Here is a 72,089-nt window from a genome sequence, read left to right on the forward strand (position 1 = left end):
ATTCCCATTGGTCACACAAACAGCAGCTGTGTTCCCCACTGGCTGTTTAGGATTACCCTCCTCCATGGAAGCTTCAGCAGCCATCATCAAATTCCCCCATCGTTCTCCTTTGTAGTTCCCAACACTGATCTGGCCCTCCACACTATTACTCTTCTGCTCAACAAAGATACTGGTTGAGGCATCACCAGATAAAGTGTGTTGATCCACTCCCTTATCTTTGAAGTTGAGCTTTTTTTGCAGCTTGTTTCTTCACTAATGGCACAGGGGATTTATACCCTGTATTTTTCCTAGGCTGACTAACTGCTACAGCAAAAAAATTCATTCCACTTATAGTGGAATTATCTGTCCTCTTCACTCCCTCATTTTCCTTAGACACCTTTGTCCTATCACTGACAGTCTTAGCAAGTCTATCATTAGTATCTACCTCCTTCAAGTTTTTCTTTTTGGAGATATCTTCCCCGAATTTCCTACCACCAACATTCTTTTTTTTTTGGAATTGTTGTTGTACTCTTTTCCTACGCTGAACCACCATCCACGGGCCTACTCCTTGATGACTCTGATCCCCCACTGGTTGTTCATGGGTAGGGACCTCTTTTTCTGTAGGTACAGGCCTGACATAGTCTGGGCAAGAATCTGAGTTGTGTCCATATCTCCCACACTTGAGGCATATTAGGAATAAGCCTTCATACTCTAACCACAGTGATCATTCACCACACAGATGTAATTGTCATCTGTCATTCCAACCATGTCCCGGACACCTAGGTCGAAGGGTTGATTCCGCCAAGCAAACAATGTACGCATCGTATTCTTCATCCTCAAATCCAAGAGTGTAATGCGCCAATCTTTACTATTAGACAGAGAAACAGCCAACAAACAATTTTTTCTTTCCCACCACTGAATCTTACTAGCATAACGCTTCCAACCCTCAGATGAAAAATCAAAAAATCACCCAGCTGGCCAGTTTCTTGATCCCAAACACCAATCTCTTGCTCAACCAATGCTCTTCTGCAACTAGAGAAAATTGTTTTGGGAGAATTAGAAAAGCTCAAAGCTCCGGGGCTGTAAAGTTTCCCCTCATAAAGACATTCAGAAAATTGATGCTTCAAATCTCCATTGTACGAATCAAAGAGGCAAATAGCACCGCTGCCAGGACCCTTACTCGCTGCTACTGCTATGTCACGGTCATCAACCCAACCAACATCCATGACTACTGACTTTATCAAGATTGATGGTAGGGTGTACCTCCAGCATCCAATTATATACACTAACTGTGTTTTCCTGTACAACACAATAACCGCCGTTTGGGCTAGCTCTAATGGCAAATGAATTGACATTATATCGACCAGTGATGGAATGAAACTTGATGTGGTTGCAATCTAACGGGCCCCACATAGGTTGACGAACGTGTTCAAGTAGACCATAGTAGCGGGCACTCTGGTAAAGCTCTGTAAGTGAAATTTGGGTGGGATGCTGAGATAACCAGTTCAGAGAAGTCCGAGGAGGACAACAAAACAATCAGGGTTGAGATCAAAGAAGCATTCCTTGTTCCGGGATTTATTAACATTTGCCATCAATAAGGAATTAGGCCCTGCCTTTTTAAGAGTTTCTATTGATGTAACAAAAACTCTTCCTCCAACATTTATCTGATATGAGTTCATTTTGTCCATTTTGACAGGGAGAATAATAGGAAATGGGGAAGAAGAACAGAGAAATGTGTGGAAGGGTGTTGCTTAGGTTCTTTCACAAAAATGTTGAGCAGTAGGTGATATTTTACTTTGTTCGGAGGAATAGGGGTGGGAGGTGTTTGTGTACCTGAAGGAAAGTGAGAAAGAAGATAGTGTGGGAGGTGTTTGTGTACCTGAAGGAGGATGAACGGAGTGGTCCTTGACGATGAACGTCTATTTTCCGAACAAAATCAGATACAGAAAATGAAAGCAAATCGACACGAAAATAGAAGGAAGAGAAAATAAACCGAACAGAAATGGAGAAAGAAGCAGAAAGGGAAAATTAAAGATGGAAAGAGATGTGCAATTAGAGAGAGAAGATGGAAAGAGATGCCCAAACAACGAAAAAAGAAAATGCTGGAACGGATAGCGCCCCTACGAAGCCCTGACCATCAACTGATAAATGGAACAAACAAGATTAACGAGAAAGAGAAGATGAAGTAGAAAGGTAGAAAGGAGATGGTGATGTGAAAAGACAAGAAGATGGAAAAGTGCAAATTTTCAAAAAGAGAGAGTTGGATAATGTGTATTGGTTATTATAATATGATATGGTAAGAAGGTAAGAGTGAAAAAAATATAAGAATATAGAGAAGAACAATAAGCACGGGCTTGCAAAACATGAAGCGACGAACATAGAGATCACGCGCCTACTTTGCGAGGGTGGTACAAAGATTGATTTGAACGACACTGACAGGAACACCAGTCGAGGAGGATCATTGGAAATCACAATGAAACAATAAAAAGTGGAGGATTTGAAGGACAATTCGGGTCATTTTTCAGAACAGGAATTGGAAACTCATGATGGGGAAATGCCATATATTTGCTCAAAGCTCATGCTTTGAAAAAAAATATAAGAATAGATAGTTATAAAATTATTATTTTTAATTCGATTATTAATTATTAAGATTTTCTTAGATGCCCTGGTCATGTTAAATCATATAGGACTCAATTTTTATTAATTTTAGGTTTATTTTTTTTACGTAAAATACTTTTTTTTCTTTGTTTTTTTTCCTTTTATGTTTTTCCTTTCATCTTCTTGACTAAGCATTCTTTGCTTGGAAGTTTTCACATGGTTTGTATGTCTCTTTTTGACTTCTTTTGTCATGTTCTTTTTTATATTGACCTTAATGCCCAAAATAGAAAATAGTACCAAAAAATAAAATTAATTGCAAGGAGATGAATATTTGCTAAAAACAAACAATGGAGAAACAGAGGGAAAAAAGAGAGTAAAATAATTAATAGAGAAGAATTTTAAAATTTTTAACCGGAATTGGAAACTCATATGCAGCGGATTTTCAGACTGTTTTTACCTGCTCCTGTCAGGTTTTAGTACCTTTTTTTTTCAACGAATTTTCAGACTATTAAAAGAAAATATAGAAAGAGGGATGAATAGGGATGCAGTGCTGAAAGATCAGTGTACAGACCTCGAGCACCGACGGTGTTGCCATCCCTCACTCATCCCTAGTTTGCTTAGCCGTTGAAGCATAGTGCAGGCACTGCGCCTACTTTGCGAGGGTGGTACAAAGATTGATTTGAACGACACTGACAGGAACACCATTCGAGGAGGATCATTGGAAATCACGATGAAACAATAAAAAGTGGAGGATTTGAAGGACCATTCGGGTCATTTTTGAGAACAGGAATTGGAAACTCATGATGGGGAAATGCCATATATTTGCTCACAGCTCATGCTTTGAAAAAATATATAAGAATAGATAGTTATAAAATTATTATTTTTAATTCGATTATTAATTATTAAGATTTTCTTAGATGCCCTGGTCATGTTAAATCATATAGGACTCAATTTTTATTATTTTTTTTACGTAAAATACTTTTGTTTCTTTGGTTTTTTTCCTTTTATGTTTTTCCTTTCATCTTCTTGACTAAGCATTCTTTGCTTGGAAGTTTTCACATGGTTTGTATGTCTCTTTTTGACTACTTTTGTCATTTTCTTTTTTATATTGACCTTAATGCCCAAAATAGAAAATAGTACCAAAAAATAAAATTAATTGCAATGAGATGAATATTTGCTAAAAACAAACAATGGAGAAACAGAGGGAAAAAAAGAGAGTAAAATAATTAATAGAGGAGAATTTTAAATTTTTTAACCAGAATTGGAAACTCATATGCAGCGGATTTTCAGACTGTTTTTACCTGCTCTTGTCAGGTTTTAGTACCTTTTTTTTTCAACGGATTTTCAGACTATTAAAAGAAGATATAGAAAGAGGGATGAATAGGGATGCAGTGCTGAAGGATCAAGTTACAGACCTCGAGCACCGACGGTGTTGCCATCCCTCACTCATCCCTAGTTTGCTTAACCGTTGAAGCATAGTGCAGGCACTGCGCCTACTTTGTGAGGGTGGTACAAAGATTGATTTGAACGACACTGATAGGAACACTAGTCGAGGAGGATCATTGGAAATCACGATGAAACAATAAAAAGTGGAGGATTTGAAGGACAATTCAGGTCATTTTTGAGAATAGGAATTGGAAACTCATGATGGGAAAATGCCATATATTTGCTCACAGCTCATCCCTTTGAAAAAATATATAAGAATAGATAGTTATAAAATCATTATTTTTAATTCGATTATTAATTATTAAGATTTTCTTAGATGCCCTGGTCATGTTAAATCATATAGGACTCAATTTTTATTATTTTTTGGTTTATTTTTTTTACGTAAAATACTTTTGTTTCTTTGTTTTTTTTCCTTTTATGTTTTTCCTTTCATCTTCTTGACTAAGCATTCTTTGCTTGGAAGTTTTCACATGGTTTGTATGTCTCTTTTTGACTACTTTTGTCATTTTCTTTTTTATATTGACCTTAATGCCCAAAATAGAAAATAGTACCAAAAAATAAAATTAATTGCAATGAGATGAATATTTGCTAAAAACAAACAATGGAGAAAAGGAGGGAAAAAAAGAGAGTAAAATAATTAATAGAGGAGAATTTTAAATTTTTTAACCAGAATTGGAAACTCATATGCAACGGATTTTCAGACTGTTTTTACCTGCTCTTGTCAGGTTTTAGTACCTTTTTTTTTTCAACGGATTTTCAGACTATTAAAAGAAGATATAGAAAGAGGGATGAATAGGGATGCAGTGCTGAAGGATCAAGTTACAGACCTCGAGCACCGACGGTGTTGCCATCCCTCACTCATCCCTAGTTTGCTTAGCCGTTGAAGCATAGTGCAGGCACTGCGCCTACTTTGTGAGGGTGGTACAAAGATTGATTTGAACGACACTGATAGGAACACTAGTCGAGGAGGATCATTGGAAATCACGATGAAACAATAAAAAGTGGAGGATTTGAAGGACAATTCAGGTCATTTTTGAGAATAGGAATTGGAAACTCATGATGGGAAACTGCCATATATTTGCTCACAGCTCATCCCTTTGAAAAAATATATAAGAATAGATAGTTATAAAATCATTATTTTTAATTCGATTATTAATTATTAAGATTTTCTTAGATGCCCTGGTCATGTTAAATCATATAGAACTCAATTTTTATTTTTATTTTGGTTTATTATTTTTACGTAAAATACTTTTCTTTCTTTGTTTTTTTCCTTTTATGTTTTTCCTTTCATCTTCTTGGCGAAGCATTCTTTGCTTGCAAGTTTTCACATGGTTTGTATGTCTATTTTTGACTATTTTTGTCATTTCCTTTTTTATATTGACCTTAATGCCCAAAATAGAAAATAGTACCAAAAAATAAAATTAATTGCAAGGAGATGAATATTTGCTAAAAACAAACAATGGAGAAACAGAGGGAAAAAAGGAGTAAAATAATGAACAGAGAAGAATTTTAAAAATTTTAACCGGAATTGGAAACTCATATGCAACGTGTAATTAAGAAAACACATGCCTCTAATACAAGTCAAACTGTAAATTTAGAAGAAGAAGAAAATAGGAAAGAAAATTAATTAAGTAGTTAATTATAGATGGTGCATGATCCATTATTTGTTTTATATATCATGAATGAATGTATGTATTTTAATTTACTAAATACAAAGCGGAAAAGAATTAAGTCTCAATTGTATGAGTGCGGTTAGGGGTGTAAATGGGCCAGGCTGGCCCAGCCCAGCCTACGGCCCGACCTACATTGAGCCCAGCCCAAGCCCGGCCTTTCAGAAAAGTAGAGTAGGCTTAGGCTTATTAATTTTTTTTAATAAATAGGCCATAGGCCAATTTTGTCAAGTTCAGCCTACAGCCTTGTAGGCTGGCCTATTTAATTTATTAAAATAAAATAAAATAATAATATTTATTTTATGTGGCAGAGACACAAAGTATCAAATACCAATATCTCTTACTTTTTGTGCTATTTTATTTTATGAAAGGAAAACTTGTCTAATGTCTCCAAATTTTACATGTTGTTGCAGCTTAATACTATGAAGCAATGGGTACCTTGCTGGATTATGATGTTACTGATGAAGATCTTTCAATAATACTCTTCTTTCCCTTGTCTTGATGGTGGTTTAAAGATTTTTAGATGAATGACATTCTCCTGTAGACTTTATTTAAACATCTAGTAATTGTATTTTTCTTATTTTTCCCATTTCTTTGACTCTATTCCTCTATGATATACATTCTAGAGCTGAGGTATTATGTTGACTCTTTCTTGTTTGTCATTTTTTCTTATGAGAAGTACTAGTGCATGCATGAATGGAACTTTCTTTGCTCTATACAATTATTTTTTTTGCTTAATATATATAGTGGGAGGCCTACAAGGCATGTAGGCCATGTCAGGCTTTCTTATTTTTGAAAATGGGCCGGGTTTGGCCTACAAATAAAGCCTTTAATAGGCCAGTAGGCCAGATAGGCTAAATTTTTTTTGACGTAGGCTTGGGTCAGGGGGCCAAAGCCCAGCCCAGCCCATTTACACTCCTAAGTGCGGCAGATGGATCTGGAGCAATATATAAGGAGAGGTGTTAGAATCATGTATAATAAAAGCTTTAATTAGTTATGAAATTTGAGTATATATGTAGAATTAAGTTGAAGGTTTTGCCATTTATGGAGTGGTGGATGGGCCCTGGTAGTGAGTAACAGATCCATGGTCTAATTTTGTCCATTTAAGAAACTCCATTATTGTGAAGTGAAACGGGACCTACACTAATCACTCCAAAAGGCTGTGCTTTGGTCGTTTGCTCTATATTTCCTCTCTTTTGGTAAAATGTATGATTTTGTTAACAGATGAATTGTTATATGACATATGAATTGGAAGTAATGTGTACTTCTTGTTTAGGCGTGCTTCCAATTCAACAATCTGAAAAATACATATGTTAGATTCTAATAAACATGATAGTGAAAGTAATAAACCTTATATAAATAATAATGTTGTACTATTATTATTTTTAACATTCCTGAAAATTATGTTGATTAAAGATTAACTTTATTCTTTTGCAGATAATGAAGGAAAGTTGAGGGTTACGTTTTGGCCAATCCAAGTGAAGAGGAGCTCAAGAGTGGCAAAGCTAAGGGTGATGCTCTTTTCAAGGCCATTGAGGGTTACGTTTTGGCCAATCCTGGTTACAACTAAGTGCTTGCTTATATATGGTTGTGTTTGTGGTTAATTTGGCTTTCAATGTAATCTTGCTTTTTCTTTCCTTTTGCTGCGGAATTGTGGGATTCTATGTCATGTGTATCTCACTTCATCAATAAATTTTACTTACAAAATATATTATTAATAAATTGTTAGTAGTACACTACAATGCATGTGAATTATTATTATTATTATTTTATCCTTTTTAATCCCCGACACTATATTGGGATCATTCTTACAATATCTAACAGAAGAAAATTATTACCTAATAACAAATAACAAATTTGGGAAACATAGACGAATTGTTTAGGTTTGCGCGAGTTTATAAATTCATGAGATAAATTTAAATATTTGTTTTATATTTAATCAGAAAAATATTTCTGCAGTTAATGCAGATACATTATCTGCATTTACTTTCAAAACGACGTCGTTTTGAGATTGAAAGATTAGAAAATTATAATTTTAAAGACTATAATAACCCTAAAATAAATTAAAATTATAAAAACACTATAATTTTTGTCCCAAAACGACGTCGTAATGGATTTACTGTAGATAACTTATCTGCAGTAAACGTAGAAAAAGTAAACCTATATTTAATTTATACAATATTTAATTTTCAAAAGTCACGGGTCCTATTTGTACCTTTCAACATTGGTGAAGAGAATCAAAGTATGGAATGGAATGAGTCGTAACAATGTAATAGCTTTAATGAATGAAATGGCTTTTCAAGTAATTTTGTTATTTGATTTATCATATCAGTATTGTAGATTATCATCAAAATTAATTTAAATAAATAATTTATCATGAGAAAATCAACTTTTTTATATGTAGAAAAAGATCTTTTGTAAAATAGTAAAATTAATGGAATAAAATTAAAAAAAAGTGACGAAATATACATGTTTTGATATAATATAATAGGAAGCACATGTTTTAAAAAAATAAAAATAAAAATAGGAAGCACAACATGAAACGATATCGTTTGGGGTTTAGGAAAAAAATACAGGCATTTTAGTAAAATATATGATACAAAAGAAAAGTGAAATTATTAAAATATTCTATATTTTTTTTTCTAAAATCCAAAATGACATTGTTTTCAGTTGTTGGAGATAATTTTATCTCATGTTGCAGGATAAACATATTTTACTTTATTTTAACCTGTAATTATAATTTCACATAAAAAAATGTAATTTACTTCCATATTTTTAAATTTAAATTTTAATGTTATAGTAATATTTAGTCATGTATTGTTAGTATTAAAAAAATTAACTTCCCTAAACGTTCATAATAATTACTTTAAAAGTCATACTGTTTTAATAATATAACAATATATAATTAAATGAAAATGTACAATATTTTGTGCAAATAATATAAAAAACTCAATAGTAAAGTATATCAAAATTAAATTTTTTAATACATAATTGTTTTTTCATATATTAATTTGATTTGCGTGACTGCGGGGATTAGATTTGTAGGGTTTGGTAGTAAATTACTAAATTCGTTCTGAGCAAAATAAGCTCAATCAAAACCCCAATGGGTTAAAGAAATGCCACATTTCGAAGACATAGGACTTGGAAATAGAAAGAGGCCCAAGATCCTCCAACATCAAATTTGTTGGAAATTCCACTAGTGGGTGTGGTTTTGTTCCCTTTCTTGGTGTAGGATTTTTGTTGCCTCTATATGTAGGATCGTTCTGAACTTAATTTTTATGTAATGATAAGACCTTGAGGTTTAGGATCTTCAAAGCTTCAAGACTTGTTTCATAAGTAAATATGGTAAGCTGGGACATGAACCAAGATATTGGTGACAATGTCCACAGGACCCACTAAAAAGGTGTTCTATCATCTATGGGATAACAACGGCATAAAGCTTCAACTTTTAGGATGAGATAGAACTCTCTCATGAAATTTCCAAAGTTCTTTCACTCAAGAGAAATGAAGGATATATTAGCAATTTTTGTTTGAATCTTTCGGCAATATTAGCAGATTGTCATGAGTGCAAAAATTAGAAAGGAGGAAAATTTCAACAGAGGGTTTTTGCGAGAACCCAACTATATCTTCTTTTAAGTCTACGGGGCACACTCTAATTTTTTTAAACGTTTAGTAAAAATATTTTTAGCTAGGAACAGTCTGTCAGGATTCAGGAACCAATCTAAGCTATAAGTAACTGCCGTCTCATCTAGTTTTAATTGGAATGCTTGACTGAATCTAGTATTTAAGTATAGACTCACCCACCAAAAAAAATTGTGAATCCCACCAAAATATTATGTCTTAATTAATATGATCATGTGATGTGTGAGGATATTATTCATTTACGAACAAAAATGAGAGGAAAAAAATATTAGAATGGGGAATAATAATATCATTACTGTTGATTTATCCATGAATAATTAGGATCATCTCATATGATATGAGCATGTTAAGTAATACATAATATGATTATTTTCCAAAAAGATGGACTCGAAATTACACACCCAAAATATCAATATTTTAGTTGGTTTTCAAAAGATATAACGTAAGTAATATTAGTTTTTGAATAATATTAAAAGGTTTTATAATTCTCATTTTGCATGAGAATTAAAATATCATGTCATAGAGATAAAATGCACGTGGGACCATACGTTAGAAAAAATTATATGTGAAATCTATATCAGCACGAAAATCGAAGGGTGTGTAGAAAAATTCAAACTCTCATGTTATATGAGAATTATAAAACCCAATATTAAATTATAACCACGATCTTTGAATACGCATTAATTGATCAAATTATTTTTAAAGTTTTTTGAATGAAAACTAATTTGATAAAAATAATAAACATTCAAAAAGATACTACTTAATCCTATTTTTAATCAAAAATTGTTGGGCTAGTAACAAAAGTCTTTGGCAGAGAAAGATCTCCATTCAGATATTAAGTGAGATTAGACACTATAAATATAGAGTTTTATACATATCATGTTGCACGACATTTTTAGTGTCATGCTACTCTCACATGACAAATGAGACCCGTCTTGTTTTCTTTTTTCTTTTTTGAGTGGGATCCACATCAAATGTATTAGAGTAACATGACACTAAAAATGTTTTACAACATAACATATATAAAACCCGTAAATATATAATCAAGGGGAATGATTCGTTTACAAACTTTTTTGACAAATTTTTACAAATTACACTATCTTCTCCCGGGAGAACATAGTGAAACCTAGTGTTCTACCGGGAGAAGATAGTGTAGTTTGTAAGAGTTTGAAAACAAAAAAGTTTGTGAATGTTACTGCCCCTATAATCAAATCCAAAACTTTATTAGATGCAGGAATATTTCTATTTATATAATATTCACTCCCTTTGTTCTTAATCAAAATGAAACTTTACTCACTCACAGCTGATTTTCCATCAAGAATCTGTTATTGAAGACAGTGGGTGATATTAAATCACTAGAGGTTTGAACCCATGTAAAGAACAGAAGGGATAAATGATCAGAATTATCCCTGTGCAATTATAAATAATAAAAACAGACTTACTTGACATCAGATGATGAAACAAACAGAATGATGAAACAGACAGAATAATATGTCAAAAGAGGAATTAAAATCCGAGCTCACAGAACGTGTCTCCTTAAGACAATTTGCCCCCTCACTGATGACAAAAGTTGATGGACACTTGTCTCCCAGGATAGAATGGATTTCGTCTGAAAAGTGGCGGCACTACCAGTCAACAGCCCAAACGAGTACAACAAAATGCCAGAGAAAACTACGATGGAGTATGAAAAGAAATATGCAAACCGGAAGGAGAAAAATTCCGGCAGAGTTTCAGTGCAGAAAAAATTGGATCCATTTTTTGAAGGTGTTAGTATCTATTTATAGACAACGTAAGGTCACGTTTCAAAAGGCACATTCATTCAACACGAAAAAACACTCATTCAAGGATGAAACAACATGTCCGTTAGGATGAAACAACACATCCTTTAGGATGAAAAGATACATCTGTTTGTCGACGAAAAGACACATATTTTCACTACCAAACTTCTTATTCATAACCAATAGATTGTCTACACAATTTATATATATAAATTCTAACAATCCCCCACATGGATAAGAACTTGTCTATGGGGCTATATATAATTAGAATAAGTGAAATGATGAGATCAACTTCCTAACGAATTAAATCAAGCCAAGAGTGACTAAGTATAATAATAAATCAAACGGACTAATTAATTAGCTAGTTTTAGATAGCTCCATATTTGTGTGTGTGTGACATAGACATGAGTACATTTTATGATTGTTGCAGGTGGCAAAACCAGCTATGTGCTACACAAAGTGGAAGCAATCGATGAAGCTAACTTGGGATACGACTACAGCATAGTGGGAGGGACTGGGTTGGATGAAAGTTTGGAGAAAGTGTCATTCGAGATTAAGGTGGTGCCTGGCCCTGATGGTGGGTCCATTGGAAAGGTCAATGTCAAATACTATACCAAAGGTGATTCAGTGCTATCGGAAGCGGTGCGTGAGGAAACAAAGTCAAAGGGAAATGGACTTTTCAAGGCCATCGAGGGTTACGTTTTGGCAAATCCTGATTACTAGATTCTCGGAAAAGCACTTGCTTTTTGTTTTATTCATGAAAAAATAATAATGAGTTTAATTCGTTTGGTTGTTTAATTTGTACTGCGAGAACCCTCGTACACGTGTCTCTGTTGGGTTGTCTTGTGAACTAGTGTCGGTTTGATGAGTGTTACTGTGGGTGGATTTGGTTGGGTACTGCTTACAAAAAATACTCTATGTCTGTTGGTGTTGACGTCTTTGCACCACACCTGTATTCTGCACTAAATAATGCAAAAGAATTTGGTTGCACTTCGTGTCATTTTTACTGTGCTCTTTAACTACTGAACTACTAAACTCACCCAAACCACCTGTATCGATTATAATGTTTTGGAAGAGTTTCCAAATGAGCATATCAAGATTGTAATTGATTTGCTTGGACGGTGATTCTTCTCGTTGTCTGTGCTAATAATAAAAATTTGCCACCTAAATATACTTTTATAATAAATTTGGAAATGAATAATTTCATATATTATTTTAATATTACCATATTACGTGAAAGATATTGATATTCATTATCATATTGAAAGAATAAATAATTGGTACTGGGACAAAATAAAAATATGAAAGAAGTGCTTGATTAAAACAGTAGTTTTTATTTTTTTTGTTTTACTTATTTTTCGTAAAAAATATAACTATTATCTATAAATAAATAAATAACATTAACATGATTATGTTAAATGAACGGGACCTCAATACAATTTTTTGAAAATTATTATTTAGACATGTAAGATTGTTTCCACAATCTTTACGAATTAATTTTGAGGGTCGATCTGTGAGACTATAGTCAAATAGTTTTTCTTTTAAGGGCATACTGAATTTACAATTTTTTTTTTTTACCTAATATATTATGTATTTCGAAGAATACACATTTATTTTCTTGGAGTTTTAAATTTTTTTTATAATATAAAATGACAAATGTCCAAGCCCAAAGCGATAGTATGGAGTTATCCAATCCTAAATGAAACTTCCATCTTACGTCAATTTCTTTATTAAATTTGTAAGGTCAATTTGATATTTTTCTTTTCAGAAATATTCTTTCATACTCTCCCATTACCAATTATTTAATAGAATTTATTTTTGTCCTTTTTCATTGCTCGAAAATAATATTTCACATTCCTGGGATTGATCCCTTGACCCGCATCAAATATTATTTTTTTCTAATTCGAAATTTCGTGATTCAGATCTGAACTTGTTAATTCTCCACAAAAGTTAGAACAAAAGAAAGAAAACGTTTAACAATAGAAAATCAGAGACTTCCAGCTTGAACTTGAAATATTAACCCAAGTGTGTGGTGGTTCAGTTGGTAGTATGGAGACTGATTGTTAAGAGAGAACCTCGGTTCAAATTCCATCAACATTATCTCGGGAGGGGCATAAGTACCGTTTTCCTTGGACTCGCACCCGAACTCTAGATTAGTCCCATAGGCGGCTCAAAGAGTCGAATCGTGAGAATACCGGAGATTCTGATTCGCCTCAAAGAGATAATTATGATCAGTTACCAAAAAAAAAAAAATAGATAAGGAAATACAAATTATTGATGGATAACTTAATTTCAATATATTTTGAATTTTAAGAAATTCCAAATTAAGTTATCAAATCTGTATGAAATATATATATATATAAGGAAGGATATTTTTACTACTAATATTTTTTACTACCAACTCACTACCTATCTAATCACCATTGGATCAACATTTTCTTTTTTTTCAAATTTTTTTTAGCATTCTCTCTCTTTGATTCAATGGTGATTAGATAGGTAGTAAGTTAGTAGTAGAAAATTTTAGTAGTAAGAATATCCTCCCTCATATATATATATATATATATATATATATATATATATATATACATATGAGGTAGGATCCTTTGACACTAGTGTCAAATTTGACACCTCATCTGAGAGCCGTTAGATCAAAAAAATCAACGGCTCTAATTTGTAAGCATGTGACACCATTGATCTTTTTTGACAAATTAGACACCGGTGTCAAAAGAATATACCTATATATATATATATATATATATATATATATATATATATATGGGGCAAGATATTCTTATACTGGTGTAAGAGTTAGAAGTCTTACACTCAATCTTGACCATCGATCCACTTGTATTCAATGGCTTACATTACTAAAAAATTTGAGCCCTTAGATATAAATGGGATCAATGGACAAGATTAAGAGTGTAACTTACACTGGTATAAAATGATCATATAATATATATATATATATATATATATATATATATATATATATATATATATATATATATATATATATATATATATATATATATATATATATATATATATATATATATATATATATATATATCTGAACCCACTTCAATAAGACTTGAGTATATGAATAAATTGCATGAAACATTCAAAACTTTTCCAACTTCTTTCTTAAACATTTTGCTTAAAATAATTTATTTTAAAAATAAAAAAACGCAATGCGTTAAATTGATAAATGGCAATATAGAATATCGTGCTTTTATTTAAGATTTATTGAAATGATGGGTTTTAGTTATAAAAAGTGATTGGTTTTAAAAATAAACTGTTATAATAATTTTTTTTGATATATAATTGTTAATTTTGTCTTTTAAAAAAATAAAAAATTCAGCATCTTCTAACCGATAGTAGTCTTTCTTTCTTCTTTTAGTTAACACGGAGCTAACGGCCAACTAATTACATGCATCTTTGGTGTACAGTACATGACAAGGTCCGATAGTATAAGACTTGATTAAATTTTAGTATTATTTAGTGTTTGGTATGATATTATATGAGATAATATATTTATAAAATAACAATCATCCAGTGTTTAGTAATGCACCGTATAATACTAGATAGGATAAAAATAAATATTTTTGACAAAATTATCCTTTAATAAGAATTTATATAATTCTTTTGAATATGACATATGATATTAATTTTTATAAAAATCTATTGATCAGTGTATTCAAAAAATATATTAATTTTTATAAAAGTAAAAATCTCTAATATTTAAAAATTAATATATTGAAAAATTATTTTTATATTAATATATTAATATTAAAATAATATATTAATTATTGAGAATTGCACTGGTTGACGATGTTAATACATCAACTCCTTATCAGACTAATCTCATCTCATTAGACTTAATTAAGTTATACATCATTTGCTTACCAAAAAAAATGTTATACATTATTTTGATGTATTAAGAGATTCTGCTGTATAAGCTTATATTATACGATTGTCACACCTAATAAATAAAAATATCATAACATATAATATAAATTTATACTATCAAACCTTATATATCACAACCAGGGATAGAAAAGAAGGACAAGACTTGTAACATGTAAAGCTCTATATGTTAAAGGAATCTAGATAGCAACCGATCGAATAAATCCCATGCATCTTGAAGATTTGAGCTACAGCCTAGATATAGTATAAATTGAGTTAGAAAGTTTCTGGAGCTTTTTAACAAACTTTATTCTGTGCATTATAAAATAATTATGGTTTTTTTATACCATTTTGATTTATACTATTCTTCATATTCGACTCCTCTAAAATGAAGGGTGCAATTTAGAAAGTAAAGTATAAAATAATATAATTGTTAATTTCAAAATTATTTTAACAATTTCATAAATTGATATATATATATATATATATATATATATATATATATATATATATATATATATATATATTTTCATTATAATTTTAACTGTTAATTTTTTTTAATGGGTAAAACTCTGCAATTTATCCTTAAAATACAGCACAAACCCAATTCCTATACCTCATATATATCAAATATTGTAATTCCAAACAGGACTAGGCGAATTTCATTTTTTTTTTTTTAAAAAGGTCTTACAGACAGAGTCTTAATTCTTATTATAAATGGGTTAAACATCAGCACATAAACTTATTTTATTGCGCTTGCAGGCTGCTACAATGACTAGAAACCATGTCTTTTTTTATGTGTCCATTGCTTGGTGCAAATTCAATGTACATCATGGAAATTATTACATAAAAAGGAAATCGCAATTGATGGATCATAGACCATTCAGAAGTCTTGGTTTCGCATGGGAGTAGCCACGTTTTAAGGAGTAAGCTGCTATTATTTTGTTTTAAAAATTAAGTTTAACTTACATGCTATTATTTTGCTAGTTTTTATGTGATCATACTGCATTATACTAAACGCCAATATTTTCTATGAATTTTGATTCTTTGATAAATAAAGCGTTAAATAACTTGACATGTCATCCAGAAGGATGGTTCCTTCTAAAGTCGTCTCATTTGAGTTGATTGCTTCATTAATTAATGTACTATTTGAGAAAATTAGTTAATAAGAAAATGTCAAAGTAATTGAACTTATCCGTAACGAGGTAGGGGAGCTTCCCATCAACCTGCAACGCTTATATAAAATACCATATTCACAATCCATAAACTCAAACTCACACTCAAACATCACAAAGCAATTTGCTATTTTCTTCCACTCACAACTTCTTGCATTAGTTTTTTCTATCATCATGGGTGTTTTCACTTATGAAGGTGAGCACGTGTCGACCATCGCTCCTGCAAGACTATACAAAGCCATTGTCCTAGATTCTAGCAATGTCTTCCCAAAAGCTTTACCAAACTTCATTAAGAGTGCTGAACTTATTGAAGGAGATGGAGGGCCAGGATCAATTAAGAAGCTCACTCTTGCTGAAGGTATAATAAATTAATTAAATTTAACTTTACATGGAACAATTAGTCAATATATATATACCTCTCTAAGCTCTTATCATGTTAATTAATTCATTTTATGTCATGTTTATATAGGATTAGGATATGTGAACCACAAGGTAGATGCGCTTGATGTAGAAAACTATGTGTACAATTACAGCGTAGTTGAAGGCAGTGCTTTGTCAGAATCATTGGAGAAGATCTGTTATGAGTACAAATTGGTGCCAAGCCCTGATGGTGGAACCGTAGTCAAATCCGCCACCAAATACTACACCAAAGGTGATGCTCAGCTCACAGAAGAGTTTGTTAAGGGTAACAAGGAAAGGTCTGCTGGGTTCGCCAAGGGTATTGAGGATTTTCTTTTGGCTAATCCTGATTACAACTAATTAAAACAAACAACCTTTATATATCTTTTCGGTGATAATTATGGTCCTTATGTGTACTCAACTATCATGTTGCTTTCATTTCTTGCCAGTAATAAACATTTGAATTGAGGGATCGGTGTGAGATTGCTTAGAAGTTGTTTCTATGTATACATGGCCAAGAAACATATTATATTTACAAATTTTTTTTGTTTACAAACTACGTTATTTTCTTCCTAGAGAATACTGGTTACACTATATTCTTCCAGAAAAAGATATTGTAACTAATAAAAAAATTAAAAAAAGTTTATAAACAGATTCTTCTCTGTATACATAATATTATAAAATTAATATAATCCATGAATAATATGAACTTATTTATTTGTGACATGATAAATTGTGTTTAGTCTTCTTCAAAATCTTTCTTCCTATAACTATGTCCTTTCAAAGCCACGTAAGACATAAAGAATATATGGTACTTTGACTTTGAAAAGTTGGGAAGAGACAAAATAATGGCTTTGAGCTAATTTTTGTTTGACTGGAATATTTACTTGTGAATTCTTTATTAAGAGTTAAACATTCTTTATTTTTCTTTCCTTTCTGCGACCTTGACCTCTTATTAAGAATTCCTTAAGCACCACTTTATTGCTCAAATCTCTCCTACACCCTATTCTAGCACATAAATTGTCATTTTCACATTATTTTTTCATTAATTTATCAAATTTGTCCAAACAATTAACGCCATTAAAAAGAATAACAAATTTTGCTGACATAACTTCCTATGTAAAAATAAGTGCTCAGTTGGCACATTTAATTAAGATTTTTTTTAAATTAGTTATTGCAATTAGTTTGATAAAATTTTGAACAGATTTATGAAAGAAATGAAATAATATAAGGGAAAAATGTTTGTCTTTTTAAATGACACAACTTGTGCCATTTCACTCTCACAAAAATGTGGGACCCACATCTTTTTTTTGGTCCACTCTCTCTCCTTCTTTATCTATCTCTTTTTTTCACTTAAAATGACATAATTTTACATCATTTAAAATGACAAACACTTTTTCCATAATATATAATTGTGAAATGATTCAGTTGATACTAGCTAAAGACTACCGTAGAAGTTGTTGGAAAAAAAAGCAATATATTATAATTTAAATAACAAATTATAAAAACATTTGAATTGAGGGATGAGTGGAGATTGTTTAGAAGTTGTTTCTATTTTATTTTATTTTTTGGAATAGAAGGAAACAAAAAACAGAAGCCATAACTACAAATAAACTAAACAATGGGGGTAGCAACTCCCATTATATCTCTCGAAATTAGACTCCAACAATCCTGAGGAGGCTCAACCAGAATCTCCATGTCCCAAGCTTGGAAGATAACACTAGAAGCTAGCCAATCTGCAACCATATTACCTTCTTTGTGGGTGTAACACCCCGTGTATACCCGGTTTGTTAACATGTCATCGTATTAAGTGTTGCTTAATTAAAAATGTGGAATAAATTTTTTCTTTTCAATTATGACGTCATTAATATTAACCAAGTTGATTACTTACTCCTTTTCATAAATCATTGCCTGTATGTAAATTGCAACAAAAGCTAAATACACTGAATAACCTCATTACATAAATAAGTGAGTATCTAAGGCACGAAACTACAACACGTAGTCTGGACCATAATCTTGATACAATTATACAACTCAATGCTAAATAAAACATAGTCAATCAATGTGGCATGGACAACCCCCATGCTCACCAAATAAGGCAACAAAGCCCAAAAGAGTCTCAACAATAACAAACAGAATCATAAGGATTGAACATGTCAGCATCCAAGCATAACAGTAATAACAGCAAGCATATCACATCAGCTCCGGCCTCCTGCCGCTCGAGGTCTCAACCCCCGAGTTACCTGAACCTGAAAATGTGCCCCAAACGTGGGGTGAGATCTCTAAACAGAAATCTCAGTAAGGTAAGGGGTCCTCAAGGATCTCTTCACCCCAAGCTCACTTACATGTGCAATATAAGTTCTAAAACCAGTAAAACAATATAAGTTCCAAAATCAGTGCAATGCAGCATAATAATCATGTCAAGTGTGTCAACTATTCTACTGGCCAGAGAAATGCAGGATTTACATACGTCTACTACCTACAATCAGTGCAAGTCACTACTTGCACCCACCCACAGAATCACCCTATGGTATGTCTCCTACAGACATAAGCTTACCGTCTAGGTGGAACAACACATGCATATTATAAGCACTTGCACATAACAGCTCAACAGCATTTAAAATATAAATACATGAAAACACATCATGCATATAAACCATTCCTCCATGGGGTATGGTGGAACCAACAATGGCTAAACCGAGGACACAAAAGCTTACCTCGCAAGCTAACTATCCAACCAAGAGTCCAACCAAGTCCAAGGTCCACAAACAGCACTCTCACAGTCTGTTTATACTAGAAATCATATCAACAATCGTAATCTACAAGCATATGACATAAAGACAACGCTTTCCTTTTACGTTTCAAGTCTGTAGGCTCCTCACAAAGCCATAAGCCCTTAATCACTTTGATTCTGACTTAGTTAATTATTACAGAGGTTCAACTTAACCAATCATGGGTCCATAAACCCATAATACAGTTCTGTCTGAACAGAATCGTCACTGCCTCGAAATTCTCAGAATATCGGGATATTTGTCGGGGGCATATCCGGATACCCATATCCGAATATCTCTAACCCTATATCCGGATATCAATATCCGGATATTTACAACCCCATATCCGGATATCAATATCCGGATATCATATCCGGATATTTCGCGACAAAATTTCTGCATTTCGCGAGATATCACTCTCAAGGTTCTATTTTTAACACATAAGAACGTTAAATCATGCATCTTTAAACCCTTTTAGACTAGTTATCATGTTGGTTACTTGTTCATCTTATTAAACATGCCAAGGCTTTATTTTTAACTAAGGAAACTCATGATCAAGGGTGATGCACTTACCCAAGGCTTCAAAACAGAGTTACAATTGCTCTTGGAGCTCCCCAATCAGTCCCCACAGTTCTGACTCCACAAGGAAACGAGAATGACAAGCAAGCAAGGTCATTTATAACCAAAAATGGCTTCTTGAAGCTCAAATGCCACCACAATGGTTCCCTCCACTCCCACCATGAAGTCAACCCACACACTCCAACAAACAGTGGCTGAGCACTCAGCAATGGCTACCTCTCATCCTCACAAGTCTAATGCACACTCACATTAGGGGATTTGATGACGAAATCAAGAGGAGAGGTGACCTCTTGGCTCACAAGGTGGAGAGGAAGAAGTTGATAGCAATGAGAAGGCAATCAACAACTGAGCAACTCACGTAGGAAGCCAATATAGCCTAGGGTTTTGTGCAATAAGGAGTATTTATAGTTGTTTAAGTCTTTAGCACACAATATTAGCACTAATAGCTACGCTTAGCATTTTAATCTCAAACTTAGGATTTTGAACCTAGCCATTTTTCTAATATTTGTCATATTTTTATTTTATTTTTTCGCAGCACTTTGTCGGTACGCGCTTTTACGTAGCCAATATCAGTTCTGAGGTCAATTTTCATTATTTTGACTTGAAACTTGTTATGCTAGTCCTATATATTATTCTAGTGACATATGCATACTTTTCATAATTTTCCGGGATACTTCATCGGTATGCATTTATACCGTGAGGTAGAATCAGTATCTGCATTTTTCGTTAGAAAAACGACTTTCAACATTATTAATCAATTACCATAATTATTTAAGCCTTCTCATAATTATTAGGGTCAATTATGAAATTATCTCATTAATCTCATAATTAATTAATTAAATTCCTAATTTAACGGTGCAGGTTCTTACATTCACCCCACCATTTAGAATTTTGTCCGCAAAATTAGAAATTTACATGTCTTGAAATTTGGGGTATTGCCGGGGAAGCTCGTCCTCTCACTCCCAAGTACACTCCTCAAGAGTTCTTCCTGTCCATTGCACCTTGACAAATGCCTGGAAACTTAAATTTTGTAGTTAAAAAGCATGAAAGTTGGATTTTGAGCTAACATAACATGATCTTGCTTGTTTTGAAGGTGAATTGACATGAAATGGTGCTAAAATGGATTAAGGACCTTGAGAAAGATATTTAAAACCAAAAGGATCCCCTTTGAAGCAATTCACAAGTAAATTAAAGACAGATGGAGCGCCTTTTAGTGCTCTACAATGCGCTCATAAAGCGAGAATGACCAACATTCTCTGCACTAGCGCACTGAAGTGCTCATATGAGCAAATTCTCTTTCGAAGAGGGCGCTCAAGCGTGTTGTAGCGCATTAAAGCGCTCTCAGGCAGAAAAATTACGGTATTAAATCCAGTTCGGCCCAATAATTTGTCGATCCCCCATGAAAAGATATAATCCATTTTTTTCTCCGAAATTGACCGACACGATACTTGTTAACAAAGGTAAAAAAAATAATAAGACTTAGTGCCTAATTGGATCCTCTTATTTTTAAGCTAGAAGCTACTTTTAAACAGAAACTAGGCCAAACAAGTTTTGAGAAAAACTTTTATAATAAAAGCTCTCTTTTTATAATGAAAAAAAAAACCAAAAGCTCCTAGGAGAAGCATTTTTTAAGCTCTTATAAGCTTTTCTTAAATTGTGTATTTTTTTTAAATGAAGAGTCATAGAGATATAGAGAAAGAGAGATTTTTTTTGAAATGTGTGCTTTTAAGTTAAATTTTTTATGAAATAATCAAACATCTTTTAGCTTTTTTTAAAATTTCTTTTTTTAACTTTAAGTAAAAAGAACTTCTAACTCAAAAAAGATAGAATCTTAACAGCTCTTCACCTGCTCTTATTATCATGCAGAGTTATGCCAAAATCTAAAAATAATAATATTTTTCTTGGGAAACGTGTTTATCCTTTTAAGTGACAAAACTTATAACAGTTACATGGTTGGAATGACAAATAACAGTTACATCTGTGTGGTGAATGATTACGGTGGTTTGGGTTTCATCGATGTGAGAGTCAAGCTCCTAACTGGGTCTCCAATACTAAGTTGGTGACTTGCAAGATACCTGAGCAATCACATTTTTCCAAGGTGTCAATGCATAGAGGCTACCTTTTCTCTTCAATGGAGGATAGCATTTTAGTCTACAATGGTTCTGAGTCTGACTGGGATTTGACATCCAAACATAGTGGAGGTTCTAGAGGTTCAATTTCTGATTTCTCCATTGGTGGGGAGAGACTTTTTACCCTTCACAGTGAAGAAAATGCTTTTGACATGTGGGAAACTCCTAAACCCACATTTGACTATTACTAGGTAGTGACTTAGAAACTCTTTGCTTTTTGATAGGGAGAATGATAAGAAATGGGTTCCTATCTGAAGAACATGAAAGGAAAAACAAAGAAGAAGAACAAAGAAGGAAAACGAAGAAGAAGAGTAGTGTTATTAGATGTTGAGCAGAGTGATTATAATTTATTTATTTTTTGTGTACATCCGCACACTTTTTTTGTAGTACATCAGGTAATCATTGATCTCCATACCTCTCTGCAATCTGCACAATACACACCTCTGCACCGCCGCTACACACTTCTGCACCATTACACACACCCTACACCACTCACTAGGTTAATTATAGACTAGTGCTATATGTGCTTTTTAATTTTCTCTATATTAGTCCCTTGACAACATGGAACACTAGTGTAATTTTTCACTCCGGAATTTCTATACAAGATTGGAAGTTATACCAATTAACGAAAATTACAATTGCAAATATGTATTTTTTTGCATCTATGTGAGATTATTTCTGTTGTAATGTAGTTCTGAAAGTTTCTCTATAACATAGAAAATAACAATTCCAAATTATTATTATTATTATTATTATTATTATTATTATTATTTCTATTATTATTTTGGAGTACATCTATATCACTGTAAAAACCCGCACCGTTAATTAAGGAAATTAATCAGTTAATTATGAGTTTAATGAGATAATTCCATAATTGACCCTAATAATTATTATGAGGCTCTAATAATTATAGTAAGTGGGTATTAATGCTGAAAGTCGCTTTTCTAACGAAAAGTGCAAATATCAGTTCTGCTAGTCAGTATAAATGCGTACCGAAAAAGTATTCTGGAAAATTATAATAAGTGTATGATAATTACTAGAATAACATGTAGGACTTGTAAAACGAGTTTCAAGTTAAAATAATGAGAATTGGTGCCAGAAACTGGAACTGGCTATGAAAAGCGCGTATCGGAAATGTGCTTCGAAAAATAAAAGAAGAATATGATAATTCTTGTAAAATTAAATAGGTTAAGAATCCTGAGTTTGGAATTTAAATGCTAAGCGTAGCTATTTTTTCTAATACTGTGTAGTTTGAGTTAATGAGACTATATATACGTGGGCACTAAGCCCTAGGTCAGAATTTGCATTCCTTCTACGTGAGATTCTGAACCCCTTGGCTGCCACCTTCACCTCCATTGCAAGGGTGGAGCTTTTCTCCATTTTCTAGCCCAAGTTCCCACCTTTTCCCTTACTTTCTTCACCAAAGTTCCTTGTATGAGTGTGCTCTAGCCATGGTTGGTTGGAAGTTTACTCATTTCTGAGTTTTTGGTCACTGGTTTGGTGGGGTTTAGGGCTGTATTTCTGAGTTTGGTGTGAGGGGTCATCTTCTTGGCACTTTTGAGCTTCATGGTGTCATTTTGATGGAGAAAGGACCAACCTTGTGGTGTATTTTCGTGCTCTTGCAAAGTCAGAATTTTTGAACATTATTGGAGAGCTCCAAGAGCCTTCTTTGTTGCTGAGTTTGGACCCCATTGGTATACCTTGGACTTTCCTTTAATTTTTCTTGAAAATAAGCTTGTTTATGTTATGAAATGAGATAACTTTAATCATTCAAGCTTAAGGTTGCTAATCTAAGGCTAATAAGTGTTAATGAATATATGTTTTGGGTCAAAACCGGACTTGGGAGCTTGGGGAAGCTTTGGGGTCTCGAATTATGCAGAAAAATCTGCATTTTTGCGTTTCTGCTCAGGTGGTAATCGATTACCTTTGAGTGGTAATCGGTTACCATGAAGGGTAATGGATTACCCCCTGTATGGTAATCGATTACCTAGTCAAATATGACAGCAACGACATAGTTTAGTAAAATTGCGATATCTCGAGCTACAGAGCTCGAAATTGAGTGAGGTTTGGACCTATGTGAAGCCAACACATAGGGATACAACTCTGTAAAATTTAGTAGCCATTGGATCAGTAGTTTGATCTCAGTGTCAATTTTAACTCGTGTTTTGGTTGCTGGAAATTCCGTTTGCAGCAGTCACCTTGCGTAAAACATAACTGGAGTTATACAACTCCGATTGAGACATAAAGTATATCGTTGGAAACCTCAAGATGTTTAGTTTAACATTGTAAATATTAGAATATGAATATTGATACAATTGTTGGTCTAAAACAGATTGTGATTCTGCTGTGTTTGAACTTTGAGTTTGTGCGGACTCTTGGCTTGGATAGCTAGCTTACAAGGTAAGCTTTCGTGTCCTCGGTTTAGCCATGTTGTGGTTCCACCATGTCCCATGGGGGTATGGTTATATGCATGCTCTGTTACATGCTTTGAATATTTGAAATGCTGTTGAACTTTATGTGTAATGGCTTTTAATATGCATGTGTTGTTCTATCTTGATGGTAAGCCTGAGTATGTGGCGTCATACTGGACGGTGATCCGGGGTGGATGCAAGTGGTGTCTTGCACTATGTGTGGGTATTAGACGTATATAAATCCTGCATTTCTCTGGCCAGTAGAGTAGTATTGACACATATGGTATGATTATCTGCTGCATTGCACTATTTTAGAACTGATGATGACAAACTGCTTTTGAACTTATATTGCACATGTAAGTGAGCTTGGGGTGGAAGATCCTTGAGGACCCCTTGCCTTACTGAGATTTCTTGTTTAGAGATCTCACCCCACGTTTGGGGAATGCTTATTTCAGGTTCAGGTAGTATGAGGACTGATGCCTCTAGCGGCAGGAGGCCAGAGCTTAGTTGATGATTATTGCTGTTATATGTTATATGCTGGCATGACTAGATTGGATGCTGTTTATGTTTTCCGCCTTTATCGTTATGTTGCTGTTGAGTTGAGACTTATGTGGGCTTTGTAGCCTTATTTGGGGTGAGCATGGGAGTTGTCCATGCCACCATGTTGTTAGTACTTTTGAGTTGAGTTGTATAAACTGCTAGTTGGACCGGTCTACGTGTTGTAGTTCCGTGTCTAGAGGAATACTTATGTTATTTATTTTATGAGGTATTCCAGTTAGCTGTTTATTGCAATATACATACAGGCGATGTTTTGAAAATGGTTAAGTAATCAAGTTGGTAATGATTAATGACATCATAATTGAAAAGAAAAAGATATTTCGCAATTTTAATTAAGCGCAGCTTAATACGATAGTATGATAACATTACCGGATATATACGAGGTGTTACAATCACTATCTGGAAATCATCCAACACACACCCACGCTACAAACACCTCTGCACAATACAAACACCCCACCCCACTAGCTAGTGGTACAACAATTATGAAGTTAACAACCAATTGGAGAGCATTGAGGGGTTGATGAGAGAAGGTGATGCGAACAATGAGAGTGTGTCATGCTCATAGGCTCATAGCACACCAGCCTCTCTTTTCGCGAAGCAACATGAAGAGGGAAGGGGAAATCTCATGAAGGGGGAAAGGAGAAAAGAGAGAGAGAATGGCTATTCTAATCTAATCCTATACGTCCAAATCTGAAATGAAAGGTCTAATTTAATACTATACGTTCAAATCTGAAAGGAAAGGATAAAATAAATTCAAAGTAAATTCAACTAATATGATGGTAGCTTCTAGAATAACCATAAGGCTGTCACATCACATCATGGTGTCAATGCATAGAGGCTACCTTTTCTCTTCAATGGAGGATAGCATTTTAGTCTACAATGGTTCTGAGTCTGACTGGGTTTTGACCTCCAAACTTAGTGGAGGTTCTAGAGGTTCAATTTCTGATTTCTCTATTGGTGGAGAGAGACTTTTTACCCTTCACAGTGAAAAAAATGCTTTTGACATGTGGGAAACCTCTAAACCCACATTTGATTATTACTAGGCAGTGACTTGGAAACTCTGTGTATTTTGATAGGGAGAATGATAAGAAATGAGTTCCTATCTGAAGAACATAAAAGGAAAAATCAAGAAGATGAACAGAGAAGGAAAATGAAGAAGAAGAATAGTAGTGTTATTAGATGTTGAGCAGAGTGATTATAAGGTTCTTTTATTTTATTTTTTATTTTTTTGTGTACATTCGCACACATTTTTTTTATAGTACATCAGGGAATCATTGAAATCCATACCTCTCTCCAGTCTGCACAATACACACCTCTGCACCGCCGCTACACACTTCTGCACCATTACACATACCTCAGCACACTCACTATGCTAATTCTACACTAGTGCTATATGTGCTTTTTAATTTTCTCTATATTAGTCCCTTAATAAACATGGAACACTAGTGTAATTTTTTCACTCTGGAATTTTTATACTAGATTGGAAGTTATACCAAATAACGAAAATTACAATTGTAAATTTGTATTTTTTTGCATCTGTGACATTATTTCTTTTGTAAGGTAGTTCTAAAGTTTCTCTGTAACATAGAAAATAAATGTTCCAAATTATTATTATTATTATTATTATTATTATTATTATTATTTTGGAGTACATCACTATCATTATCTGGGAATCATCCAACACACACTCACGCTACAAACACCTCTGCACAATACAAACTCCCTTCCCCACTAGCTAGTGGTACAGTAATTATGAAGTTAACAACCAATTGGAGAGCATTGAGGGGTTGATGAGAGAAGGTGATGCGAACAACGAGAGTGTGTCTTGCTCATAGGCTCATAGCACATTAGCCTCTCTTTTCGCGAAGCAGCATGAAGGGGGAAGGGAAAATCTCATGAAGGGGGAAAGGAGAAAAGAGAGAGAGAATGGCTATTCTAATCTAATCCTATACGTCCAAATCTGAAATGAAAGGTCTAATTTAATCGTATACGTTCAAATCTAAAAGGAAAGGATGAAATAAATTCAAAGTAAATTCAACTAATATGATGGTAGCATCTAGAATAACCATAAGGCTGTCACATCACATCATGGTGTCAATGCATAGAGGCTACCTTTTCTCTTCAATGGAGGATAGCATTTTAGTCTACAATGGTTCTGAGTCTGACTGGGTTTTGACCTCCAAACTTAGTGGAGGTTCTAGAGGTTCAATTTCTGTTTTGTCCATTGGTGGGGAGAGACTTTTTACCCTTCACAATGAAAAAAATGTTTTCGGCATGTGGGAAACCCCTAAACCCACATTTGACTAATACCAGGCAATGACTTGGAAACTCTGTGAATTTTGATAGGGATAATGATATGAAATGGGTTCCTATCTGAAGAACATGAAAGGAAAAATCAAGAAGAAGAACAGAGAAGGAAAACGAAGAAGAAGAAGAGTAGTATTATTAGATGTTGAGCAGAGTGTTTACAAAGTTCTTTTTATTTTATTTTATTTTTTGAGTACATCTGCACACATTTTTTTTGTAGTACATCAGGGAATCATTGATCTCCATACCTCTCTGCACCGCCGCTACACACTTCTGCACCATTACACACACCCCTGCATCACTCACTAGGCTAATTCTAGACTTGTGCTATATGTGCTTTTTAATTTTCTCTATATTAGTCCCTTAACAACATGGAACGCTAGTGTAATTTTTTCACTCCGAAATTTCTATACAAGATTGGAAGTTATACCAATTAACGAAAATTACAATTGCAAATTTGAATTTTTTTGCATCTATGTGACATTATTTCTGTTGTAAGGTAGTTATGAAAGTTTCTCTATAACATAGAAAATAACAGTTCAAAATTATTATTATTATTATTATTATTATTTTTATTATTATTTTGTAGTACATCACTATCACTGTCTGGGAATCATCCAACCCACACCCACGCTACAAACACCTCTGCACAATACAAACTCCCCTCCCCACTAGCTAGTGGTACAGTAATTATGAAGTTAACAACCAATTGGAGAGCATTGAGGGGTTGATGAGAAAAGGTGATGCGAACAATGAGAGTGTGTCATGCTCATAGGCTCATAGCACACCAGCCTCTCTTTGCGCGAAGCAGCATGAAGAGGGAAGGGAAAATCTTATGAAGGGGGAAAGGAGAAAAGAGAGAGAGAGGGAAGGGTTGTTTTAATCTAATCCTATTCGTCCAAATCTGAAATGAAAGGTCTAATTTAATCCTATACGTTCAAATCTGAAAGGAAATGATAAAATAAATTCAAAGTAAATTCAACTAATATGATGGTAGCATCTAGAATAACCATAAGGCTGTCTCATCACATCATTGTATCAAATAAGCAGGCCTTTTAGTATCTCGTCAGTGAGCAAATATATTGTGATCAGGGACCAAATCACCGCCAGAGAGGGGGGAGAAGAGAGAGAGAGGGACTGAGGAATTAATTTCCCTCGTCGGGGGTCTCTCTTCAATTTCAATTGGGCTTGCTACACATCACGTGTCAACGGGTCACGCAAAGCTGTTCCTACACACCACGTGGCACGTTTTATCTTCAATTTCAATTGTTATTTTTTTAGGTGGTTTTGTTTTTCTTTTGTCACATGTGGTTATAGTGCTGCATAACTCTAAGTTGGACTTGTTCTTTGTTTTGTTTATTGTTTTTTTATTGTATAATTTTTTGTTTTTGTTTCTCGTTTACTGTTTTGACTACATTTTTCGGGTTCTATTTGTTTTTTCCATGTGTTGTGGCAATTGGGTTTTGCTTAGGGGGTGTGTTGGATTAGGATTTTAAAAGATTTTTTCGAGATAAAAAATCTTACAGATTTTAAAAGACATTTTAGAATTGTAGAGAATTTAAAGACTTTTTTAGAAGACTTTTTTTACAATCAATATTTCATAAGATTGGATTTTAAAGAATTTTAGCAGAATTTATAAGATTTGGAAGGACAATATGGATTTATAATATTTTAAAAAATCACATGAATTTTTAAAAAACATTCATAATTACAAGAGTCAATACAAAAGGGAAAGGGAAAGGAGGAATTAGATCTTGGATGAAGTCCTATGTTCTGCAGCAAGCTAAATGACATGAGGACATATTATCCCTAACAGAGATAGCTTTGCACACAACCTCCTGAGCAGAAAGATATTTGTTTTCATAAACCAACCTATTACGTTCACCCCATATTATCCAAAAGTGTTGGCCATCGACTCGACCATGTAGAATCATTAAGATGGATGGAATTAAATTCCCGCCAATTAGATTGATGAACCACAAGACTCCAAATGCTAACAGCCCAAGGACATTTTCTAAATATATTATAATTGTCCTCCCATGGATTATCACACCTAGGACAAGTAGCATTTGACGCCAAGTGTCTGTGAACTCTTTTAGCATTGCTGAGAAGGTGATTTCCCACCAATTTCCACAACAAGAATCAAATTCTCTCCGGGGCTTTGATACTTAAACAGCAGGATGATGATCTAAATACTTATTTATGTGGATATGTTTTGGTGGACACGTTTAGATGGTAAACGTGACTAATTTGACATTCATCTTCTGTTATATGTTTTAAATGGAACTGAAATCTTAAATTAAATAAGGTTGTCATTATCATTATCCCCATTACTACATTATTCAATAATTCTTACAAACTTGTTGATGTTTCGTATCTATCATCATATAATTTCGTGCAATTTTTAGGTATATTTTTCAAATTTGTTAAATATGGATAATAATTATTGATTGAAAGAAAAACTAATAAACAATTACACATACCCTATTCAATGTTGTATATGCAATTGTTAATCTGATTGTTATAATTTAAGTAGTAAACTTATCTTGGCCTCTTTTCAATTTAGTGTACGTTGTCATAAGAAATTTTTCCTAGTGCTTTTATTATCCTTGAACAATTTGTTCAGTATATTTTTGGTTGGAGAACAATCTTTGCCTCCTTTACAACCCATTGCATCAATGATCCATAACATAATACTTGAATCATAATTAGAAGATGATTATATGACAAGAAAATAATAATAAATAATAACAATGACCAAGTAAAACTTAAAAAGGTAATAATTTCCATTTCTATTAGCAGACATGATAATGGATTGGCCCTTCATATGGAACACAGAAAAAGAAATATGTAACTTTCCGAACTATATTCCATAATATGATAAATTTCATGTACACCCGCATAGAAATACGAACTTCAACTATACAAGGATTAGAGGAGGGAGAGAATAAAAAAAGATGGTTGCTACAACTAACTTTCAAGAGGAAAGAGAATTCCAGATCTTCCTTAAATCCACTTCAACACAAATCTTAGCAAATTGGCATTTTTCTGTGTCTCTTTCACCTGCTTTATTCTTTCTCAGTGAGCTCTTGTCAATCTTTAAGGTTCTCCCAAACATGTTGCCTATCTTCCAAAGGTGTTGTTGTGAATAGAGTTTTATTGGAAGGCCTAAAATTCTTAACCATATAGCAAGTTTTCTGATAGTTTCATCGTATGGAACAAAGAGTGGACGCCATCTTTGAACCACTAGATAGTGCCCAGCAACTATCCACGGTTCATCTTGTAGAACGTGAAGATAGTAATTTTCCTTTCTAAACCTAATCAAGATGTGTCCATTGTCCAGCCTTATTTGCTCGTACATATCTTGTAGGTTCCATATTTTCTCCAATCTCTGCATGAGGAACCTTGCACTGATTCTTCTACCCAGCAACTTTATAATAATGGCTTTCTTCCACTATTCTCAATCTAATTTGTGTTACGCCTTCGAGTATTTGTATGAGGGGCACAATGGGTCTTCTTCTCCCTAGCTTCTTCCATCTCTTCTTCATCTCCTTCTCGATGTTGGATCTCCATCCAGTCCTCTTCCTCGCACTATGGATCGTAGCCTTGGCCATTTAGATGGATCCGTTTATCTCTGTATGAAATCAAAGTTTTTTTTTCTATCCGTCAAAGTCTTTAGCCCAGGGTCAGGCTGCTCTACGGATATATCTATAGTGACTTCTTTGTGCACTGAATGTGTTCCCTCATCCCAACATCCTTATTCTTGCTATCCTCTAAACCTTCTTTAGGTTTCTCTATACTTCTCTCCAGTAGGTCTAGCTCCTCTACCACTATCCCTTCCGTTGCACCAAGCTATCTCAAAGTTGTCGTCTCTGTCATGGGTTTCAATGAATATCTTAATGAACAGGGAGAACTACAGAGAAAAATTTATTTATAAAAGTTGTTTTTATGTATGCATAATATAACACTAATATATGAATAATATGGACACTACAAAAATTCAGGCATTTTGTGGGAGTTATATTTTCATATTGTGGAGATCTTTAACCCCCACAAAAGACATTTGTGGCATTCACATCAACCTCTAGTTTTGCCTTCGCCACAACATATTTTGTGGAGATTTTTTGTGCAATGCCACAATTTGTTGAGTATTCTCTAGAGGTTCGAGACCCCCACAAATATTGTAATTTTTGACATTCTCTAACCTCCACAACATGTTTTATTTTTTGGAAGATAAAAACCTCCACAAAAATGTTTCAATTTATGGCATTCTCTAACCTCCACAATCTATTTAGCATTTTTGACATTTCTATACCTCCACTATTTGTCTTATTTCGTAGCAGCTTCAAATTGCTTAAGTTGAAAGTTTTATATATCATAATTTGGAGATTGGGCCTATCTAATCACTTGATTTGTTAGCCAATTTTATTTTTAGTACTAGTTATAATGGTAAACCACAATAAAGCTGCACATTCGATGAGTTGAAGTTAATTGTCTTAATTGATCTGTCTCATCCAAATATAAAGTATAAGATAGATGACTAACAAGAATAAATAAGAACTCAAGTCCAAAAATTTACAAATTTACATATTTGTAAATTTACAAACTGATGAGTAAGAATCCCCCTTTCCCCTAAAAAGAAAGCCTTATTTGTCATAGCAAAGAAATGTGGAAGATACGATTTTTCCAATGTAATTTTTACTTGTCCTATCAAACTCATACAATACCCTAAAATTTTTAACTATGCAGTAGCGCCTCATCAGACGAGAGCATGAGACTTTTCAGCATCACATGAGCATTTTTCCCTGCCACTCTTACTAAGGACACAAATACATGTCTCAAGAATCTCAAAATCCTCATCCCAGCACAACAAGGTTGCTTTTTCAGGATTCTTCAAAAAGATCTTAGAAGCAAGGAACCCAGCTAATGTCCATGTTTGATAACGCCTAGCTTGTTTTCCAATAAATCTTCTTGTTCGGGTGTCAATATTCAAGCCAAGAATCAACTTGTAGCCTTTTCTCAGCCAAAGCAACTGCTTTTTGAGCTAGTTCATTTCTCCCCATTTTGATGCATGCCAACGTGAACTAAAGATCATGCATGAGCAAACAAATTAGATATTAAAGCAAAGTTTAGTTGTGAAGATGAGTCTTTCACAATAAGTGTAGAATTAGACATTAAACCAAAAAATGTAGAAACTAGAATAACTCAATATTGGATGGATATTTAGGAAATGACAGAGGGCAAGCCTTGGAGCAGTAGTAATGTTGTTTCTTGTGACCGGAAGTCACAGGTTCAAGTCAGGGAAACAACATCTTTGCAAAAAATGAAAAGGTAAGGCTGTGTACAATCAACCCTCATCCTTTCCCTCGCATGTCTAGGAAACCTTGTGTACCGGGGTTTTCCCTTTGTCCTTTATTTAGGAAATGACAAACTTACAATTATGAACAAAGGAGAGGCGAACATTGAAATGAGAGAAGCACAACTCAAGAACCCACAAACATCCGGCGCATTGAACTGTCAGCTATTTGCATGCTTCCCACTAGTATGATCACAAATAAGCCCAAAACTACCAGCATCAATCTAAGCATTCTCACCTATCAAATGGAAGTTCAGAGTAGCAGAGCTTAGACATGAATCAATGTGTTTTGGGCAATTATCATACTATAATAAGTTTCCAATAGTATCAGAAGAATAACCTTTTTTGCTTTCTCAGCATACATCAAGAAGAGGATTATGTACACAAGCTAAAAGGCTGCTCCAACTGAATTAACACTTGTAACCAACAGATTATCAGGTGCTATCAAAGGCGTACCATACCATAAGAAGATCAAGCAGTTCAAGAGAGAATAAATATATGGCAACCCTGAGAACATTTCTGTTGACCCATTTCTGATAATTCTCCTAAACGTGGGTCTATAATTCAGAACAAAACAAGAGTTAATAAAGAAGGGATAAAATAACAAAATCTTCTTTAGCTTTTCCTGAAATGAATTAAATAACTGATGCCAACTACCAGCTCCATTGAGTTCAAGGGTTATAGGCTACTTACAAAAACTTACCTTAAGGAAATCATAATAACTAAATGAGAGGCCTGAAAAGGAATCTGCATAGAGATTCTTCTTCTTTATAATTGGAAGCGTCAGGTACATAACCCACACTGCATTATCCAGTACCTAAGCTGAAACAAAAACAGAAAATTGAGAAACCCAGTTACACAGCCTCCTTGGGAAAAAACCACTTCCATATCTAGTAAGGTTAAGTACATATCACAAAACAAAATATACTGAAAAAATGCAGATGAGCAACCTAAATTAAAATTGTATATCCAACTCATATTGTAGTGCCTAGAGAAATGCAACATATCAATTCAAAAGGACCATAACCCTGCTATGTCAAGTATAAATATCATAAGATAACTTTAATACAAAGGAAACGAGGAAAAGGCGAGGGGGGTGTTATCTATGTCACAAAAAAAATATATAAACATCAATCTTAGCTGCTCTTATTCCAAAAGTAAAATAAAGCAACACAAGTCCACAGAAGGTTACCCAATAGAAGCTAAGAATCCAGCGGATGCCAATGCAATTGAACCAGCATAGGACTTGTTTTTATTGTAAGGTATCTTTTTGCAACCAAATCTCCTTCCAATAATGTCAGCCATACCTGATACAGCATATTAATAGGATAAGACTGATATAAGAAAGAGAAAATAAATATAAGAAAGCTAGAATCATTTTTCTACATATAAAGAGACCTACTGAAAAAGGCAAGTTATTCTTACAAGTATATAGCAAGCTGTAGTGTGATACCATCTACGTTGAAAGCATTCCTCAAACAATCTATCCAACAACCCCAAAAAGAAATTAAAAAGAATATTTACACATCTATATATAGCAGTGAAAAAAGCATTATAATTTGCACTAACGAGCCAAAAAGGCAACAAAATTCAGATGACTTTGCAGTGAAGAAACAGCTTAGCAACCATTTTCACAGTAACAGGTAGAACTACTTATCATATACTAGATACACGTAAAAATACTAAATTTTGTACAAGTCTCTTCTTTCTTTCTTTTTTCAGTCCAAGTCTTAAAATATAAAAATAACACTGATTTTACAAGTGAATATTAATAATTTCTTTTTCAATAACTTCAGTTTTCCTTGGTTCACTTGAAGCAACTCTACAAAACAAATTTCACACACTTAGTTGCCTAGATAGAATTAAAAAATTAATATCTTAACTAATAAAGAACGACAATATATTCATAACAAGCTCTAAAGTCAAAGTTCATAATCAAAATAGATGTGCAGCAGCCCTAAAAATCAAAATTTAAAATCCTAGATTACATACTGCACACGCCATGAATACTCAATGAAAACACGGCATGAATACTCAATGAAAACACGGCATGCACAGGTAAAATCCTAAATTGGGGAAGGTGGTTTTAGCATTGTTTACAAAGATGAATTCCCCGATTCAACTTTTATAGCTGTCAAGGAACTTCAAGTTCAATTACGAGAAGAAAAACAACTTAGAGCTGGACTGAACACAATGGGAATGATCCAACACAAAAATCTTGTTCGCCTACTTGGCTTTTGTTTAGAAGATTCAAACAGATTCATAGTCTATGATTGGCATATTATTGCCATTTTCCAATTTCTGTTAAACAGCTTTCTTGTTCCAACCAATCCATCTCTAATTAAAAGGAAAATAGATACATTCTCTGACATTCATTTTTGCCTTTGAAAGTTCCCTTGCCAAATTAGCTAGTGCAGCAGTGCCAAAACGAACAAATAAAAAATAGCAATTTCCATTTTCTAGAATATCTTCCCCCACTACCCCGGATCAAATTGACCTAAAAGAACACACAAAATCAGAAACAAAAGTTCCTATTCATAGTATTCTCGGATAACAACTAGATAGATAAATATTTATCAACACAACATTACATACACAACAAAAAGGTCAAAAAGAAGAAGGGTAATAGAGTGTGAGGCCCACCACGATGGCCACAACATATTCTTATTATGAACAAAGAGTGAAAGCACTACAACGATGGTGAGAAGAGTAAATATAATCGGTTCAAATAACATTGATCTGATAAAAAACAATAAAACCATAAATTAAACAACAAAGCAAAGGAAATCAATTAAAGGAGAACTCACACAAGTTAAGAATTGAAATCAGCGAAGGTGAGAAGAGCAAGGAGCAGGTTGAAGCAATTTTGAATTTGAAACATGAATTTGAAAAACTTGAATCTAAAAAGAAGAGATGTAAAATTCAAAAGCCAAATAGTAAACATAATGAGAAATTGAAGCTAAGTGAGTTACCATAATCGATCCAATAACTCTGGTTTCGAAGCATAGGAGAATGAAGCTCTTCATCGAGAGAAATCTGATAGCGAACTAAAGTAGGGAATGCTAAGGTCTGAATAAGAGGAGGAAATGTTGTAGCGGCTCAGTGGAGAATTAGTGCTTAGATTCGTATAAACGAGAGAGGGTGTCAGGGTTATAACAATTTTTTTTTGTAAAAACAGAAGGGATAGGATATTGTGACACCCAAGTTATGTTACACCCACGTGACACCCAGTCAATCTCACTGTTAGATCGCTTATGTTGATCCAACGGTTATATTTATTTCCATCTTTGTATGGTCATGATTTCCCAAATTTAAAGTGAAAGTATTAAATATGGGAAATCATAACCATACAAAGGTAGAAATAAATATAAAATATTAAATGTAACATAACTTGGGTGTCATAATATCCTATCCCAAAATAGAAATAGAAATTTTTTAAAACTCTTCGTTCTGTTTCATAATACGTAGAAAGTAAATATAAATTATAAAAAAATATTATATATATATCCAAACAATTTAAAATAGCAAAATATAATATTGAATTGTGGAGGTTTAAAACCTGCTAAAAATTAAATCAATTAGTGGAGGTTAATAAAAAACCTCCACTAATCAACTTTTTTTTTTGTACATATCTATTTGTGACATGATAAATTGTGCTTAGTCTTCTGCAAAATCTTTCTTCTTATATCTATTTCCTTCCAAAACCACGTAGGGCATAAAGAATAAATGGTATTTTGACTATGAAAAGATGGGAAGAGACAAAATACTGGCTTTTATCTAATTTTGGTTTGACTTGAATAATTACTTGTGAATTCTTTATTAAGAATTAAACATTCTTTATTTTTCTTCCCTTTCTGCCTCTTTGACCTCTTATTTAGAATTCCTTAAACATCACTTTATTGCTCAAATATCTCCTATACCCTAATCTATCACCTATAAATAGATTTTTAAGTCATTTATATATATATATATATATATATATATATATGAATGTCATATTGCAGGATATTTATGGACGCTTGTAGAAACTCATGGAAGCATGTGAAAACTTAGAGAAGCTTGAAGATTCTAGAAGAATTTGGAATCCCAATCTTTCTTGAATTCTATCCATTGCAAGCCATGATGAATTGGAAATCTTATCATATCACTATGAGTTGTACTTAGTGTGTGACTATTATAAGTTGTCAAATTCAATTTGAAGACTACAAAGTTGCAAGAATAGTAAAAGATGGAGACTAGTAGTTGTAATAGGTTGTCAAGTTCAAGTTGAACTCTTCCATGTATATATATATGTGTGTGTGTGTTGTATGCTAAGCATTTAGATATATGAGTGAAATGAAAGAAACTGTATAAAAGTGTGAATAAAGTGTCGAAACACTTGTGAGAAAAATAGAGGAGAGATTTGTAAGAAATACAAATAGAAATTAGTGGTATAATATTTTATTTTTGAGTGAAATTTGTTATAGCAAAAGTTCTTATTCTCTTAGTTTATTCCATCCCGAACAACCACTCCCTCAATTTCAAATGTTTATTAATGGCAAGTAATTAAAGCAACATGATAGTTGAGAACGCTTAAGAAACATGTGATAACATCGAAAACTAAATAGGTTGTGTTTTTTAGTTGTAATCAGGATTAGCAAAAAGATAATCATCAATAGCCTTCGTGAACCTAGCAATTCTTTCCCTATTAGCCTTAAGAAACTCTTCTGGGAGCTGCGCTTCGCCTTTGGTGTAGTATTTGGTAATGGATTTAATGATGCATCCACCATCAGGGCTTTCCACCATTTTGAGCTCAAAATAGATGTTCTCCAATGTGTGTGGCCAAGCATGGCCTTCAATTACGCTGTAGTGGTACACGTAGTTTTCTGCATCAACCGCATCTACCTTTTGCTTCACATATCCTATTCATACATGATGACAAACTCTAATATCATGTAATGCTTCAACCCAATAAGTTAAGCTGGTAAGGGATGAATACATTAATGATTTTATATTAATATCTCTAATACTAAATATTTCATACATAGTTAAACTTAATTTACCTTCAGCAAAAGTGAGCTTCTTAATGGATCCTGGCCCTCCATCTCCTTCAATGATTTCAACACTCTTAATAAAGTCTGGTAAAACTTTTGGGAAGACATTGCTAGAATCCAAGACTATGGCTTTGTATAGTCTTGCAGGAGCGTTGGAAGAAACGCGCTCGTCTTCATAAGTGAAAATACCCATGATGATAGAAAAGACTAAAGCAAGGAATTGTGAGAGGAAGAAAATACCAAATTGCTTTGCTCTGCGTGAGTGTGAGTTTTGAGTTTATGGATTGTGAATATATATAGCATTTTATATAAAGGCGTTGTAGGTTGCTGGTAGGTTTCCCCAACCCCATTACCGATAAGTTCAATTAGTTTGAGATTTTCTTAATTAATCTTCCGAAATAGTAAATTAATCAATGAAGTAATCAACTCAAAAGAAGCGACTTTAGAAGGAATCAAATCCTTCACGATGACATGTCAAGTTATTTAACGCTTTATTTATCAAAGAATCAAAATTCATATATAGTATGGTTTATTGCAATATGATCACGATTTGTTTACATATGTCACTACCAAAAATGCGGTCTGCAGTCACACTCGCTTTATTTAACAAATGGCTTAACCACATTTGTTAAAATGATGCTAAAATTTCTAAAAAAAAAAAAATGATGCTAAAATTACAAAATTATCGTTAATTTACCACATTATTTAAACAGCAAATTTTATTTTCACCCTTTAATCCAAAATAAAACGTTTTCCTCATGTATTTCACTTTATACGATAAGCCCCACGCAGTCACAATTTAACTGAGTGTTTTGTAGATGGGATATTTTTTTTTATTGAGGAATATGGTGAAAAATTTTGCTTTTTGAATAAGTTATGAAAATATATTTGATAGGTCGAATAATTTTCAAAAATATTGGATGATTTTTTATAATATTATATTTAATTGATGATAAAATATTACTAAGAATATGAATTGAATTTACAAAATTGCCCTCAAATCTGAATTAGAATATGGCCATTCTCTTGTTCAACGGTCGTTTCCGCTGCGCTCTCTGACACTCTCAACGTTCGTTTGTCTCTCTGAACGTTCATTTCAACTATTTCAACTTTCAAGTACGCTCTATCTCTCTCGAGGTTCATTTGTCTCTCTCAACGTTCATTAATTTTTTTTTTCTGTAGCCTTCGTTTCCCCTCAGCTATATCTATCTCTCTATCCCTGAAACCCTCTTTTTTTTTTTTTTTTTTTCGCTTTCATTGTTGTGGGCCGAGTGGATCATTGTAAATAATCTTGGGATACACCACCCAAAAGCTAGCTCAAAGGGTGAGAGTGTCCAAGGCCTTATAAAAGCCATATTAGTTGGCCATCTAATCAAGAAGCATGGAAATTGCACAGGTCCAACCTTGGGATACACCATCCCAAAAGCTAGCTCAAAGGATGAGAATGCCCAAGGCCTTATAAAGACCATATTAGTTGCCCATCTAATCAACGTGGGACTATATATCTCAACAAACAATCATCGTAACACCTGACGAGGTGTGGAGGTGAAAGCCTGAAAGAGGGATAGAAGTTTGTCATCAGGTCAAGGTTGTGGTTGCTGTTGTTGTCAACGCTGTTCACTGAAGTTGTAGAGGAGACGACATTGCCGATTTTTGTTATGAAATCTTTTTTGCATTCTGAAAACCTTTTTGATTTGTGAAAGGTAATCCTTGTTCATTCTTAGAATTTAAATTTATTTTGATTTTTTCAATTGCTTTTTTCTTTTTCTTTTTTCGATTTTGAGGAAAAGTTTTTCAGATTGAGGAACTGGAGAGAGTTTCACTGTGGATGGAGTGCGGGTTTATTTCTATTTGACCAGTTTTTTTTTTTTTTTTTTCATTCAGTAGTTGGAATTTGTGATCTCTGTGTGTTCTTGCTTGAGCTGTGTTTTTTTTCTTTTTCTTTTTTGGGCTGAAATTTAGTCTTTATGATGGATCCGGGTTTGTTTGGGAGGAAGCCAAGTACCCGACTATGTCTCCTTTGAAGGAGATCGTGGATGGTATTCATGGTCAAGTGGCAAAGATTGAGGATGATCTCAAGGTTTTCATTTTCTTGTCACTCTGTAGTTGCAGCTATCTGTTAGATTTAGGAGATGGATAATTGCAGCACATAATTTTAAAATTCACTGCCTCTGTAGTGCTATATCATACCTTTATAGTGAGATAGCAACTAGCTAGTTATAATTACTGTCTTGCTTACCATATGGCTAACTGCAATTTAGGGATTCTCCTTTTTTTTGCAACCATGCCGGGTTGGGTGAAGAAATTGGCATGAAAATATTTGGACAGTCCATTGACAATTGATTTGGTAAACTTTTGTTACTTTTTGGCTTCGCTTCTCAAACATTACAGAATATAGTCAACTTATAACTTGTTTGTTTATGGAGTGCAAGCATAGACTACAGCATATAATTGCTTCAGCGGTGTTCTCTCTACAAGGAAATGTTATACGTAGAACATTATACATGCATTTGTTTTTGGCTAATATATCTGCATATGCTGATTGTGTGGTTCCATGTGACCTGGTTGGATGTCAATCATACAAGGGAGGTTAAGTGTAATTACCCCTTTGAAATTTAAGTCACAAGAAAAGCTACATAATTATTACATGATTTGCAATTTGATTTTCTTAATTACCTCTGTTAATATTCACTTTGTTGAGCTTCTCTAATTTATGCTGTAGGAGAGAATTAGGAATGGATAAGGATCTTCCTGCTGTATTATTGATGGAGGGAGGTGAAGGTATGGGTCCTATTAGGCTACTGCTTGGGCACTTGGAGATTTATTAAACGATGAGAATCTTGGGGCTCCAATAGGTCAGGTCCTTGTGATTTGTGGTCACAACAAGAAGCTTGCTAACAAACTAAACTCTATTTATTGGAAGATTCCTGTGCAGGTATTGATGCCTTCAAATCTTTCCAGGGCCTTGTTCATGCTTTCTGAACTCCATATAAACTACAATATATATGTTTGCGGGTGCGATTGCACTCCCTCTCTTCCTGTCTGTGTTTGCTCCTATATATGCTCAAGTTTTAAGTCTGTCAGTAGTCCATGGTGACTGACTTGTACTAGTGTCTGCATGTTCTTTTACTTGATGAACTAGGTATCTAGCCATAGGACCTGATTCCTCACATGTTATCACATGTTCGAACTTTTGAGGCATAATTGAGAGAAAAAAAATATCATGGTGCGATTGAATATTAGAAGAAATTGTCCCAATTAAGAGAGAAAGAATTCAAGTTAGAAAATGGAACAGATTTGTGAGCCCCCATAATACAATTAAAGATGTGATGATGAAAGTTGTAATTATAATTTGTGGGGCAGAGGTTATCAGTCCTGCCATGAATTTGTACAAAATTTAATATTTCAGACTCACTCTAGTTTTTCACTCTGATTAAATGCATTTAAACTATTAGTTTTCCTGTCCATATGAGTTAAGGAAGAAGAGGTCAGGTTTGGAACTTCCATATTAAATTTCTTGTTTCAGGTGGGTAACGTATCAATAAGTAGATGAACAAAGCATTTAGAATCATGTATATGTCCGTGGAAGCCCCTGAATTTTTTTATTTTTACCCATATTCAGGTCAAGGGATTTGTTACCAAAATGAAGGAATGCATGGGAGCTTATGATTGCATCATTACAAAGGTTTGATTTTACAGTCATTACTTATATTTTCTACCTCATTATGACAGCAATTGATGGTTTTTCCCCTTTTGTAGGCAGGCCCAGGGACGATTGCTGAGGCCATGATCGGCCTCCCTATTATTTTGAATGATTACATTGCACGATAGGTATTTTAGTTCTGGCTATAATTCCTTAACCTTGTGATTATTTTTTTTTCTTTTTAAACTAAATAATGTCAAGGGATGAAACTTGAAAGTATATTTGAGGCTATAATGGAGGATTTAGTAAAACACATGGTGATTGGAAAGTATGCTGTCTACCCTATAGTTTTTCCCCATGTTGTGTTTTCTTAATATTTTATTTCCCTATTTAGATTGTCATCCTTTTATTTAGATCTTTTAAATTTTATTTTTATTTTATTTAGTCCATTGATATATTCCTTTTAGAAAATAAGTAATTTACATTAGCTGACTAGTTGAAGGCTGGCTATGTAGGTGGGCATTATTTTAGCATCTCCTTTTTAAGATTAACACAAAGGCCATATTATCAGCGTTAACATGTGAATCTTAATGAGTTGCTTTCTTTCTTCATTTCAGGTTTATGCTTCTAACGGGAGACGTTCCCTTACAAGAAAAAGGTGATAATCCTAGTGCTATATGTGCTTGTAATTTTCTCTATATTAGTCCCTTAACAACATGGAGCACTAATGTAGTTTTTTCACTCCGGAATTTCTATACAAAATTGGAAGTTATACCAATTAATGAAAATTATAGTTGCAAAATTTTATTATTTTGCATCTATGTGACATTATTTCTGTTGTAAGCTATGTTTTATAAAATCCACTAGTTATGTTTGTATTGTGCAGAGGTGTTTGTAGCGTGGGTGTGTTGGATGATTCCCAGACAGTGATAGTAATGCACTCCAAAATAATAATAATAATAATTTGTAACTGTTATTTTCTATGTTATAGAGAAACTTTCAGAACTACCTTACAACAGAAATAATGTCACATAGATGCAAAAAAATACAAATTTGCAATTGTAATTTTCGTTAATTGGTATAACTTCCAATCTTGTATAGAAATTCCGGAGTGAAAAAAGTACACTAGTGTTCCATATTGTTAAGGGACTAATATAGAGAAAATTACAAGCACATAGCACTAGTCTAGAATTAGCCTAGTGAGTGGTGTAGGGGTGTGTGTAATGGTGCAGAAGTGTGTAGCAGAGGTGTGTATTGTGCAGACTGCAGAGATATGGAGATCAATGATTTCCTGATGTACTACAAAAAAAATGTGAGCAGATGTACACCAAAAAATAAAATAAAAAAACAAAAAATAAAAAACTTAATCACTCTGCTCAACATCTAATAACACTATGCTTCTTCTTCGTTTTCCTTCTGTGTTCTTCTTGATTTTCCCTTTCATGTTCTTCAGATAGGAACCCATTTCCTATCATTCTCCCTATCAAAATGCACAGAGTTCCGCTAAATGTTGGGGGAAGAGTTTTCGAAACAACATTAGAAACTCTTAGAAAGGCAGGGCCCAATTCCATGTTGGTGGCAATGTTGAATGAAACCTACAATAAGGAACTCTTCATTGATCGCAACCCAGATTGTTTTGCTGTCCTCCTCGGCCTTCTCCGAACTGGTTACCTCAACATCTCACCCATCATTTCACGTACAGAGTTTTACCAGGATGCCCACTGCTATGGCCTACTTGACCACGTTTGTGAAGCGATGTGGGGCCCATTAGATGGCAACCACCTCAAGTTGTCTCATTCCATCACTAACCGATCAGCTGTTAATGCATTTGCCATTCGAGGTAGCCCAAACGGCGGTTGCTGTGTTGCACAGGAAAACACGGTAAGTGTCTATGATTGGAAGTTGGAGATACGCCCTATCATCAACCTATATCAGTCAACAGTCATGGATGTTGGTTGGGTTGATGACTACGACATAGTAACAGCAGTGAGGAAGGGTCCTAGCCGCGGTGTCATTAGCCTCTTTAATTCGTACAGTGGAAATTTCAAGCATCAATTTCAGGAATGTCACAATGAAGGGGAAACTTTACAGCCCCGGAGCGTTGAGCTTTTCTAATTCCAAAATTTACTCTAGTTGCAAAGGCAGCACAATATGAGATTGGTGTTTGGGATAAAATAACTGGTCAGCATGTTGATTTTTTTTTTTTTTTTTCATCTGAGGGTTGGAAACGTTATGCTGATAAGATTCAGTGGTGGGAAGGAAATAATCGTTTGTTGGCTGCTTATCTGTCTATTAGTAATAATTGGTGCATTACACTCTTGGATATGAAGAAAGAGTGCGATCCAAACATCGGCTTGGTGGAATGAACACGACGACTTAGGGGTCTGGGACATGGTTGGAATGACAAATAACAGTTACATCTGTGTGGTGAATGATTACGGTTGTTAGGGTTTCATCGATGTGAGGAGTCAAGCTCCTAGCTGGGTCTCCAAACTAAGTTGGTGACTTGCAAGATACTTGAGCAATCACATTTTCCCAAAGTGTCAGTCAGTGTCAATGCATAGAGGCTACCTTTTCATTTCTGCACAAAAATCAAATTCAGAGTTTCAAAAAAAAAAAAAAAAACACACATAGAAAACACAGAAATAAATATTAAACATAATAATGAAAAGGGGCGTAAACAACATACATCTAATTTCTTCTGCACAACTTTGGGCCTCTTGTTGTTGGGCCTGCTAGGTGGGCGATGACCCAACATCTCCATGAGATCATTCTGAATCTCCATCTTCGATAACTCCAAACGGAATTTCACCCTTTCCACTTATCAGATTTACTACTTAAATTGATGTCATTCATCATCGTTGGCGAAGAAGAACAAGTGGGTTTGTTTTCATGATCATGAATCTTTAACCCTTCTTTCAGATTATTAATTACTTCAACATTAACTGAAGAACCCTTCGATAACTCTTTTCGCTTTTTCCTAAGATTCCAAGGCAGATTCTTCACTGTGGCTTCTTCTTCGTTGTTACTCAAAATTGGTTCTTTCAGATTAAACTTCAGCTTCTGCCTCACTGTGGCGATCCCATCCTCACGGCGACGCTCCAGCGAGGATGGAATCGCCACAGTGAGGCAGAAGCTGAAGCTTAATCTGAAAGAACCAATTTTGAGTAACAACGAAGAAGAAGCCACAGTGAAGAATCTGCCTTGGAATCTTAGGAAAAAGCGAGAAGAGTTATCGAAGGGTTCTTCAGTTAATGTTGAAGTAATTAATAATCTGAAAGAAGGGTTAAAGATTCATGATCATGAAAATCTGAGGAAAAAGCGAGAAGAGTTATCGGAGGGTTCTTCAGTTAATGTTGAAGTAATTAATAATCTGAAAGAAGGGTTAAAGATTCATGATCATGAAAACAAACCCACTTGTTCTTCTTCGCCAGCGATGATGAATGACATCAATTTAAGAAGTAAATCTGATAAGGTGGAAAGGGTGAAATTCCGTTTGGAGTTATCGAAGATGGAGATTCCGAATGATCACATGGAGATGTTGGGTCATCGCCCACCTCGCAGGCCCAACAACAAGAGACCCAAAGCTGTGCAGAAGAAATTAGATATATGTTGTTTATGCCCCTTTTCATTATTATGTTTAATATTTATTTTTGTGTTTTTTATGTGTTTTTTCTTTTTTTGTTGAAACTCTGAATTTGATTTTTGTGCAGAAATGAAAAGGTAGCCTCTATGCATTGACACTGACACCTTGGGAAAATGTGATTGCTCAGGTATCTTGCAAGTCACCAACTTAGTTTTGGAGACCCAGCTAGGAGCTTGACTCCTCACATCGATGAAACCCTAACCACCGTAATTATTCACCACACAGATGTAACTGTTATTTGTCATTCCAACCATGTCCCAGATCCCTAAGTCGTTGTGTTCATTCCGTCAAGCCGACCATGTTTGGATCGCACTCTTGTTCCTCATATCCAAGAGTAATGCACCAATTATTACTAATAGACAGAGAAGCAGCCAACAAACAATTATTTCCTTCCCACCACTGAATCTTATCAGCATAACGTTTTCAACCCTCAGATGAAAAATAAAAAAAATCAACATGCTGACCAATTATTTTATACCAAACACCATTCCCATGTTGTGCTGCCTTTGCAACTAGAGTAAATTTTGGAATTAGAATAGATCAACGCTTCGGGGCTGTAAAGTTTCCCCTCACCATTGTGACATTCCTGAAATTGATGCTTGAAATTTTCACTGTACGAATTAAAGAGGCTAATGACACCGCGGCCAGGACTCTTTCTCACTGCTGCTACTATGTCGCAGTCATCAACCCAACCAACATCCATGACTGCTGATTGATATAGGTTGATGGTAGGGCGTATCTCCAGCTTCCATTATAGACACTGACCGTGTTTCCCTGTGCATCACAGCAACCACCGTTGGGGCTACCTCGAATGGCAAATGCATTGACAGCTGATCGGGTTAGTGATGGAATAAGACAACTTGAGGTGGTTGCCATCTAATGGGCCCCACATCGCTTCACGAACGTGGTCAAGTAGGCCATAGTAGTGGGCATCCTGGTAAAACTCTGTACGTGAAATGAAATGATGGGTGGGATGTTGAGGTAACCAGCTCGGAGAAGGCCGAGGAGGACAGAAAAACAATCTGGGTTGCGAATCCCAGGTTTCATTCAACATTACCACCAACATGGAATTGGGCCGTGCCTTTCTAAGAGTTTCTAATGTTGTTTCGAAAACTCTTTCTCCAACGTTTAGCGGAACTCTGTGCATTTTGATAGGGAGAATGATAGGAAGCGGGTGTTCCTATCATAAGAACATGAAAGGGAAAATCTAGAAGAAGAGCAGAGTGATTATAAAGTTTTTATAAAGTTTTTTTTTTGTGTACATCCATCCGCACACTTTTTTTTTTGTAGCTCGGTTGCGATCAATGAAGAGTTCCTTATCCTAGGTTTCATTCAACATTACCACCAACATGGAATTGGGCCCTGCCTTTCTAAGAGTTTGTTTCAAAAACTCTTCCTCCAACGTTTAGCGGAACTCTGTGCATTTTGATAGGGAGAATGATAGGAAATGGGTTCCTATCCTAAGAACATGAAAGGGAAAATCTAGAAGAAGAACACAGAAGGAAAACGAAGAAGAAGAGTAGTGTTATTAGATGTTGAGCAGAGTGATTATAAAGTTTTTTTTTTGTGTACATCCATCCGCACATTTTTTTTGTAGTACATCAGGGAATCATTGATCTCCATATCTCTCTGCAGTCTGCACAATACACACCTCTGCACCGCCGCTACACACTTCTGCACCATTACACACACCCCTGCACCACTCACTAGGCTTAATTCTAGACTAGTGCTATATGTGCTTGTAATTTTCTCTATATGTGCTTGTAATTTTCTCTATATTAGTTCCTTAACAACATGGAACACTAGTGTAATTTTTTCACTCCGGAATTTCTATACAAGATTGGAAGTTATTAACGAAAATTACAATTGTAAATTTGTATTTTTTTGCATCTATTTTTTCTTTTGTAAGGTTTCTGAAAGTTTCTCTATAACATAGAAAATAACAATTACAAATTATTATTAGTATTTTGGAGTACATCACTATCACTGTCTACTATCACTGGGAATCATCCAACACACACCCACGCTACAAACACCTCTGCACAATACAAACATAGCTAGTGGTACAGTAATTATGAAGTTAACAACCAATTGGAGAGCATTGAGGTTGATAAGAGAAGGTGATGCGAACAACGAGAGTGTGTCATGCTCATAGCACACCGGCCTCTCTTTTCGTGAAGCAGCATGAAGGGGGGAGGGAAAATATCATGAAGAGGGAAAGGAGAAAAGAGAGAGAAGGGCTGTTCAAATCTAATCCTATACGTTCAAATCTGAAAGGAAAGGATAAAATAAATTCAAAGTAAATTCAACTAATATGATGGTAGCTTCTAGAATAACCATAAGGCTGTCACATCACATCATGGTACCAAATAAGCAGAGGCCTCGTCGGTGAGCAAATATATTGTGATCAGGGACCAAATCACCGCCAGAAGGGGGGGGGGGGGGGTCTCTCTTCAATTTGAATTGGGCTTGCTCATCACGTGTCAACGGGTCACGCAGAGCTGTTCCTACGCACCACATGGCACGTTTTATCTTCAATTTCAATTGTTATTTTTTTGGTGCTTTTGTTTTTCTTTTGTCACATGTGGTTATAGTGCTGCATAACTCTAAGTTGGACTTGTTCTTTGTTTTGTTGATTGTTTTTTTAGTCTATAATTTTTTTTTTGTTTCTCGTTTACTGTTTTGACTACATTTTTCGGGTTCTATTTGTTGTTTCCATGTGTTGCGGCAATTGGGTTTTGCTTAATTTTTGTTGGGATTATTTTTAAGGGTTGACTTCAGATTGGCGCGTCAATTTGTGAATATTTGTGTGTTTTTGGGGGTCTCTTGCCTTGTTGTTGTGAAATGGATATGCTATTGCTACTTCTGTGGAATTTTCAGTGTTTTGGAAGATTAGTGCTTGTGGCTGGATTATGTTGAACATATAATTCTTGTTGTCTGTGTTGATAATTCTTAGAAAATTGCTAGAATTGTAGAGCATCCGAAAAGTAGTAAAAAAGTAAATATTAGTTTTGGTTGTATTGGTAATAGTTCTAATCTGGTTTTGAAACTTAGCAAGATATACCGTTTTTTCTGAATTAAGTGTGGGAGTAATTTGAATGTTTTCAGAACACTGCTTACTTTTCTTAGAACGTAATAAGATTTATTTATTTATTTATTTTATGGGGGGTGGGGGTGGGGATGGAAGGAATGAATTGTCTTGCCTTGCTCTAGATTTTTATTTGGGCTTCATTTAGATGACGGACTCAAGTATACAGCTTTGTAAATTCCGCATATGGACGAGAGATCATTCAATTCAAAATCAATTCAAAATCAAATGTAATTTTCCCTTAATATATATATATATATATATATATATATATTTTAATTGTTACTGGTTCTGAGTTCTGGTAGATCATCCTTTAACTAAGTTGTGTTTGATGATATTATTCTGTATGGCGGCTATGTTTTTCCTTTAGGCTTCTTTACTTCCTGGTATAATCATTATATTAGGTGAGGGAGATTTTACTTTATATGTACTCTTTGCTGTTTTGGAGGTCTTCTGTATTTGAGTAATTTGACATAATTAGTGGGCAAGAAATACTAAGATTTTTTAAAATTTTTGCAGTTTGCTTGCTTTGGTAAAAGATGGTCTCTTCTAGGCCTCTATTGTTCATCTTGTATTTCAAAACTCTGTAATACTTATATACTACTTTGTAATATCTCACCCCTCCTCTTGACAATATCATATTATTAAATAACTAGAAGAAGAAAAGACTTGGATTGTTAGTTTCCAATTCTCAAATGTACATTTCTTAGTTCTGATTTAAAAATATTGTGTTCTACTTGTGTAAAAATATTGCATATTTTATCTCTACATATTATATAATTGGTAATTTGGTATTTCTGTTCTCTTTTTGTGCAACAGCCTGATGTGCCCAAAGCAAGATTGTTGTACCTATTGTAAGAACAAATCAAATGCCATCCCTAAAAAATGAAGAGCAAAGTAAGCGGGAGCTGTTTAACAGAAAGAAAGGATCTTCATGTGTGTCAGAAATCAAAATTAATTTGCTAAAAAATACATGCTCTAAAACCATGATTTCTTCCCAAAAGGCAGAAATAGACACTACTATTCAAAATTGCCTAGATGGTAAGCCGCAACTTGAGATGGCTTTTTATTCAATCTTTCTTTGATATTTCTGTCTAAGTATCTTTGTAAATTCTTTTTTGTTTTTCTATTTAGTGTCTTTACCAATGACTTGTGCTTTTGCTTCACTTCATGTTCTTTTTCAGTTTATATTTTGCTGGTTTTCAACATATTTAATAACATGCTTATGATATTAAGCATTCGTGTGTGGACATGTAAAATCACTGATTTTTTCATCATTATGGACAATTGATGACTTTGTTAAAGTTCATAATTTATGAAAACCCCCGAATAGCTGGTGCTTTAATGGTTGAATTGTTGTTTCATATGTTTTCTTGTCATAAAGATAGTTCTTTATGAATAATCTTTTGTCTTTTAGAATTTACTAACTTTAGTTGAGAAATCAACAGTCAAAACTGAAAACTTTATGAGCTTATGAATTATCTGGGATAACTTAAAACTGCAATAGGGTTGAAGATGTTATTCCCCCCCAATTTACATTTTCCTCGGTAGTGTTTTTGGAGGTCAATAGAGCCTGTGATGCTTACCCCCCTCTTATCTTTCTATATGGTTCCCTCTTATCTTTCTATATGGTTATGTTAATTTTTCCTGCAGAGAGTCTTCTGTCCCACTAATAAATTTCTAATTTTATTTTCCTGCCCTCTCTGTAAGGTGTGATCAAGTTTCTTTATGATTTTGTATTTTTTATGCATATCCACAGTTGTTGTTAGGCAATAAGTGTCTAATAAGGTTGGTGTTGCACAAGGAGGACAACCAGCCAAGTGGAGAGTATATTCCCGTAGGAATGAACCAAGAGAAAGTAAAAACAGTTAGGAAATCAGTTTAGTAGACAGTTAGGGAGAAAAAGAGTGAGAATGTATAAATAGAGGAATTAGCCTTTGATGAGGACACTTTTTTATAGAATATTCTTTAGGCTGAGTTGTATCCCAGAGAAGGGACTGCTCGACTGCTCACTTGTGAAGGGCCACAGCCCTTGTAATGATACTTTTTGAAGTAATAAAGAAGTTCTCTTTCCATCGTCTCTTCTTGAATAACTCCCTTGCTTCTTGTGCATTCTGTTTTTCTCTCTATTACAAGGGCCGTAACAGTGTCATTATTTTAAGGCAAACCGGAGAATAAACACAATTTAATGCATGACAAGTTTTGGTGTTTTTTCTTCCTTCCCCTCTTTTTCCCCTCTTTTGTTATTTTGTGTTTTCTCATTCGTGGAATTTGATGATCTATTACATCTGCATTTGTCAATGCCTTGACTGTCCCGCATTGCGTTTGTGAAGAAAATTAGGTTTGGACATGAAATGTCTGATAAAGAAGGGGGTTAACAAACTAGAAACTGATTCAGAACTGTTCATTTTTAAACTAATTATGAAAATATATAAATTTGGACTAGTTTCAAGATATGTTTAGTTTGTCTAAAGTTTGATTTTAAACTAGTTTAATATTTAATGTTTTAGTGTGTATCTCTATCTTTTAAATTTCAGATAAAGTAAAAAGAAAGAGAGCGAGAAATGATAAATTTTTAAATTCATAATTTTTAAATTTTAAAGCCAATTTTTTACTGGATTTGATTCAAACTAGTTTTGAGATAAAAAAAAAATTTAATGAAACGAGTTTTTAAGAAATTCCTAGCACCTTGTACGGGGTTATCTGGCTTTTAAAGGTTGGCAAACACCCCATAGTAAACAATATTCTCTCCTAGATAAAATAAATTTTACTATTTCCAAATTAAATAGATACTTCTAGAAGCTTTGTTTTGGTTATAGTGACAGTATAGACGAAATATTTCTAGAAGCTTTTGAGTGTAGTTAGCTTTCCTGTTGGAAAGGTTTAATATATTAGAACACATTGAAAGGATAATAAAGGACCATTGGTAGGGGATGTGATGGTTCAATTCAATCTAATGTAAGCTAAGCGTTCCATAGCATTTTAAAAATAATAGTTTTGTGTTGACTTTGATAACTTGTCAATCATTACTCTATACATGTATTCGTGACATTTGAACTTTTCCATAATGAACAACTGACATAATCCGTTCTCTTTTGTTAGGAACTAACCAACCCCAGTACAGCAAACTTGGAAACAATTTTTTCTCCTGCTTTTGAGCCCATTGAAGTCCATTCACAACGTTATACTAATAAAGATGATTCACAACGTTATACTAATAAAGATGCAGGTATCACAATTCTGTTCTCTTTCTGTTTATGTCTGTGTCTGTAGGGAATATCTGTGAGAGTAGTGGCTTATTGTAAGAGGGAAACGAGCAAACCATGTCTATTGGATCATGCACACGACACCAATATATGTAAATGCCCCAAAACACACACACACAGAGAATGAGGTGTCAAACTTTTGATTTGACATGACACCCGTGTCAAATGCCCCAAAACACACACACACACATATAAAATTTATTAGAGGCTCCTGGACTTCTGCTTTTCTGCTCAGAATCCGACAGAACTTGATTGTAAATTTTTATTTTTATTTTTTTGAGATGGAAAATAAGCTTTATTATGCAACTCTATTATTTGTTTTTTAGTAAGTTTTTGTGAGTTGGCTTCCTGCATATGATCCAACCTCTATAAAAGTGAATTTCTTTGGCATCTGACTGCTGCTCTGCTATTTATATATCTTCTAAACTGAAAGAGAATTCCTTCAATGCCTTCATATTCTTGAAGGATTAAATTATTCAAAATTGACAGGTTGTACAAAAAACAGTTTATCACAATCGTACTTGTTTCCAATAAACTCCTATATAGTTGGGATCTATTACATCAAATTTCTTTCTCTTTTAGTCATATATCTGTTGCTATGTTCTGCATTGAATAGCTTATGATATGTTATATTGTTACTTGGATGGGTCGTTTCTTGTTTATTATTGGAATTTAGGATCAATACATGAATTTAACCAAGTTCTATTGGTTATGCATCTGCCGCAGAGTTTTCTTTTTATTTAGTTTCGGGGTCATCGTCAATGATAAATAAGCATAATATAGAAAAATTTCCTGTGCAACATCAGTATATAATTTGCCATAACCCCAATAGTCCGTCATTTGGGTATCTAGCTGCAAAAAACTATTATTAGATCCTTCCGCATGGACTTTTACTCCCTATGCTGCTTACACTGTACATTCACTTGCATACGATAGAATTATGATGCAGGGAATTAGTAGGCTTAGAATTCAACGTATCAAAATGATACAAACCTTGGGAGAGCTTTACCCAAAAGTTAGCCCATAAGGTAGGTCAGAGAAAGTGAAAGAAAATGATAGAAAGTGAAAGTGAGAGAGAGAAAGAGAGAAAGATCTGAATGTGAAAGTGTATTTTCTATTCTGATGAAAAGTTAGTACATGCAATGTGTTGTCCTGTATATAAATCTCAGGTGCAGTATAGTTGGGACTTCCACATGTTGTATGTATCAACCCATCTGCCTGAATTTTTCATATACGAGTCAATCACAAAAAATGACATAATTTGCCTTGAGGTGTGGTTCAAAGAATATCTCACCTTAATATGCTGAGGCAAAGCACTAAGGTTAAAATTGGTTATTTTTGTTGGGAAATTCGTTCCCTCAAACTCCAATGTCAAGCGGGTTCAGGGGAAGCCCGTGGCGGGGAACCACCACCAATGAGCTAAGGCTACACCAACCGTAGCAAGTGGATCCGACACCATGTCTCAACCCAAAACCTTAAGGCATTTGGTTCATGGGTCCTTTCACTTATATACTATTCATTTAGCTCATTACCAACCAATGTGAGACTCATCACACTTGAATATCTCAACAATTTTTATGTTCCCTTTTGCATCCAATAGTACATTCTCTAGCTGCAACAAGATATCATTTTTGTGTTAAAATGCAAGCCTTACAGAACCCAAAATATTTGTAACCATGGAACATAGTTTCAATTAGTATCTAACCTTGAGATCCCTGTGGAAGACACCTTTATTGTGGCAGTAGCTCACACCATCAATCAAATGTTGGAACATCTTCCTGCCATCAGCTTCTGGAAGTTTACCTTTAGATGCCTGTGAAGACAAGTTCATTGATCATCATTGCCTATAGATCATGTATATAATATATATGAGTAACTTAGGCAAATGCTCCTTACAAATTTTTCGAATAACTCTCCTCCATTCGCGTACTCAAGTACCATATAAGTTTTGGTTTTGCTAGCCAAGAACTGCATAATTACAGATACAAATCATAATCAGGACATCAAGTTTTCAAAGCCAAGCGTTGCAAATGATATTAAATTTAAGTGTTTGTGCTACTTAGTAATTACACGTGGCTAATACGTATTTTGATGCAAAGCTATTTTTTTTTTTTTTTTTTGGTAAATTCATGCAAAGCTATTTAAACTATATACTAGCAATATAATTATTGATTAAAAAATTGATAAAGTATATATATATATATATATATATATATATATATATATATATATATATATATATATATGAGGTGGATCAGGTTATATTTATAAACTTTTTTGTTTACAAACTCTTACAAACTAAACTAAGTATGACCGGTCATACTTTAATCATGCAGTGTACGACCGGTCGTACTTAGTGTAATTTGTAAAAAAAATTTGTAAACGGATCCTATCCCATATATATATATATATATATATATATATATATATATAGATATACACCTATTTTTTGTCATAATTTTAACTATTATTTTTTTAATTAATGATTATAACCCGTAATTTATCCTATAAAATATAGCACAATCCAAATTCCTATTCCTCGTATATCTAATGTTATTGGGCTAATTTTTTTTTCAAAGGGAGACTTATTTTATTTTATTTTTTGGGAAACGACAGTGTCTTTAATCTTAATTCTTTGTATAACTGGGTAATACATCAGCACATATGTCAACAAATCGTGATCATATTGCAATAAACTATACGTACACCAATATTTTCTATATGTGAATTCTGATTCTTTGATAAATAAAGCGTTAAATAACTTGACGTCTCATCGTGAAGGATCTGATTCCTTCTAAAGTCGCTTCTTTTGAGTTGATTACTTTCATTAGTTAATTTACTATTTATTAAGATTAATTAAGAAAATGTCAAAGTAATTGAACTTATCGGTAATGGGGTTGGGGAAACTTACCAGCAACCACCAACGCCTATATATAAAATGCTATATATATTCACAATTAATCCATAAACTCAAACTCACACTCACACATCACAAAGCAATTTGATATTTTCTTACTCTCATCACTTCTTGCATTAGTCTTTTCCATCATCATGGGTGTTTTCACTTATGAAGGCGAGCACGTTTCTTCCATCGCTCCTGCAAGACTATACAAAGCCATTGTCCTGGATTCTAGCAATGTCTTCCCAAAAGTTTTACCAGACTTTATTAAGAGTGTTGAAATCATTGAAGGAGATGGGGGGCCAGGATCCATTAAGAAGCTCACTCTTGGTGAAGGTAAATTAAGTTTAACTATGTATGAAATATTTAGTATTAGAGATATTAATATAAAATCATTAACGTATTCATCATTTAGCATTTTAATTTATTGGGTTGAAGCATTGCATGATATTAGAGTTTGTGATCATGTATGAGTAGGATACGTGAAGCAAAAGGTAGATGCGGTTGATGCAGAAAACTACGTGTACCACTACAGCGTAATTGAAGGCAGTGCTTTGCCACACCCATTGGAGAAGATCTCTTATGAGCACAAAATGGTGGAAAGCCCTGACGGTGGATGCATCTTTAAGTCCATTACCAAATACTACACCAAAGGCGAAGCGCAGCTCCCAGAAGAGTTTCTTAAGGCTAACAAGGAAAGTTCCGCTAGGTTCACGGAGGCTTTTGAGGATTATCTTTTGGCTAATCCTGATTACAACTAAAAAACACAGCCTATTCAGTTTTCGATGTTATGATATATATGTTCCTTAAGCGGTCTCAACTATCATGTTGCTTTAATCACTTGCGAGTAATAAACATGGCTTTTATAAGAGTTAAGAGTTAAGTGATTGTGTAATGTTATAGAAATTTATTTTGCATGCCGTAGTTTTTTTTTCTTCTTCAAAAAGTGTGAGCCCACAAAATATTGTGTGTGTAGAAAAGTTTGTTGTGTCATGTTAAATGACAAATGCAAACTCCAATAAACATTTGAATAAAAGTCAGTAGATTTGGTACATTGAAGAGGGATTTGAGTAATTTATAGCAGGTTATGTGTTCAATTTTTATTAATATAATAAAAAAATATTTGAATAATTGTGGGAGAGATGTGAGATTATTTAGGAGTTGTCTGTATGTGTACATAATATCGTTACACTTTTAATGGAGGAATAATATGGACGCATCTATTTGTGACATCATAAATAGTACAAAATATTTCTTTACTCCTTCCTGAGTTGCATAAGACACAAAAAATTACAGATGAGACTTGGCGGGAAGAGACAAACTACGTCCTTTGAGCTTGTTTTGTTTGACTGGAATATTTTCCGTGAATCTATTATATATATAAAGGAAAATCAAAGCAAACTCCTTTTGTGTTCACACAGTGAGTACACAGTGCGTTCATACTTGAAACCCTCCAAACCCTCCAAAACACTGATGTGTCAAATTTTGATTCATCCTAAGCTGTGTGTTCACACTTGCATTAACTTAAAAAAAAAAAAAAAACATAATAATGACTTAAGTGTACAAAAAACAAAAATGAAAGGTATGAGTCTTGGGAAATGAAAAGTTTTTAATTGACCCACTATCATTAATTGTTGTATTGGGAAATGAATTAACTTAAAAAATAAAAATAAAATCGTAATAATGATTTAGTGTACAAAAAATGAAAATGAAAGTTATGAGTCTTGGGAAATGAAAGGTTTTTAAATGACCCACTACCAATAATCCTATAATATATTATAATTATAAAAATATCTTAATTTTCACCTTAAAATAATATCATTTTAAACTCATCAAAAATAATTTATCTCCATTGATCGGCTAAATACTTTAAATAATAGTAATATGAGTGGTGATAAAACCATTTAAAATTATATCAGAAACAAATTTTATGAATTAGTATCTTAAAAATATTGATTAAATAATATTTAATATTCTAGAGAAAATATTTTTAATATCTCAAATAAATAATTTTTTCGCTTTTTTTCTTTCAATCAGTACCTTGACCGCTCATTAACAAATTCGTATCTATTAATTGTCTTCTATGAAAGGTATGAGTCTTGGGAAATGAAAAGTTTTTAAATGAAAAGTTCTGGTGATTAAGTGTTGCAAGGTTCCCAATTTTCACAGGAAGAATTTTAATGATAATGTGGACATGATTCTGATGGATGAACAAGTAATTGTTTCGCTGACTATTGTCGTGCGAATGTTTTGGTGTGTTTTTTTGTTTTCCATTGATATAAGTTTCGCTGATTAATGCCGTTCAATTTTTTGTTGTCTTTTTTTGTTTTGTTTCTTTTGTAGGGTGGAAAAATACATGCCACGGTTAAAGGTACTTTGCAGGTCCGCAAAAAAATTCAAGAAGGAGATGTTTATTTCGTGAAAAATTTTAAAGTTGGATTGAACGCTGATATGTTCAGGCCAACTAGGCATGAATATCGTCTGTCTTTCAATTTGAGAACTGACGTGAAATCCACGTTTGATGCTTCTATTCCTGTCGATGGTTTTGATTTTGTTGATTTTGAGCTTATTGAGAAGGAAGCACCCAACTCTCCTTATTTAGTAGGTAATATATTTTGTCTGTCATATAAATAAATTCTTATTGTGTCCTCGAGTTTTAATAGTTTCTACTTATTATTTGTTCCATAGACGTTGTCGGTTTACTCACAGGAGTAGGGGATGTTGTTGAGCATGTTGTCTCTAGTAGGAAGACCAAAATGATTGTCTTAGAACTTGACAACCTCAGATTTTAATTTTATGTGTGTAAAATAGATGCTATATGTCTATAATGAATAATCGTATTTTGTTATGTGTAATCTTTTGATATTGGATTACTTCATGCAATCTCTTCGATATACGGGTCACAAACTGGAGTGTACTTTATGGGAACATTTTGTGGACAAAGTGCAAAACTTCTTGGCAAATAATCAGTCTTCCCAGAATGTGATAATAGTCCAGCTTGCAAAGATAAAGTCTTTCAAAGGTGTTTTTTTTTTTATAAAACGGGTATTCTACATGTTCATCTTCCTCTTTTAATTATTTTGTGTTTTTTTTTTGTAAAGGTAAAATTGGAATAACAAATACCAAATATACAAGGAAGTATTTCAAAGATTAATGTAGTTGATTTGATTATGTTTAGACACATTTTTTGCAATGTAAGCAAAAAATATGACTCATATATGCTTATTTGCTTAAGGTGCCCTCAAATCCCGTTTAGACAACATTTTTTTTTTGTCCTAAATAAAAATTAATCCTTATCTTTTTTTTTTCTGATAGTATTACTTTTGTCTTTTAACATATTAATGTAATTTATTTAATGAGTTTTTGCCTTCTATATCGTAGGCACAAGGAACAGAAATCATATAGCAAATGACATAATTGGTAACTGTTGATTTTTAACTCCATATTTGCTTGATGTTATTATACTATGTGTGGTATGCATTTTTATTTTTATATCCCTTCCTCATGTTAACATTGTGCAGTATAACGTATTATGGTGTATTTTGATGTTTTATAATGCAAAAATAATTGATCCCTCTCAATATCAGTTCTTTGTTTGTTGTTGATATTTGCAAAGTTCTGTGTCAGTGTCGTAGTTTTTTCCACCTGAAATATAGAACAAAATAGTAACACATTTTTTTTATAAGTATAAGGTTTGCAGTGCGATTAACCAACCACGACGAACGACAAAATTTTTGATATTTTTCCTCCGTGCATCGCACGAGTAATACACTAGTTATTTATTAAGGGTTAAACATTCTTTATTTTCTTTCCTTTCTGCCTCTTTAACCTTTTGTTGGGAACTCTTTAAGCACCACTTTAAAGTGTAATATATTATTGCTCAAATCTCTCCTACACCTATATATATATATATATATATATATATATATATATATATATATATATATATATATATATATATAAAGGTCAAGGATCATTTTATACCAATGTATATATATATATGTGTAAAGGTCAGGATCATTTTATACCAATGTAAATTATATTCTCAACATTAATCTTTGATTCTATTTATATTTAATGATTCTGATTTATTAGATATTTGAGCTATTAGATGCAAACAAATCATTTAACTCAATTTTTTTTAATTATTTATCAAAATTAGTTTGATAAAATTTGAATTGATTTAAGGTATAAATGAAATAATATAATTGTGAAATGAAAATAAAACTTAAAATAAAGTCAATGAATAAAGAAAATTTACTATCATGATTTTATAATTTTTATATTTGTGCATTAAAATGAATTATGCTTTTCATATATATTGATATAAGATCATCTTAAATTTATGAGTATCTTCACAAAAAGTTAGCTTAGTTAAGATTTCATAAGATCCGTGTGAAGATCTCTTATGCATCATGGAATAAATATTTTGATGATGACAAGAGGTTTACAAGAAGTCTCAAATTGAAGATGGAGTTTGAAGATACAAATGGTTAGGTATTTTTAGATATTTTGTTACACATTATATTATATCATATAGTATCTACCTAAGCTCCATTGCATTATATACATTTCATTTTAGAAATAGAAATTAAATAGATTTTAGAAATAAAACAGTTTTTAAAATAAAATGAAAAGTAGCTTTTACAATTTGATAAAGCAATCAGGTTCAGTACTTTAAAACAAAATATATGGTCACGTGGGTTTGTTCTCTTAAATAGAATATAAAATTAATTTTAATATTAAGTTTTGTTTCTATTAGAAAAAGTGTAAAAGAAACTGCTTGCACCTTTTTCGTAAAACAAAAGTGATCAGAATTTTGCTTTATATAATAATAATAAAAAAGAAACTTTCCCAATATATACATCCTTCACAGTACCTATACTTTTACGCTCTATAACAATAGTTCAAAAAGAAAACCTTATTCTCGTTTCTCTCTCTTCGATCTTGGTGATTCCCTCAGGAAAGCTCAAGCAGAAATTTGTGAAATATTTTCTTAGTGAGTTGCAAGTGTTTCAAGCTTCTATCTCACACACAAGACGTTAACGAAAACCATTTTGGGTAGATTGGGTTCTTTGGACGCGCTTACTGCTGGATTTTTTTGGATGGGCTCTGTTCTGATTTTGTTCTTTGGATGCGCATTACACTGGTATTTCTTGGACGCATATACTGAATATTTGGGGTTCTTGTGAGAACAACTTATATCATCTTTTGTGGTTTCATTATGGTAAACTCTAATCAACTCATATTCTTGGTTAATATTTTTATTAGAACCCTATATTTTAAAATCTTGAAGAAATTTTAGTTAAGCATTTTAAATCTGAATTTTTGGTTTCATTGAGGTATATTATGTTTAATTCAGATTTTCTTGTGGTTCTGTGTTAGAAGGTTAATTCTGGATTTTATGTGAAATTTTGAGAAAAATTTTGAATCTAATTTTTCCATTTACATTGTGATATTTTCTGTTTAAATCAGATTTCTTGGTATCCAATGATTAGAAAATTAATTTTGTAATATCCAAGCTTCTTGGTGCATTAATTTTAGAGATTTTGATACATATGTCATTGGCTTAATTTTCTGCATATGGCATAAAATTGTGGAGCTTAGTTTTTACTGTGATATATTTGGTGTGATAGGACACAATATTTTTGGATTATTTCACTTGTTACAGTTCTGAAAAATTATGTATTAGTTGTTAAAGTGGAGTAGTTGCGTGTTGTAAATCTGTCCTGGGTGTGTGGGTGCAACCGAGTGGGTTGGCAACCTTGTGCTTGGCTTGAGAGTGTGTCTCAAGGCCTGGAGCCTCAAGAATCCAATAGGGAGAGTGGAGGTCTTGTGTGAGAGGAGTTGGTGAACTCCGTAGATTCGGCTTGAGAGTATTCTTAGAGCTTGGAGCAGTGTAGACACCAGGAAGATTTTTGATATTTTGTTTGATTGCTTGTGTGACGCGTGTGTGTAAAACAGGTACTCTTGTGATAAAAAAATATATGCAGCTACTTCAGTCTGGATGTAGCACCTGTAAGAACCTGCATCGTTAAATTAGGAATTTAAATAATTTAATTATGAAATTATGAGATAATTCCATAATTGACGTAGAATAATTATGGGAAGACTTGAATAATTAATATAAGGGCTTAATAATGTTGAAATTCGCTTTTCTAACGAAAAATGCAGATACTGATTCTGCTTCACGGTATAAATGCGTGCCGATGAAGTATCCCAAAAAATTATAATAAGTAGATGAATATTCTTAGAATAATATTTAAGTCAAGAATATCAAGTTTGAAGTTATAATATTGAGTATTGGTGTCAGAACTAATACCAGAACGTGAAAATGCGTACCAAAAAAGTGTTGCGAAAAATTACAATAAAAATATGACACATCCTCGAAAAATGGCTAGGTTCAGAATATGAAGTTTGAGATTAAAATGATTAGCGAAGCTATTAGCGCTAATAGCGACTGATTAAACTTAAGTAGATTATAAATACTAAAGGGCACACTTTTCTAGGTCGATTTTCTCTCTTTTACGTGAGATTTCTGACCCTCTTGGCTGCCATCCTCTCTTCCCTTCAGAAAACTTGAGCTTTCCTCTATTTTTGCACCAAAGTTCCCACCTTTTCTTCTTGAAAACCCTCCTCCATCATTGTGTAGACTTGAAGCAAGCATTGGGGATGTGGGGAGAGTGTTCTTGTGAGCTCAAAGTTCTGTTTTCTGAGTGCTTGAGGGCTGCCTCCTTGGTTATGGGAGTGTGAGTGTGTTCCACCTCCATTGAAGCTTCAAGAACCAAGCTTTGGAAGGAAAGAACCTACCTTGGTGTGGTGATTTTCGTGCATCACTAAGGCAGAGGATTAGGGCACTCCATTGGTCATCAAAGTCTCCTCATTTTTCTAAGTTCAAGACTCCATAGGTAAACCTTGATCATTTCTTTGAATTTTCATGATTTTGGCTTGTTTAAGTCACTAAAAGAGGAAACTTTGATTATTCAAGTTAAGAGTTGTTCATCCATGTGCAATAAGTATTTTTGAACCTCTGTTTTGATGAAAAACCGAACCTTGGACCTTGGGGAAGCTTTGGGGTCTTGGATTATGCAGAAAAATTCTGCAGAAATCTGTTCTATCCGCGTGGTAATCGATTACCTTTCGTATGGTAATCGGTTACCATGTGCAGTAATCGATTACCCTGTTTTGGTAATCGGTTCCCATGTGCAGTAATAGGTTACTCTATTTTTTGTAATCGATTACCATGTGGAGTAATCGATTACAACCTGTATGGTAATCGATTATCACCTGTCAGAATGACCAGAAACTAGTTTTTATACGTGGGAAAGTCCCCATTGGGGCAAGATGCCCTAGGAAGTCAGTGTTACTGTTGGGAAACATTAACACCTTAATAATGAGGGTTAATTCGTGATAATTATGAATTAATAAGAATGTAAATGAAAGAGAAGAAGTTGTTTAATGGTTATGAAATTAAGATTTATGAATATTAAATTGTGTATTCATAACAAACAGATTGCAATTGACTTGTGGTGAGACTGTTGGGTTGTCTGTATTTACCGAGCCTTTGGATAGAGATTTTGGCACTAGAGGTAAGCTTTCGTGTCCTCGATTTTGCCCATTGTTAGTTCCACCATACCTCATGGAGGGATGGTTTATATGCATGTTGTGTTTTGTGAAATTATGTGATGAATAATTGAAATGCTATTGAGCTGTTTTATTAAGTGCAAGTGTTTTATGATATGTATGCGGTGTACCACCTAGACGGAAGCCTGAGTATGTGGAGACATACAAGATGGTGAATCTGTGGGTTAGGTACAAGCGGTGTTCCTTGTATTGTAGGTTGTAGACGTATGTAATCCCTACATGTTTATTCTCTGGCCAGTAGGATTATTACACACGACTTGGATATATGCTGCATTGCACAGATTTTGAAACTTATACTGTTTTACAGTTTTAGAACTTATATTGCACATGTAAGTGGGCTTGGGGTGGAGAGATCCTTGAGGATCCGTTGTTTTACTGAGATTTCTTTTTAGAGATCTCACCCTGTGTTGGGGCACATTTCGGGTTCAGGTACCTCGGGGGTTGAGACCTCGGGCGACAGGAGGCCAGAGTTAAGTTGACTGATGCATGCTTGATGATTTAGCTATTTTACATGATTACGCATGATTTTCCTGTTATGTCTATTGTATTGAGACTTGATGATTATGCTGTTTATTTGGTGAGCATGGGGGTTGTCCATGCCACATTGCTTTCAGACTTGTTGGTTTATGTTCGAGTTGTACTGATGTATTTGGATTTAGTCCGATCTACGTGTTGTAGTTCCGCGACTTAATATTATTTATGTTATGAGGTATTTTAGTTAGTTATTTTTTACAATTTACATACAGAAAATATTTTGAAAAAAGATTAAGTAATCAACTTGGTTAATAATGATGACGTCATAATTGAAAAGAAAAAGTTAACTTCTGCATTTATTAGCTGCGCTATTACCATTGTATGTTAATACACCGAATGCACATGGGGTGTTACAGCACCCTACTTAGGCTTAGTGGGTGTGAACCAGAATATATCGTCTGTCTTTGTCTCTCTGATTTAATTTTTGAATATTCTATTTTGGAGACAAAAAGTAACACCGCTTCTGATTTGTTATTGTTTCTGCTGTAGCAATTTTCTGTTATATTTTAAGAGTGTTGTAGCACCTTATTGGTTCTGATATAATTGTTATAGCACTTAAACTATTTTCTGGTATTTGGAAATTAATCATTTTCTATTTTGAGTAAGAAAGCTTGTTGCTGCGTTTGCTCTGTAAAATAAAAAGTCAGGTACGTTTTCTATTGATATACATCATATAGAAATCATTTTGGGCATATAGAGACCTAAGGTAAAATTAGTAAAATTGTTATAGCGTTGTGACAGTTATCTGGACTGAACTTACAAAATAAATTGATAACTGTCAATCTTGTTGAGTTGGTGTGGTGATTGAGCTTAACTATTCAACTTTGTCTAGACTTTACAGATTTAAGGATCTACTAAGAAAAAGTTTTAAAAAAATTTGGAAACACTTATTCACCCCCTCTCTAGGTGTTCTCCCGCATCCTCCTGTAAAGAAGCCATTTTTCCAACACTGTGTTAATTTTCCTGAATGCATTATGTGTCAATATGATGGTGTTCCCCGATGGCTCAAGATTAGGTTAGTCTTAATTAACTCAAAAGTTGAAATAGGAAACTTTTATTGTTAAAATAATAATAATAATAATAATAATAATAATAATAATAATTGTTCGATCCTAGAGAATCGTAAATCTATACCGTATGGTATGCACTCAGAGATATCTTAAAGATAGATATCCTGATTGGCTTGTAGCCAATACTCCAATCACTGCATACAAGCAATAACTTATAGCCAAGACATGAGTGTGTGCATAGTATTGGCAGTAATAGTAAATAGATCAAAAATGTGTACTTGAGGTCTTTAACTTCTTATTTATAAATATTACCTTTATAGGATTGGGCCTTTGAGATCTCTCAGTTGATACGAAATCTGCCTTGATTAATGGGGATAGGGATCTTATCCCTTGATCCTCTCTAGATTATATGGTTGTGATATTCCTATCCAATCTTGCTAGTAATAGGGTCATTAGGATATGGATCCAGTCCATAACAATTGCCCCCAGTCCGATAGTTTGAGCGTTCAGGCTGCCGGACTGTAATATTTTTCTTGCACCTCAGACACGTCTAGGTTTGTCCTTAATTGGCATATGCTTGGCGTTCTTGAGTCGCTTTGCACCCGTTTCTTTTGTGGGGGCTTCTGTCCTTTTTTGTGTTGTAAAGTACATTGTTGAATTTTTTTCTGGCCTTTGTCTTCTTTGACGTGGCCATTTCAATTTCAACTTCTATCATGCTTTTATGATGCATCTTGCTGTTCCTTTTGTTAAAGTTGCTTTAGCTCAACTTGTGCTGCCGAAGCTTTATCCTATGTGAACCCAGATTATCTTTCCGAGGCTCTAATTTGTACAGCTTTCTGGGCTGCTTTAGATATTTAGGCTCGTTATGTGGCCTTTTGTCCCTTATTCCATTTGTTATTCAATCTTCGTTTATGATTCTAAGTGAGTAGAGTTGTGTATTAGAATGCCAATTTATTTTGTACTTTAATGTTTGTTGATTTGGGGCCTCTGAGCTCCTATTAAATTTGTAATTGATATTGTCGGGTTTGTTCCCGGTCCTTTTTTGATCTGTTAGTTTGAATTCCCCTTTCTTTCTCCTATTTACGGAGTTGGGATCTTTCGCGTCAAAATTAGTCCGGCTTTATTGTCGTGACTTTGATTTTTGAATAGTTTCCTTCGCTTGAATACTTGATTTTGGCGAGTTGGTGTTTGCTTCTTTAATTTTGAGCTCAAATTCTCTTGGCGTGACTGTTTATCTTGACTTGGCTTCTTTATGGAAACAGTATCATTTGCAGTTGCTCTTGTATTTGACATCTTTTGTCGTAATCTTAAGCTTGCGAAGGCAATGTTCGCCTCCTTGGCTTTGAGCTCGGCGACGTTTGTCATGGGTTTTTTTTTTATATAAGCCTCACTTCTTTGGTGATGACTTTTTCATCTGAGCCCGACTTACTTCGTCGTGGCTCTTTACTTTGAGCCCCGCTTCATTAACGGTTGATTTTTTATTTGAGCTCGGCCTATTGGGTCATGAGCCTTAACTCTAGGATGTATTTGACTTCGTTGCCAAAATCTTGAATAGGAGTCAGGCATCGTCTGCCGAGTCTTTCTTATATCGACCTGGCTTTGTTGTCGCAGTCTTAAGTTACTAGGATGGTTTTCAGCCTTCTTCATTTTGATCTCGGCATCACATGCCGTGACTTTCTTTAAATTGACTTGGCTTTTGCCTTGTCTATGCTTTTGAAGGCAGTATCTTTGCCTTTCTGATTTTACCCCGGCTTAACATACCGTGACTTTACTGTTGGACTAGACTTTTTGCCAATCTTATTTGCGCAGGTTATATTCACCTTCTTGAGCTCGGTTTATCATACTGTGGCTTTTGTATTTGTGACTTGGCCATAGTCGCTTTATATTTCTGGCATTGACTTTTACCATATTTTGTTTGAGCCTGGCTTCGCATACTGTGGCTTTTAATTGTGACTTGGCTTCTTTTTCCGAAGTCTTATATTTAAGGAGGCAGAGTTTGCCTCTTTGAGTTGTTGAAGCTTGGCTTCTTCTGCCGTGGCTTTTTACTTTGAGCAATGCTTCATTAGCGGTGGCCTTTTTATCTGAAATTGACTTCTTACCCCGTGGTTTTCTTATCTTGAACCCCGCTTCATGTGCGGTGGATTTTTGATTTGAGGCTGACCTGTTGGGCTGCAAACTTTGTCATTTGGCTTTGTTTCCAAAATCTTGAATAGGAGCCCGACATTATATGCCGCCTCAATTTTTCTTTTATCTCAATTTGGGGTGTGATCATTTTCCAAGATCACGATCTCTCCAAATTTGTCTTCTCGGATTGGGGTGTGATCATTTTACTAGAATCACATATCTCTAATTCTGTCTTCATCTTTATCTCGGATCGGGGTGTGATCCTTTTGCTAGGATCACATTTCTCCATTTCTGTTTTCATTTTAATCTTAGATTGGGGTGTAATCGTTTTGCTAGGATCATATCTCTCCAATTCTGTCATTTTATTTATTATTATTATTTCGGATTGGGGTGTGATACTTTTGTTATGATCATATCTCTCGTTTTTCGTCTTCATTTTGATCTCGGAGCCTGAAGCTATGGCTATGGCTGAGTTGAATCTCAAGGCTGAGGCTAAACTTTAATCTTGAAGCCCTTGGCTGGGTTGAGTTGGAACTCAAGGTCGAGATCGAGCTATTAAACTTAAAGCCCTTAATTGGGCTGAGTAGAAGCTTTAGGCTAAGGCTGATCTTTTAAACTTTAAGCCCTTAGGTGGGTTGAGTTGAAACTCTAGGCTAAGATCGAGCTATTAAACTTTAAGCCCTTAGTTGGTCTAAGTTGGAGCTCAAGGCCGAGGCTGAGCTATTAATCTGGAAGCCCTTGGCTAGGTTGAATTGGAGCTCAAGGCCGAAGACGAGCTTTAATCTTGATGCCCTTGGCTAGGCTGAGTTGGAGCTCAAGGCCGAGCTATTAAACTTTAATCCCTTTGTTGGGATAAGCTCAAGGCTAAGGCAAGCTAATAAATTTGAAGTCCTTAGCTGGGCTGAGATGAAGCTCAAGGTTGAGGCCGAGCTTTTAATCTTGAATCCCTTCGTTAGGATGAGCTCAAGGCTGAGGCCGAGCTAATAAATTTGAAGCTTTTAGCTTAGCTGAGATGAAGCTCAACGCTGAGGTCGAGCTTTTAAACTTGGATCCCTTCGCTGAGATGAGCTCAAGGCTGAGGCCGAGCTAATAAAATTGAAGCCCTTAACTGGGTTGAGATAAAGCTCAAGGCTGAAGTCAAGCTTATAATCTTGAATCCCTTCATTGGGATAAGCTCAAGGCTGAGGCCGAGCTAATAAATTTGAAGCCCTTAGCTGAGCTGTGATAAAGCTCAATGTTGAGGCCGAGCTGATAATTATAAAGCCCTTGGCTGGGCTGAGTTGGAGCTCAAAGTCGAGACCGAACTGTTAAACTTTAAGCCCTCTTTTGGATTGAAGCTGGGTTATTAATGGTCTGCCAGTTTCCTAGCCCACAAAATTTGAGATGATACTTTCTTTAGTAAAGAATTCAAAATTCCTATGTACCTTTTTCTCTATGATTTAATGACCTCTAAGTCTTCACTTGCTCCATCAAGAATTGCGACGATGAGAATCTCTGTCAAATCGTCACTTGCTTGGATCTGGAGCTCCATTCTAAAGTCTCTTGGAAGATCAAAAGCTTTTTTTTGCGGTAGGGTTTGTCTCCTCATATATATATATATATATATATATATATATATATATATATATATATATATGGTTTTAGCAATTTCAGGGTGCTCGAGGCAGCCTGCAATTTGTGGCTTCGCGCTATGCCGAAATTTGCTGATTCCCACATACGGCGCTAATGTTCGGTCTTAAAGAACCATAAATCTATATCGTATGCTATGCGCTCAGAGATATCTTAGAGATAGATATCTTGATTGATTTATAGCCAATACTCCAATCACTGTGCACAAGCAATAGGCCTATAGCCAAGACGTGGGTGTGTGCACAGTGTTGGCAGTAACAATAAATAGGTCAAAGGTGTGTACCTGAGGTCTTTAACCTCTTATTTATAAGGATTACCTTCATAGGCTTGGGCCTTTGAGATCTCCTAGTTGATATGAAATCTGCCTTGATTGATAGGGATAGAGATCTTATCCCTTGATCAAACCAATTTTTAAAATCAATTTCGTTTAGTCTAGGTGGACCGTGAATGCTCACCAAATGGGTGATTGATCAATATCAAATCTGTATGCTCATAGGTATCTACGAGAGAGATACCGTAAAGGTGTATAGATCACTCTGCACTTAAACGTTACGATGTTAGCCAAGGCATTGTGCGTGTGCATAGTGATGGCAGAAGTAAAATAAGCCAAAAGTATGTACCTGATGATTGTGACCCTATTTATAATGGGTTACCTAGTTGGGCTTCTATTTAGTTTGTTGTGAGGTTGTTATGAAGTCCTATATATCCTATTGTTAGTAGTTTGACTTGAGTTCCTCCATCCATCACTGTTAGTGAGCTTATCTATTTGTTGGGTTGTTTGGATAAGGATCCAATATTCTGTTCCATAACAGATTCGGTTTGTCAGAATGGAACCACTTATTTGGTTTAGTTTCGAAAACGGAACTAAATCGAACTGTACACATCCCTATCTCCCCTATGTTGTGACAAGTACTTTCTGCTTTGGTTAATTTTCCTTTAATCTGAAAAAAGAAAGAAAGAAAAACATAGCTTGTAAAGCATATATTACTTGCATTCATACATCCAGGCAGCAAATTTACTGAAGAGAAACCGTAGATTTAGATTGTTTAGAGCTTAGGGCTTGAATTCAGTAGTCAATTGGAACCATCTAAATATGTCTTGACTCCTCTTCTTTTCATTGGAATAATTATATCTCAATTGAGACTCAATTGAGAGACCGAAGAGCTAACTACTCTTAGGCAGCACCCAATGAAATATTGTCCGTCTTCATAATCTGCAAGAGAAAGGTTGTTTCATAAAGGCAAATAGCAATAAGAATAAGAGTTCAACGCCAACAAGATAAGAAGATATTCTCTTCAACAAAGAGCAACAATTATCATCAGACACAGTAATCCTTACATTATTGGAAACAAAAACTAATGTATGTTTCCTCGATTTTATTTTAAAAAATCAAATATTTGAGTGATCACTTCTTCTCTTTTCACCAATATGCACTACTAGAAAAGTTCATTTTTTCGACGGAATTTTTTTGTCAAAAATGGTGAAAATTCTGTCGAAAATTATATTTTCGACGGAATTCAGGCCGTGGAATTTTTCTTCGTTGATAACAAAATTTTCCACGGAATTAAATATTCCGTCGAAAATTTTCGACGGAAAATCAATGAAATTCCGTCGAAAATTATTGTCGAAAATTTTCGACAGAAAATGGATTCCGTCGAAAATTATCGACAGAAAATCAATGAAATTCCGTCAAAAATCGTTGTAATTGTCTTCGACGAAAAATGAATTCCGTGGAAAATTTTCGACGGAAAATTAATGAAATTCCGTCAAAAATTGTTGTAATGGTTTTCGACGGAAAATGGATTCTGTCGAAAATTTTCGACGAAAAATAATGAAATTCCGTCAAAAATTGTTGTAATGGTTTTCGACGGAAAATGGATTCCGTCGAAAATTATAGGATTTTTTTAAAAAAATTCTCTTTACAAAATTAATACCAAATTCTATAATTTACCTAATAAAAAATATAATCAAAGTAAATAACATATCAAAATAAAATCTTCTTAATGAATACAATAAATGAACAAAAGTCCATATCATATATTAGGCTAATTATCAAAAAAGACTTATACAATTAACGAGCGATGTACAATTAGTATATACTGTAATATGTATAAAATAAAAAAAAAAATTAACATATCAATACACAATGTAAAAATGACTTCATAATTCAACGAAACAATTTCCTCTCAGTCATTTTTTAACTTCACATCAATACACAATCCTTCTTTTACAAAAGATATAATATTCAACTTCACCAAGTACCCAAACCTAAGAGTGCTAAGCTTTGCAAACGTGGAATCAGAAGCCTCGTCTTCATACACATGAATAATGATTTTAAGTGACTGAACTTGAAATATTTTTCTTTGGTCAAGGTTCTACTTGACTTGAATCCTCCTTGGCATTTTTCTCTGTCTCTGACCATCATCTTCTTCTTCATCAGGAGCATTATAAGACAATTTGAAACTGTCCGCGATGGGGGAAGTTCCTGATTAATAAAATCACATCATAATGAATCCCAAAATATTCTAATTTTGATCAAAATAAAGAAATGTAATTCTATATTGAAATATTCAAATGCTAAAGCAATTCCAAAGCCATATGAGGTACATGCATAGAAAGATTACAAACAATAATATTAAATAACTTAGTGTCTATATTAATTATAACTTATTAACACAAAATAACCATGAATCACATTTTAATAGTCTCAGAACCCTCAACCACTGATTCGAATCCAGGAGCAATATTAGAAGTTAGGCAGTTTTAACAAAACTTCATCAGCCAATCAGTCAAGATATATTGCACATTTCTAAAAGACAAAAAAGGCTCCTCCCAGTTTTATGCTAAGAAAAAAACAAAAAAATATAAAAAAAATATTAAAAGACAAAAAGAACATGCTAGTAGTCCCTTTAAGCTCTAATGACATATGTGAGTAAGATGATACACGATCTTTAGAGAAATAGTAAGAAAGAAGGCAAAGTTACCTTTAAACCTCTCACCACTCTAGCTCAAAACTTTTGCCTCCTCAAGATCATCACAGACAAGAGTACTCCCCACAGCAAAGAGAATTGCCAAGCAATCGATTCAGTCCATTATTACTAAGTCCTTAAGCACGCAAAAGACATCTTGAAAAAAGAACTTATGCTTAAAATCAAAACCAAAAGCTTAACAAATATCTTAATTCATCAACGAATCAACTATAAACTATATATATATATATATATATATATATATATATATATATATATATATATATCAACGAAACTTTACTAATCAACTTCACTTTTTTGATATATATATATATATATATATATATATATATATATATATATACTTCATATGCAATCCTTATGCCTTCATATGCAATCCACGGTCCACACTCATTCATCTCTAAAGGCAGTTTTAGTTCCATTTTCTTGAAACCAAGGAAGTCCATGAAACAGAAAAATAAAAGGACATTATCTAAAGCTAAGGATTAGGTACTTAGGTTTAAATTTTACTCTCTCTCTCTAGCCATATATAACCATAAAAAATGGCTAGGGAATCAAAAAGAAGTTCAATAACATAGAAGAGTGACCATAGTTAATTTACCTGCTGCAGTTGTAAGTGTCCACTTGTCGTCATCATTGGAAACTAGCCATACATGGTAACCAAGTAGCTTCTTTTCCCTGGCATATGATACCTTCTTTAGGACAACCTCAACGTCGTCTAATCCATAAAGCCTAGCCATTCTTATTGAAGATTGAATGAAGGGTTTCCTAGAAGTAACATTGGTAATCATGGATTGGATGGAAGTAGAAAAGTGTTGCTCATTTGATGAGAAGACAGAGAGCTCATAAGAGGAAGTGTTCACCTCAGCAAAAGCGCATATCAGGTGAGTATAGAGGGTAGAGTTTATATCTGATATGGGAAATTCACTACCATTGTACCAGTAACCAATTTTGACCAAGAATTGCCACATGCCCCACAAATTGCCACACCCCATCCACTCACTCCTCGGCTAAACTCTCCCTATTTGACCAAGAAATCTGAATTGTTACAAACACCAAGTTAATTGATTGGCAAAGTTCTTAAAACCAACCGAAGGCAACCCAAAGAAGAACCATCAAGCGTATTCCCCATCATCCTAGTTCCACACTTACTGCTTTCGACTCTCACAGCCCCCAAGTGTCATTTACATCCACGGTTCCTTTTCTTACCAACCGAGGTACACAACCACCTATTACCTTCATCAACCTCCAAGGCTAGGTTGTCTAGATATCTGATCAGGTTCAAATGCAATGTACTATAATTATACCCCATATATGTCAACATCATCATCAAAATAAAACATAACAGGAAATCTTATAGTGCTGAGTTCCTCACAGAGGTAGAGTCCTGTGGTCTCAGGCATGTGATAGTGGCCCTGGCCAAGATAAAGAGTCAAATAACAAAAAAGGACAAACACAAGCTTCAATAAGTGTTTAAGAGCCATCCGATTGCTTGGAAGCACAAGAGCCAATCTGGTGGCATGCCCTGTATGATTCCCGCAAAGTTCTTTTAGCTCTTAACCTCTCTCCTTTTTTTCTCCTCTCATTTTAGGACTAGTTAAAATCATTTACTCAATTCTGAATTTAATTTTAACTATGCAAAGACAACCTAACCAAATCGCAAATATAAAAAAATAAAAAAATCCAGAAAAATTTCATGAGAAAGAGGGATAAAAAGGGGACCTGTGAGCGACTTGAAGAAGGGAGCGAGCGTCTTCGTTTCTAAGAGAGAGGGCCTGACACTGCTTCGATCATTGACCCCTCGAATACCATCCTGTTGCCACCGCCGAAGATGCTAAACGGCTCTTCCCCAAATGCTTGCACCCTAATTCGAAGT

The 72,089-nt window shown here is 34.1% G+C and overlaps 5 protein-coding genes and 2 long non-coding RNA genes across 8 annotated transcripts in view; 5 read left to right on the forward strand and 2 right to left on the reverse strand.

Annotated features, from left to right (window-relative positions):
• Positions 1 to 11,530: 11,530 nt before the first annotated feature.
• Positions 11,531 to 11,836, forward strand: LOC133290698 (protein LlR18B-like). Its single transcript, XM_061488826.1, has one exon. The coding sequence runs from the start codon at positions 11,531 to 11,533 to the stop codon at positions 11,834 to 11,836; it is 306 nt and encodes a 101-aa protein (XP_061344810.1).
• A 4,515-nt stretch (positions 11,837 to 16,351) lies between these two features.
• LOC133290727 (major strawberry allergen Fra a 1.07-like) lies at positions 16,352 to 17,086 on the forward strand. The gene is made up of 2 exons (XM_061488863.1): positions 16,352 to 16,552; positions 16,664 to 17,086. The coding sequence occupies exons 1-2, from the start codon at positions 16,369 to 16,371 to the stop codon at positions 16,951 to 16,953; spliced, it is 474 nt and encodes a 157-aa protein (XP_061344847.1). The 5' UTR covers positions 16,352 to 16,368; the 3' UTR covers positions 16,954 to 17,086.
• Positions 17,087 to 37,324: 20,238 nt separating this feature from the next.
• On the reverse strand, positions 37,325 to 37,956 carry LOC133290726 (major allergen Pru av 1-like). The gene is made up of 2 exons (XM_061488862.1): positions 37,750 to 37,956; positions 37,325 to 37,608 (listed from the first exon to the last, which is right to left on the reverse strand). The coding sequence occupies exons 1-2, from the start codon at positions 37,931 to 37,933 to the stop codon at positions 37,325 to 37,327; spliced, it is 468 nt and encodes a 155-aa protein (XP_061344846.1). The 5' UTR covers positions 37,934 to 37,956.
• A 2,599-nt stretch (positions 37,957 to 40,555) lies between these two features.
• On the forward strand, positions 40,556 to 41,558 carry LOC133290668 (uncharacterized). The gene is made up of 3 exons (XR_009748712.1): positions 40,556 to 40,675; positions 41,363 to 41,425; positions 41,500 to 41,558. It is a non-coding gene; the product is annotated as an uncharacterized LOC133290668 (long non-coding RNA).
• A 12,876-nt stretch (positions 41,559 to 54,434) lies between these two features.
• Positions 54,435 to 55,043, forward strand: LOC133290723 (major allergen Pru av 1-like). Its single transcript, XM_061488860.1, has 2 exons — positions 54,435 to 54,627; positions 54,757 to 55,043. The coding sequence occupies exons 1-2, from the start codon at positions 54,435 to 54,437 to the stop codon at positions 55,041 to 55,043; spliced, it is 480 nt and encodes a 159-aa protein (XP_061344844.1).
• Positions 55,044 to 56,476: 1,433 nt separating this feature from the next.
• Positions 56,477 to 57,074, forward strand: LOC133290699 (uncharacterized). The gene is made up of 3 exons (XM_061488827.1): positions 56,477 to 56,497; positions 56,626 to 56,887; positions 56,992 to 57,074. Exons 1-3 carry the CDS (start codon positions 56,477 to 56,479, stop codon positions 57,072 to 57,074), a joined length of 366 nt encoding a protein of 121 aa, XP_061344811.1.
• Positions 57,075 to 69,333: 12,259 nt separating this feature from the next.
• LOC133290706 (uncharacterized) overlaps positions 69,334 to 72,089 on the reverse strand; it is a 2,897-nt gene continuing 141 nt past the window's right edge. Inside the window, exons 1-4 of one of the 2 annotated variants that reach the window (XR_009748714.1) lie at positions 71,936 to 72,089; positions 70,815 to 71,484; positions 70,208 to 70,348; positions 69,334 to 69,708 (exon numbers count right to left, since the gene is read on the reverse strand). The exon at positions 71,936 to 72,089 is cut by the window's right edge and continues 141 nt beyond it. This is a non-coding gene — a long non-coding RNA (uncharacterized LOC133290706). Of the gene's footprint in view, positions 69,709 to 70,207; positions 70,349 to 70,814 lie in introns of both variants that reach the window. The other variant, XR_009748713.1, reaches the window with a different exon arrangement.

This window comes from Gastrolobium bilobum, unplaced genomic scaffold (assembly GCF_033153095.1).
Source record: "Gastrolobium bilobum isolate Gb01-03AN ecotype WA unplaced genomic scaffold, APGP_CSIRO_Gbil_v1 utg5903, whole genome shotgun sequence".
Classification (NCBI taxonomy): Eukaryota; Viridiplantae; Streptophyta; class Magnoliopsida; order Fabales; family Fabaceae; genus Gastrolobium; species Gastrolobium bilobum.

Bases quoted from the DNA above. Each gene is read 5' to 3' on its own strand.
- LOC133290698 (XM_061488826.1), top strand. From the start codon at position 11,531: ATGATTGTTGCAGGTGGCAAAACCAGCTATGTGCTACACAAAGTGGAA.
- LOC133290727 (XM_061488863.1), top strand. From the start codon at position 16,369: ATGGGTGTTTTCACTTATGAAGGTGAGCACGTGTCGACCATCGCTCCT. The intron at 16,553-16,663 runs GTATAATAAATT...ATGTTTATATAG, and splicing joins GAAGCTCACTCTTGCTGAAG to GATTAGGATATGTGAACCAC.
- LOC133290726 (XM_061488862.1), bottom strand. From the start codon at position 37,933: ATGGGTATTTTCACTTATGAAGACGAGCGCGTTTCTTCCAACGCTCCT. The intron at 37,609-37,749 runs GTAAATTAAGTT...ATGTATGAATAG, and splicing joins GAAGCTCACTTTTGCTGAAG to GATATGTGAAGCAAAAGGTA.
- LOC133290723 (XM_061488860.1), top strand. From the start codon at position 54,435: ATGGGTGTTTTCACTTATGAAGGCGAGCACGTTTCTTCCATCGCTCCT. The intron at 54,628-54,756 runs GTTTAACTATGT...ATCATGTATGAG, and splicing joins TCTTGGTGAAGGTAAATTAA to TAGGATACGTGAAGCAAAAG.
- LOC133290699 (XM_061488827.1), top strand. From the start codon at position 56,477: ATGATTCTGATGGATGAACAA. The intron at 56,498-56,625 runs GTAATTGTTTCG...TTTCTTTTGTAG, and splicing joins TGATTCTGATGGATGAACAA to GGTGGAAAAATACATGCCAC. The intron at 56,888-56,991 runs GTAATATATTTT...GTTTACTCACAG, and splicing joins CAACTCTCCTTATTTAGTAG to GAGTAGGGGATGTTGTTGAG.